A 61,646-nucleotide genomic window follows, 5' to 3' on the forward strand; every position below is an offset into this window, starting at 1 on the left:
GCGCCGCCATCGGGCGACTCGCTTCATGATGCCCTCACCAGAGGACGCTCAAAGACAACACACTCAATGCATCGACCAACTCACCAAAAGTATTCGCTAACACCGTCCTCCCACAGGTACTACCTACTCCTGTGTTGCTACCTACGAGGGTACCAATGTCGAGATCATCGCCAACGAGCAGGGTTCTTTCACCACCCCTTCTTTCGTTTCCTTCACTGATAAGGAGCGTCTGATCGGTGAGGCCGCCAAGAACAACGCTGCCATGAACCCCCGCAACACTGTCTTCGATGCCAAGTGAGTTGTTCTCACCTCCAGCGCACACAATTCCAGTTTCTGACTGATATTCTCAGGCGTCTGATTGGTCGTCGTTTCGATGACCCTACCGTCAAGAAGGACATCGAGTCTTGGCCCTTCAAGATTGTTGATGACAACGGCAGCCCCAAGATCGAGGTTGAGTACCTCGGCGAGAACAAGCAGTTCTCTGCCCAGGAGATTTCCTCCATGGTCCTCACCAAGGTACGCGCAATTTTCCCCGCCCCCGCACTAGTGCAATTTTCACTGACCCCTCCAAATAGATGAAGGAGATTGCCGAGACCAAGCTCGGCAAGAAGGTCGAGAAGGCCGTCATCACTGTTCCTGCCTACTTCAACGACAACCAGCGACAGGCCACCAAGGACGCCGGTTCCATTGCCGGTCTTAACGTCCTCCGTATCATCAACGAGCCCACTGCCGCCGCCATTGCTTACGGTCTTGGTGCCGGTAAGTCCGAGAAGGAGCGCAACGTTCTCATCTACGATCTCGGTGGTGGTACTTTCGATGTCTCCCTCCTCAACATCCAGGGAGGTGTCTTTACCGTCAAGGCTACTGCCGGAGAGTAAGTAACATGCATGCGGATTTGCTATCAAGAGATTCTGACACACTTTAGCACCCATCTGGGTGGACAGGACTTCGACACTAACCTCCTTGACCACTGCAAGAAGGAGTTTGGCCGAAAGACCAAGAAGGACCTTTCTGGCGATGCCCGTGCTCTCCGACGTCTCCGAACTGCTTGTGAGCGTGCCAAGCGTACTCTCTCCAGCGGTGCCCAGGCCACCATTGAGATCGACTCTCTCTTTGACGGCGAGGATTTCACCATGTCCATCACCCGTGCCCGTTTCGAGGACCTTAACGCCAAGGCTTTCTCTGGCACCATTGAGCCCGTTGCTCAGGTTCTCAAGGACGCCCAGATCGAAAAGAAGGCCGTTGACGAGATCGTCCTCGTCGGTGGTTCCACCCGTATCCCCAAGATCCAGAAGCTTCTCTCCGAGTTCTTCGACGGCAAGAAGCTCGAGAAGAGCATCAACCCCGATGAGGCCGTTGCATACGGTGCCGCCGTCCAGGCCGGTCAGAGCACTCTTTTACGTTGTTTTCGATCAAAACTAACATGAATTAGGTATTCTGTCTGGCAAGGCTACCTCCGCTGATACTTCCGACCTCCTTCTCCTTGATGTCGTTCCTCTGTCCCTGGGTGTTGCCATGGAGGGTAACATTTTCGCTCCCGTCGTTCCCCGTGGTACTACTTGCCCTACCCTGAAGAAGCGGTATGTTCATTTCTTAGTTCTCAAGTTTTGTTTCTCATTTCTGGTGACCTTTCTGTGGTTCGGCCAAATCCCAGCCTCGTGCCAATGCCCCATATTTCACATGGCCTCTGTGTGGAGCCCCATAATTGCCCCATAATCTAGGCCTAAGGCTCTTCAGCATTCAGATAACCTCATCCAACATTCATGAAATTTTATGAACTTTAGATGACTTATACTAACAATGAACTCATTAGAACATTTACCACAGTTGCCGACAACCAGCAGACTGTCCAGTTCCCCGTATACCAAGGAGAGCGCGTGAACTGCGAGGATAACACTTCCCTCGGAGAGTTCACTCTTGCCCCTATCCCTCCCATGCGTGCCGGTGAGGCCGTCCTCGAGTGTGTCTTCGAGGTCGACGTCAACGGTATCCTCAAGGTCACTGCTACCGAGAAGACCTCCGGTCGCAGCGCCAACATCACTATCTCCAACTCTGTCGGCAAGCTCACCACCGACGAGATCGAGAAGATGGTCAACGATGCTGAGCAGTTCAAGAGCAACGATGACGCTTTCCAGAAGAAGTTCGAGGCCAAGCAGCAACTCGAGTCCTACATCGGCCGTGTTGAGGAGATCGTCTCTGACCCCACTCTGTCTCTTAAGCTTAAGCGTGGCCAGAAGGAGAAGATCGAGAGCACTATCAGCGACGCCATGGCTGCTCTTGAGCTCAACGAGTCTTCCGCTGAGGACCTCAAGAAGCAGGAGCTTGCTCTCAAGCGCCTTGTCACCAAGGCTATGTCTTCCCGATAAATACACAATGTTGTTAGGAATTGCAGCAGTGTAGATATTTTGGAGTACTGATGCTGGAGCAAAGAACCGAGCACCCTCGACGCCTCGCGAGGGGCGATTGGGTTTACGACTGGCCACGGTGGATTTTCCTTTGTCGTTACGGTAATTGGACGAGGAGAAGCCAAGGCATATGAAAAGTTCTGCATGTTTCATGGGTATGCCGCGCTAGGACATGGGCGGCTATGACTACTAAAATGAGAGCTGATGGAAAAATGGTCCAAGGATGGTTGTGGGCTTGTTGGGCCAGAGCCTACAAGAGCGGTTGATGGCCTGTGAATTTAAGCATAGACAGGGTAGAATGCAGACACGGAATGATGCTTTTTTACCTACTTAATTGTTTGTACTCAAGTTGCTTTGTGATGTTCTATGATGGCCACTTGACTGGTCATGATGAGTTATGGTAATTGTTGCTGCCACCCATATGTTTGGAAATTGCAAGTATGTTATTCTACTATTACTCTTGAGTATCATCAAAGATATACCATGTTGTATTTCAAGGACGGCAAATGCTTGTCAAGATTGCTCTCAGAGCCTTTAATGCTAATGCTGCTAGTGTTTGAATGAGGGCATTATTAGAGTCTGGGGGCAAGCAATTAGTAGCGAGGAGACTGATATCACACAAGTAGTAAGCTCAATAATTACGTAGCAGTGAGTAAAGACTATCAAGACTAAGACGTAGGTACAACTTCCTGGGTTGAAATTGATGCTTGTTTGCCATTTAACTAACTCATGGTATCTTACACATGGATAGCTCATAATATGCGCAGTAGATTCCGATGAATTTGCACATAACACGCCTGTTTCTTCTTTGAACAATAATAGACACATTTAGGGTTGCCCAGAACAAGGGCCAATATGGCCTACAGCAATACATCCCATGACAGTGTACATGCCCTATTCAAAGCCTCTTTTCAGAGACTCACCGATGCGGTGTCTATTGATACCTCTACAGTATCGCACAAGGCACACTGCGACCGTGTTGATGTTCTAGCTCTCTTACTTTATCCATCATCAGCGCAAGCGACAAGCCTGCGGATACCGACTTCATGTAACAAAACCACTCTCCCGCACAGGCGTCTAGCAATGCATTGATCCAGCGTCACATCTTGGTTGGAGGTCGCCGCGGAGACCTACCAGTTCTTGTCTACCTCGCAATACGAGGAACAATTGATAAGCTTGGATCTATCTGCTTCTGGATATTAGTCGCGACTGACACTAGTTGTGATAGAACCATCTCGGCAACACTGACTTCCACTCACATCTCGACATTTTCGATGAGCTCAACATGAAGCTCGAGCATTGGCAGAAGGCAGAATGCCGGAGGTGGTAATTTGGTATAGCTCGCGAAGTCGCCATTCAAGGGTGGTTTCTTTGCCAATGCCATGGGATTAGGCAAAAATCTCCAAGCATCGACCGCGGCCCTTGAGGCGAAGCGGACCATGCCCACGAGGTCTGGCTTCATTCCAATCGTTACACGAACTGGTTGCGTCATCCAATGGGCAGATGAAATAAAGCGACACTTCAAGCCAGTAAGTAAATATCTCTGTCTTGATCACTCAGTCACTTATTTATGAAAGGAGCACTGCCCCTGGTGCATCATCCTCGACGATGCCAAGATCGACACGGCTCTCCTCTTAGACTATGATATCGTCGTCTTTTCTCGCGACTTCCCCAAGTCTCGATATAGATACAGCGTTATGTTTGGGTAGTTTTAGCATACCAGAGTGTCGTTAGGGCTCACCGAGGCTCGGAAGATCCACAGAGGAAATGTAGAGCGCCCAAATCTCGTTCTGCATTCCAACTACAGCAGCCAAGTCGATCGAAACATCGCCGTCCTCATCCTGGATGAGTCCCATGATTGCTGCAACGGCGTGTCGATTTTCTACGCCGTTAAGTCGTTGAAGTACCACCATCTCTTCATGCTTAGTGGTACACCATTGTTCAGCTGTTCCTACGACATCGTAGGTCAGCCACGACTCTTGCCAGGTGGTGGCCTCTTTAGTAGCATGGAGAACTTCAAGGCACTTTTCTACGAAGATAAAAAGCATCAATTTCCCACAGGGCCTAAATACCATCTGTTCACTCGACTGTATCAGGGTTTGATGGTGGCTCTCCCCAAATCGATGGCGAAACTGAAATCGATGAAAGGAGTCGAAGAAAGACTCGAGCTCAACGATCGAGTAACTGAATGTCTTGGTTATGGATCTGATGAATGATGCGGGGAGGCAAGAAAGCTTGGGACCTCGATGCTAAATAATACGAATATTTAGGTAACTCTAGCCTAAAATCAGGACCTGTATCCTAAATACTTTTATTACTTAGGCAAATCTATCCTAAACTTAGGGGATTATTTACTAAGTTTACTTCAATACCCTACTCTAAAGCCTTCAATTTTTGTGCTCGATGCCCCTCATGACCCCATGGCACTTCTCTTTCTACAACTGTTTCGAGGCGACAGGCCTAAGCAGTAAAGTCAACGATCAAAGAAAGTGTGAGTCGGCGTCAGATCATATCTCTCTTGACACATACCATGGTACCCTGTTCGATGCTTTGAGACATGAGCTAACCATCATTGATAGCCCTCGTTCGGCACATAGAAAAGGCGTTAGCAGTCTCAACAATGCCCTAGTCAGAGCGGGTTCAGGAGTGAGATTGATCGAGTGAGAATCAAATGCCGCGGGGTCTACCGAGAACGGAGTCAAGATGATCATCTTCCATACTTCCACTTTCTATCTCTCCATCGTGTCCCACTCCACTCCATACACAACCAACAACACAAGCAATTGCACAGCCAATGAACTCGACCCCATCTATCCGGGACGGATAAATACGATCATACAATGCATCTTATTGGACAGTTGGTTAGGTATGAGATGTTAAGAAACATGCCGAGCTTTATATCATGCCTGATTAGGTTTCGCCCACATCCTGCTTACAAGTTACTCTTTTAAGGAGTCATGACAAGAGGAGAAACCTTCAGCTAGATGGACAATACCCATTTGTAACAAAATGCAATATCCAATTATTACGAAGCCTTTCCTTGCCTATGAAGAGACTTCCGGTCAAGGATGTGTTGGCTCTGTGCTTAGTTCTGTTTCTTGCTGATCGCTGCCTCATACGATGAGGCTCGAGAGAGCCGCTCGTAGATGGAAAGTAGCGGAAGTCAGGTTAAGAAGTGATCGAAGTGATCCCAAGTAATAAGTTAATACGTAAACTAAACATGATTCCGTGATGTTGTGGTGGAATTAGAAATTCTACCTGACCCTCGGCCTTTGGACAGTTGAGGTTCATCACAGACTATGAATGCTGATGATAATGTCTACAAAATTATCACCGATAAACCACATTCATACTCTGAGAAACCAATAGCTAACAATGAGCTCTTGCTTTCCTCGAAATTATTTGCCCTCGCCCTCTTTTTGTATCTCAACCTGCACAGAGTGTGAGGTCTTTGGGGTTGTGACCAGGATGTTGGTTGGCCAATAAGGACAACTCCTAAGCGCCGCCGTTGTAGCCTGTCGCTAAACCCTACCACCCCTGAAGAACCAGGAACTTGGTATGGATTTAAACTCGCTTTGTCATTGCCTAATCAACGTCATCTGCTAGGCGCAGACGCGCTCTTGCGCGCTCTTGACCATATCTCTTTCTTTGAACCGCAGTAAGCCAGCTCAGAGTCCATTAGCCGGTGTCACCAAAGCCACAACATGCAGGGAACTTGTAATTGCTCGGAAGTACTTCGCGTGACCCGAACTAGTTCTCGACGCAAGCCGAAGCTCTTGTTGGTGACTAGACTAGTTACGATGCAGCAACTCTGGCTCACTAACACCCACACCGTCACTCTCGGAAGACGGACAGCTTCTTGACGGCTTGGGTCATCCGTACTCACGGCACGGTCCACCAGAACATGCAGCTCGTATCTAGTTACTTCGGAGTTCTCCTGACTCGATATGGTGACCTAGTGTCACTCTTGGGGAGGTGGGTGCTGCCCCTGCTAGGCAGTTATCACAAGAAGTGATTATCAATACATGCATGGCGATAATTTCTTTGTACCAAGAAGCGTGCAAAACCAACACTTCAAGCAAGGGTACTGTGTGATGAGCTTCTGTGGACGAGGATAACTCGAGCTAGTCTTATCCGTGCCGTGCCGTGCCCCACGCATCATGCCTTGAAGCAAGTCGAGACGTGAGAGAATTAGGGATGTTGGAGCTAGAGTACTTTCTTCTGCATCGGCTACATCTCGATTCAGAGTGTTTTAGAGAACCGAACCAGTCACGGAGCCACTTTGCATGTAACTTGTTGGCTATGTATCGTGAGACGATGGGGTTGTTGTTGGACGATCTTAATCAAGGCTGCAGCTCGACTACACGCGTCTAAGAGACATCCAGCTTGGAAGGTGTAATGCAGGTAGAATGCAGTATCAATCACTTGACTCATACGCCATGTGCCAGGGTACCTTTACGGGGTCTCAAAGGACCAGACACAGATGATGCATGATAGTGGTTGCGTGTCGTCACTCAAGTCGGACCGTGGCCGACCGAAACTAAGCAAATAGTTTGTACAAATATGCCTATCGAAGTTTCTCAAGCTCTACAAGCCTTGGGGGCTGTCGAAGGAATCAGGCCGCATCAAAGGCCGCCCACGGGAAGATCCTAGGGCCGCAGATGATACCAGACACACCAACACCCTCGGCTCTTCGGGGTTCAAGGGTCTGACGACACCAAGATGTAAGCGGTCAGAGTGTGAAGAGCATGACAGTATTGCTCTTAGGAAAAGATCGGAGGAACTCGTGCCAAGGGCCGTAGAGAGTGTGACGATGAGACTCTGTTGCATGCTGATCTAGTGTGTTGCCTGTTGCCCACTTGCTTCTGAGCTCCGGGAGGTCATCCGGAATGAAAAGTACCAAGAAGAGACGCAAGGTTCGTGAAATATCATGCGCAAGCCAGCCCGAACCAACACGACTTGGGTCTTTGAAGACAAAACCGGCAAGGGGGTTGCAGGTGTAGACGCAGGCGCAGACGCAGACGCAGACGCAGATGCAGGCGCAAGAGGTAGTAGTAGGCGCGGCCGCAGCGGAGTTTGTCTCGTACAAAGTGGGCCAGCCGAGGGTGAAGTTGTCGATTTACCAACAACCGCGCCAGAAAGGCGCCGCTGGAGTCAAATTATCGACTCATCGGCTCGAGGTTTGCTGTGATGGGTTGAGGCGCTTTGAGTTGATGTGAAGACAAGGTAAGGTACAGCCGCGCGCCATCACACCCAACCTAAGCTGCAGGAAGGTGCAGGGGTTTATCGACCCCCACCTGGAGAATAGACAGGGGGAATGTGCGGCCGCCTACTGGCACTGTGCTGTTAGCGTACGTTTCGGCGATACATACAGTGTAAAATCTATCAAAGTTATCTGTCGAAGCAACAACTCCAAGCGCCCCATGACAGGGGTCATCGCTTCCCTGATCAAGCTCGGCCCAATCAGAATTCAGCAATACTTTGTAGTAGGAAAGAGTTCTTCTAGTTGAAGCCATCGGACCTGCTTTAGTATGTACAGAAGGATGCCAGACGTGGTAGGTCAGCACTGTAAGGAAGGAGTTCAGATACTGCAAGGTACACGAATTATACTTCAGATCATCATTCAGCCTACAACGGCAGTTGTATTTCCACTTCACCAACAGACAGCATCCAAAATGAAAGTCTCCTTTGACTTCCATGTCGATATGGCCCGCTTCGGCATCATCACTCGACATATAGTTTCACACCCACACAACTTTTCTGATGAAGATCCCAAGACCCGGAATGGACAAACCGGCATATATTAACTTGAATATGGCATGATATGGCACGGCACAACATGGGGCACTTTGGGATAGTGGAACGCACAAACTACAGCTTTGTCACACTTCTCATCATCGAGAAGGGAATGGTCAACCACAACCATGTGTGACAAACCTCCCCCTTCGTGCATCGAGTCATGCAGCAGCGCGGAATTGTGTGAAGCTATCCCAGATTCCATGTCGTTCGTTTCCGTATGCACGACCTCATAGTCGAGAACGAGGCGCAGATAATACCATTTGTGGAGTATAGAACAAAGAGACATGACGCACAATCAGGAATCATCCCCGTCTTTACGAGCTGTGGATGCACGGTTGGCTACTTTCCTCACACTTTCCGTGGTGATCGCTGAAGATGCTTCCAGTATCAGGAACAGCCGACGTCTGCTCCCCTTGGCATCTACATGTGTTGTTGGCTCGTCGCGGGTATTCTCATGGTGTGCCTTCGGCGGCCCGCGCGCATGATCTGGCCCGCATATCCACCTGGACATCACTCCGAGCAGGTCGCCTTGACGAGGTGAATTGCTCAAAGCAACAGCGTTACTTTCATCCGCCGCGTCAAACTCGGCAACGAGAGTTTGATCCGCTGATACAAGCGCGATATGTATACTTCCACTCACATAGGCTGTTGTCATGTACTAGTTATATGCATCTCCATAATGGTGTTGATACGTACAAACCTTAGTGACTGACAGGGTTCTGCAGTCTTTCTTTGTTCACTCTCAAACACAGCAACTAGTACCTGACCCTTTGACCTTTGATAACCCCAGAACGACCCTACATCCCGTCGTCCACCTAATCTATATAGGGATTAATGGCCTCTTCGCGGATCATGTGCAACATCCGCTAGCTCCACAAGGCGTCTAACGCCTCTCGCGTCTTAGCTTAGCAAAGGGACAAGGAACAATAGCAGAACCCGGACCAACAGACACACGATGGAAGAAAATTTCCTCGAGATGTGCCGAAGAACAAGTTTGTAGGTCACCAGGGAGATGAAAAGTACGTCCAGGGGCCCGCACTCATGAAAAATACCAATTTCTGTGGCGTCATGACACAAGCCGGTATCTGTTGGTCGCAATTTAAGTCGACAGCGGGAGAGGCATCAATAGGAGGGTGGCAGGTACAGAGCTGCCACGTCCATGTGGCAGCTGCAAAAAACGGCGACTTCGGCAAAGCCGTCTTACTTGTTTGCTGAAACAAACCAATTGCCAGCGTCATACTCTCTGGCCAGGTTCAGCTTCAGTGTTCTGAAGGGTTTCGAGTAATGGATGGTAGCATGGGTACAGGCTGTCATCTGAACGTCAGGCCTGCAGCTTTACTAGCGGGAACTCGGGGCGAGCTTTCCCGCTCATTGAGCAAGCCATCAGCTTGCAAGGGAGCCTAGATCTTTGACGTATGCCTTCTATTACGGATGCAGGAATCGTTCAACATCAATTTTTTAGCATTTGAAGGAATTGGGCTACGAGACAGTAGCTCATCATGTTGTCCGACCTGTCCTGCTCCTCGATAAAAGTTTGTACAATGCCATTACCAAGCTAAACTAGTGAGGGTTCACGGGCTGCAACGTGTGGCAGCCGGCCACTGCTCACGGCAGGCAATCGAGCATCAAACAAACCGAATCCAACTACATAAAGAAATCGCAAACTTCTGGCCCCTCTAACTGCGGCCATGATGTTGACGACTGATTTGAGCTGCATGATGGTGGTTCCCCTCAAATGCAGAAGAACATGTCCGCAGAGTATGGATGCAGGATGACCCATTCTACAAAGGGCCCCATTGAAGCCAACATGCTCGCAAAATTCCCTTCACAGTCACACCGGGTGGAATTCTATGAGGGCTCTCAGACCTGTATCGGATTCCAATGCTGTTGGGCTACCCAAAACTCCCTTGTGGACTGATGTGCCTTGACGTAAGTCAACCCTTGGGCCGGCCTGCCAACAGAGCGTGATGTTGCGGCACACAAGCGACCTGATTCGGGGCTCAGAGGTTATATCTCAGTTTACAAACTAGTTGTCTCCTTTTCCAGAATTTCCCTCGCCTCTTTTCTGTGGTGTTTGCGGGGACAGAGGGCCGAGAAGAAAGAGGAGTGCCTGGCAGTACATTTTGCGCACCAACACACACCCCCTCCAAGCCTCACCCCCTGGCCGACCCAGAGCCAACTGACTAGGTAGCTAACCAACCATCCTATCTAAGCAACCTAGCTCCTGGTCTTTCAACACCTGGGAAGTGCAAACAGGACCAACAATCCGTCTTCCTTGCTCTCGTTTTGAGGGTTATTTCGACTTTCACATTGTGGAATCTCCAAGACACCTGTACACATAGTGTCATGGACAGTAAACTGCCTCGCTCAGTCATAATCGTTTCCAAACCCTCGGGACCGTTTCACCAGCTATATAAGGGCCAAGGACATCTGCCTCAATCGAATATTCACAGCTCAGACTCAACAGCACTTCAAACCACCATTCTACACTCAATATCCCATATCATAAATCTGAAGATCTCTTCTTTTCGAAGTCTCATCATCCTTCAGCTTCAAACCCAATCCTCAGCCATATTTTGGTGCCAATCCTCCATAGTCTACCACGGAAGCAAGCCTCTTTCCGTCAGGTACACAAAGCCACACCCGTCGGGACAAGTGTGACCAAATACTCACACAAACTTCTCGGATCACGGCTGTGAACTGCCAGTCAACTCTTGAGTCAACTAGCTCCGGCTGTCTGACAAACCAATCCTCGCACAACGCCAGTTTGTTGCTATATATTGAAGCACCAAGACAAAGTCTTTGGCTTCAACAACAGACAAAAGCTCTCTTGCATTCTCTCCAAGGTTCCAACTTGAAAAGCATCAGCAACCATGTGCTACTGGAGAACTACCCAGCACTGGACTCAGTGTGGCTGCACTGTTTCTAACCTTGATCCTCAGCCCGGCACCTCCTGCCGCTGCACGAGCAATGTCACCGATCAGGGCTCGACGACGTGGGAAGGCTACTGTGGACGTCCTCAGTGCCCTAACCCTCCTCGGGCGACCTAGTAGGTTGGTATCTGAGTTTCCCTTTGAAAGCGAGCCTCTACGCTGCAGTGCAGCTAACGAGTGTCACGTATAGCGATCCTCGATACCCTCGAAGAAAGGGAGAAAAGTTATGAGCGGATTCTTAGATCTGCAAAAGCTTTGGCTGCCCCGCGCAAGGTGGAAACGCATGGTGATCATGGAGGGGAATTCTTATACCTTTTTTGGATTTGTTTCTGAATCCATAGATGGACCGTGGTATCCCTGGAGTTGTTTGGCAACAAACTCGGACTCCCAGAACAGCACAGATGAGATGGTGATACAGTCATTTCCGGCATTCAGAGGGCATCATTGTGGTTTATTTTCGTCCTGTTCTTGTTTTTTTTCTTCTACTTCTTCTTCCACACTTACCTATCTACTTTCCTTGATAGTTTGAATTGCATCTTTACTTTATCTCACAAACCGTTTTGACATGCATGGGTTAGGTGCCCCCTTGCTCGATTGAGTTGGAGAGGAGTATGACTGGGGGCGTGTGAATAAAGAAACGACCAGGACCCCATGCCTCCGCGGTCCCTAGGCGAGATTTCGAAGAACTGGGGTATCCTCGCTAATAGCCTTAACTTTTGCTTCTACTTGGTGGACAAATGCTGACTTGTCTTGTTCTCGATCTTAATTCTCGCATGATATTATACATTTTGTTCCTATATGCTCCAATGGAAGTCAGGTTGATGAAGTCGTCGGTTTAAGTTTGCCCCCACTAACAGTCGCACTGATCCTCTGGCCCAATCTGCGACCCCCCCCCTACGCCACGCTACGCCACGGCCATAACAACGGCCCTAAAGAAAGCCACAACCAACCCATGAATGATGGAGCAAAGGAATTATGTTTTGAATATATTTCGTTCTACAGCCTCATTGTGGATTCTGGAGAGATGAAAACGCCTCGTGGGCGTCTATTCGGACTGTGCACGAGGTCTGATGTCACCGCCTCTCAAGGTCTGAGCTATGGGTCTCTGCAGAAAGGAATGTCCGTATAAGTCAGCCTCTTGTATAGATGTTACCAACGGCATCGTGAGCCGTGCATCAGGGTCCCTTTCGCCAAGTTAGTCCAATTGGATATGATCCTTCTGTTCCCTCTGGTAGCGATTAAGGTAAGGCAGAGTTCAGGTTGATGTCTCACTGGGAGAATCTGTCACCACGTAGACATTTAAGCGCCCAATATCTATCTGCATGTACTAGACTAAGGTAGTCTCAGCCCTCTCTCTGGCCTAGTAGACTAGTGCAAGCTGAGTCCGATTCATGTAGATTTTAGTTAGTCGATAGTTGGTGTATTCAGTCGGTGAGGAGTAAACTAATCCTTCCTGCGTCTTTCTCGGTTGGTTTGTTAACATAGAGATGGCGTCTTCTCTTTTTCTTCCACTTCCGGTCGACCAAGCTTTAGTACCTGGGCCATTTGATCAGTTATCAAACGCCCCTGGCCCTGCCCTGTTGGCGTTGGGCTGGGTGGAGTTGAGACGAGCAGCTGTGCGTGCAGACGTCACTGATCATGTGATCTGGTTTCATGGTATCTCATTGCTGGGATGAGCGAGTCTTGAGTAAAAAATCAACTCATGAGCACACACGGCACTCAACTCAATCCCAGTTCAATTTTTTATTCTAAAGTGCAACTTCTTGATGACTGAAATTTCATATGAGCTTATCTGTCAAATACTCTATTTGTCGACTTGTTGATGACACAAGGGCCAAATGCAGGTTGTGATACCTGCAGTGTTTTACCCTCCTAGCGAAGGAACTCATCCTTGTCAATTGCAACAGGTCGTATTTTACTACCCTTCAGAATGTGGCAATCCAGCAACCGAGACCTTTTCCTCATCTCATCTTTTCTTTTCTTTTCTAATATTGGTAGTCGTACAGTATGAGTACAACTGCCAAAAACTCCGTACGTCCCGAAAATCGTCACACAGCAACACCCGCCTGACTCAAAAGAATAAAAAACTCTCCGGCCCGTATGGTACAAACGGTCAATATCTTCAGGAAATGTAACCTCCACATCTCGCTTGCAGTAAATGCCGTTGTCCTCCCGTTTCCCCCTTCGCAATCCGCATTATACGGGACGTGTCGTGCCGGCCCACGACATGGCCACCTCCATCTGTAACTATCCCCGTCCTCAACACACTGGCTTATGCGGCCTGTTGGTGAGAACTCCGAAAGAGATTTCCCATGGGCTGTAATTGTGCTGCAGTCTAACAAGACTGGCGAACTTCTTTCGCGCCGGATCGAGGATGAGTCTTGCTCTGCTTCAGTTGCAGACCGGGACTACACACTCTCTCCCCCGCTCTCTGTCTCGTCGGGCCACTGATTCACTGACCGTCTGGACACTTGCGCTAAAGCTGGACTGACATGGGTTTTTGAATCCGACTTTAGCAGCTCTGGTTGGGAATGAGAGGTGTATGTGATTTGTCTCTCAACTTGATAAGTTGATGGAGCATCCGGACTTCCTGGAGAATGGGGAATTTACGAAGCAAGTGCCACATAATCACAATGGCAAGGCTACCTTGGCTACCTCAGATCCAAGTTCATATCCAATTCTTGTTACCATCAAACGCTGTTCTAATCTGTTTATCACACCTTCTCTCATAGCGCTAACAGCAGAGCCAGATTCTGGTAAGTGATGTCCTATTCAACAGTATCTTCCCTTTCGTCCCTTGTTTTTTTTGCAATTCTCGCAGGGGGCCCAAAATGCACTTTCGCGACCCTCTTTCATACCTTATCTCTTACTCTTCCTTGTGTTCATGTGTCAATTACCCTTTCTTCCTTCTATACATATACTGACAGTTCAATAGCGCTTATCAAGATGGCACACGTCGATGGAGAGCAATCTGATTGCGACCCCTACTCTCCGAGTATGGAAGAGTTTCGTGTCAAGATCAGAAAATGTCAAGACGCATCAATGGCTCGATCTCGGGTCCAGAGTGTCCTGAGCAACTACAACCAGATGTGTCCCGACATGCCCAAGGCGATTCAGCTAAAGGTCGCCAGGTTTCTCAGGCATGAGAAATGGGTAGACAGCCCGCGCACCCTTAGCAAATTTAAACTCTATTCTCTGCTGACCGGCCAAGGACGCACAAAAGCTCTGAACTTCTCAGCCTGGTTGGTTGTGGCGGCTATTTGGCCATCCCACCTGCTCGTTCTTGGCATCGCAGACGAAATGTCAAGCTCTGGGGGCAGAAGTTCCCTGATACACGACCTTTCTTCCCTAAAAACGTCTCAGAGGAGGAGGCACTCCTCAAGTATGAGGGAAATTTTGTGACGGGGGACGACTACCCTCTCTCGGATGTTAGCGATGGACATTCCAAAGACAACAACAAAGAGGATTACAAGCGCAAGTCGAATCTAGGCGATATTTTCGAAAGAGCCGCGAAAAAGCACAAGGTTGACCGAACTACCGCTTCGCCCAACCGTAACATCCCAGAGCCGCACAATGTGCAAAAGACCCCAGGTACTGAGGGCCCGGAACAAGGCAAAGTTTCGTATCTCAAAAGAAAAATCAAGGCACGGGACGAGCTTCTCAGCGAAAAAGACAAAGTCATCAAACAGCAAGACGCGCAAGTCAAGAAGCTGGAGCGTCAACGTGATCGAAGGTTCAAAGACGGAGACAAAGACTTCAGAAGGCTCTTCAATTGTGTCAAAGCGCTCAAGACAAGCCTCAAAGATGCGGCTGAAAAGGAGCACGATCTGCAGGCGTATGTTCGGCAACTGGAAGATCAGATCAAGAATCGAGATGAAGAAATCGAGAAGCTCTCTGATCGCAACAGAAAGCTCAGTGCAAAGAACCAGGACGGATATCGCACTTGGGAGATGCACGCTGAGGGACTGGAAGGGGGTCGAGGCAAAGAAATCAAGGAACTCATTCGTGATGACAGAACACTCGGGGAAAAGGTCAAAGAGCCATCCGATACGGAGGAGGAGTAACAGGCGTATATTCAACAATATCTTATGAGGCTGAAGGGACGGAAAAGCCGCCACAGGAACAACCATCAGACCTCACCATAAAATAGTTCTTTCGGGAACAGTCACAGCAACACAATAAACGAGATGATGGACGAGCTGAAGTTTGGGCGGGAGGTTATTACTTGGCACTTTGGCAAACAAAGTTTTCTGGCTTTGGAGTGTTTTGACGAAGAGAGATAAGAGGACTAAGCACGGTGGACACTCCAATGTCCTAGGCGTTGTTCTGGAATTCTTCTGATTCTGCTCTGTAAATGGAAGTTGCAATATTTCAAGGCGTTTTCATCATCCAGCCTAGAGATGCAATGCGAGAGAGCGGTTTGTTAGTTAGGTACCAATGTAATAGGCATGCGCTACACTTTCTTCTATTCATCCATCTTTGCATTGTATCCCCATATTGACCTCAATATGATTCCATGACTCATTGAGGAGTTGGTTCAGTGTTTTAGCAGCCAACAAAGAATCTCTCTCCTGCAATCTCGAGAAAGCCTGGGATCTTTGGCCATGTAGTTGCAATAACAGCTCACGTAGAGAACGACAATCATTTAGGAACCCACCCCTTACCATTGAGGCATTCGTAAAGTCTACGCTGGCTTCTGTTGATCATATTGACGGGACATTCCTTTCTTCTCAGTAACGCGGCGATCGCTAGCCAAACCTTAGGCGGCGTGTCGCTTCGGACGCTGTGATGACACTGATCACTGGGTGCAAATTGCATGTTGTTTAATGTCTCATATTTCACTGATTTCATGGTCATTTTTTGTTATTCTTAAGTAGAGTTGAGAATCTCTTGAGAAGCATTGACATTTGGGTCCTGGTGCATCTCTGAGGGCTGTTAGCTAATGTTAATGTCACTATCGAGAGTGAAACCAACGACTAGGTAAGGATGGATTTTGCATACTTGATTGAACCAGAATACTTGCTTGGGATGTTAATCTCATGTTAAATGTAAAGAGGCTTATGGTGAAGTAGCGAGAGTGCAAGACTGGATTGGAAAGGTGAGAGTGTGCAGGCAATGATGTCTAGATAATGAATCTCGAGGCGCATACCGGCCCTTCAAAAGTTGCCGCCGACTGAGGGTCTCATACCAATATGAGATATTAAAATAAACTTAGCAAAAAGCATACCAAACTTATACCAAGTTGCCTTGATCCTTTTGTTATCTAGCCCAGGTCCTCAAGTTTTCATTCCTCTCCCAGCGTACATATGTTTCAACGGCTGGCAATAACCGACAACTCTGGCCCACCGACCTCGTGCCGAAATAAGAGCTTTACATCCATCTACATAAAGTACAGCTGTGATCTGAGTATAGAATTTTATCTTGTATCGGACTGCATCTACGGAGTAGAAGCTCTTCAGATGCCCCACTTATTGATCGCGGGGGATATTATGCTTAGCCGCCACTGGCTGTTCAACCTGAACCTCACAACACAATCCTATTCTAACGACATGTTTCGCAAGAAGGCTGCAGCTTCACGGAAACCGGAAATATTGGGCTGTAGGAATCTGGGGTCTGGATAGTAGAATGCCACAGTCACCGAACGAACCAGTGATATCTCGCTAGATCAGTATCCGGCAGTCGTCATCAAAGATATCGCGGCCATCATGACAACCTCGGAGGCCAACAGCCTCAACCTCCTGGACCTCCCCGTGGATATCCTCAGCATCATCCTGAAGCCACTTGTCACGTCTTTTACGCCCATATGTCTCTGTCCGTGCACCAGATCAACCGTTAACCCGCTGCCCATTCTCCTCTCTCACCCGGCGCTACACACCATCGCCACTCCGCTGCTGTACGCAGGAAACGAGTTCTTACTGGACGCATCGGGACCCCATGCACAACACATCCGCAGAGAATTACAGAGCGCTCCGCCCGGAGCCGACGACAGACTTGCCGGCCGAGCTACGCTGCTCACAACACGAGGTGCTCTACGCAGAATAGCGAGACTGGAAGTGCGAATTGATCGCTTGAGAGGATGGATAGGGACAGATATTATACCACTACTCACGGAGCTAGCTGTGCAAGGAAGAATGGATTACCTCACAGTCTGGGTTCGCACCCCCATCGAGCCGAGGACTCCGGCCCATTCCCGCCCTGCCAAGCCGGGAAAAGATCTGGACATGTTTGCACGACCACCTCTGGAGGGTTTACTGCGTGTCCTGGCAGATCCGTACTTACTGTCAGCGCGGTTATGGGCAGACGCGCGGCATGCGAAGACGTGGTGCCAATTCCATATGGATGCCGGAGGATGCGGAGCGGAGAGTGGAGACCCGGGGCGGGAGCGGGAGAGGGTGGAGATTGATTGGCGGGAGATACTTCGCGCGGTAGATCCAGAGAGAAAGGAGATCACGGTCGTAGGCACTGAGAAGAAGTGGTGATTTTCGCAGGTTTTGGGGAGCAGGAAAATACCAGACCTTGATATAAGATGTCAAAATAACTTAGCAAAGGTATCCTAAACTCATCCTAAACTTATGCTAAGCTATTCAAGTCTTTTTGTCATTTAGGATCGGGGTCCTGAGGTTTCTTTCCTCCCCTAAGACTGGCAAGGCATCACAAGCAAGACGACTGAATTACCATAAGCATGATCCTTCAGCATTTGACGCTTGTGGGACATGAATCAAAAGCTGAGGGTGTGTGTTGTGCTGTACGTGGCGGATTATGGACGGTCAGAGACGGCACAGAAGCCGAGATGTGCAGTGGCTTTGTATTCGATGAAGAAAAGGGTGTACGAGATGGTTAGTCCTAGAAATTGATCAACATGTGAAGGTTTCTCTGATAGATCATCATGCTAAAGGGTGGATATCTGCGAGCGACAAAGGGAGTTCAAAAATTGCCAGTTATCGCCATGATATCCCAAGTATGGAAGTGTATCATTAAGTGTCAGGGATTTCAGAGACTAAAGGTTAGGCTTAAATTGAGTAAACTTATAAACTCGTCACGAGATCTATCATAGCGCAATATGCTTGGACCTCTGGACAGGTACGTACGGTACAATAAGAGTGATCAGCATGAGCATCTTGTGTGCCGTCTTGGCGATGCTGTTTAACCTTTCTCCTGGTGTAGCCTTGCTATTATGCAAGCAATCTTATTCATACATACCTCTTGTCTCAAATGCGCCTCCGTACACGAGCACAGTCTCTGAAACAGTCCGTTCTTAACCAACCATAGCAGTTATAATTGTTCGACAGTATCCGCACATACACGCCTCAATATCCCCGTCGGAACACCGAGGACCACCGTCCGCTTCCGATAGCAAAAGCAGGTCACGCGCAACGAACGAGCTTTGAAATGAGGAATGACGTATTTGCGTGCCTCATGATTTTCTTACCAATTGACCTTGTGGCAGACAAGCCGCTTCCCCCGCAAATGGCCCACGCGTTGAGGAGGATGAATGAAGCCTAGTTTGGGGGTCCCTTTTCTATCACCACCCACGCTTCGTGGTGTTTTATGGGATAATAAGCTGACACATTTATGGTATTCAGGTCGGATACTTTTAGAAGGAACACCCATCTTTGTTTTGCCTTTTCTTATCTCTGACGAAAACAATGCTGTGTACCTTGGCCGCTTGAAAAAGCTAAGGGAAACTTGAAAGGCCGGTGATACTCTCCGCCCCCCATGTTGTACATACAATTATAAAAAGAGTGGGATTTTGACAGGAAATACCGACAAAATAAAGAAACAAGAAAAAAAAAAGGTGAAAGGGTGAAAAATTCAGTGGACGTCATGCAGGTTTCTCGGTCACCTCCCGAAACTGCTACCCCGGGCCCTGAGTCTACCGAGAGCCTGGGCAAAAAGACCATGAGAACCTGATTGGATCGTGTATAAACAGATCATGGTTATTAAATAACAGTCGGATATAGCAAGTCTGCGCGGGCGGCAGGCTCCGGCTATTCATGGCACGTTCTCTTTTTTTTATGCAATGCGAGACGCGGCGCGGTAATGCTACGCTATCCAGGCTATCTAGACCAACTTAGACCATCTTTTCTGTGCGTTTGCACATGATCGGTCTAGAATCAATGAAATGCCGGTGTTTTCTGGAAAGTTTATGGGTGTGTAGGCAGACATTGCATGTGTGTGTATGTGTGTGTATGTAGACCTTTACAGATCATGGATGGATGGATGGATGGAGATGGACGGATGACAGAAAGTGAAAAGGACAACTCATGGATTCACGTCAATTGCCCACACTTTGCTATCTATGCCAAATAATAAGACCGAAGATCAATGACTTCAGACTGAAAAGAGAAGAGACCCGTCCAGCCCGTGTTGCAACCACGCTAACTGATAGGACAGCCTTGCAAATCTATCTGTCAGCTGTCTGTCTGTCAATCTCACATTGGCTTACCGCCCATACCGCACCCCCAAAGGCACCGCATTTCTATCCATGGCACACGGTCCCAGTGCCGAAATGCCCATTGACTCTATTGTGTCAGTGTGTGTATGATCATCGTCACTCAGGGACCCTTCTGGTTGCAGATTCGACACTCTTTGCTTTATCCGGAAAGGACTGGAATCATGATTTGTCGCTATCAATAGTGCTACTGTAGGCCAAGATCCAATTTTTCCAGCATCCTTATTAGGTAGGGAATAGAGACAGTAAAGTCCTCCCCCCCTTCGATTCCACTAATTTTTCTCTTCTTTCTCCTTTCCTTTCTCAGCGATAGACAAATAAAGACAGAGATAATAAGGAAATGCAAAACAGCATAAACCTCGCTTCAATTTTCTTGCTCAGCCTTTCAAGACTCTTGCTTTCACAGGATCCAGACCAAAGCCGCCCACCTCAATCCTAATCCCGTATGATTCGATTCTCTTGTTCCATTCAACCGAAGCTGAAGATGCCCACCCCCCATCTTTTTCCACAGTTGGGGGGAGAGGGTCCTTTTTGTTCACCTCTTGCTTTTTTGCTTTTCTTTTTTAGCCTTGTTTTTTCTTCTTCTTATTTTTTTTTTATTCAAAAATTGCCAAATCAATGTGGTATCCTGGAAAGTTTTGTTGTTGGTTGTGCCATATTCATAAAAGTTGAAATGAATAAAATAAAATCATCGCTTGCGCTGTCATAATTTCACGCCTTTCTCACAAAAGCACGCCATTCACACAAAGGTTACCGTGACTTTCTTCAGTGAAGGATAACATCATGAAAGTCGGTCTTGTGCTCATCGGCATGCTCGCCGTAGTGAACAGGTCCAAGCTTGAGGATGCGGTAGCTGTTGTTGGAGCTGGAGCTGGAGCTGGACGACTCAGTCGAGGCTCGTCGAGGAGCAGAGGGACGAGTGTGAGAGCGGGCAGCCGGCTTCTGAGGGTATGAGGGAGAAGTGGCTGGGGCGAGAGACAGGAAAGAAGACTTGGGAGCCGGGGTGAGAGGGAGGAACTTTTGAGGAGGAAGAGCAGACATTGTGAATGTTGTAGTAGTAAAGAGTTGTTGTTGTGGTTGTGGTTGTTGATGGTGATGGTGATGGTAGAGATATAGTGGTAGCTGAGGTGGGCGAGACAGCTGCTGGATCGGAAGGGACAAGAAGATAGAAGCGAGGCTTTGTTGTTTTGGTTAGAGAACAGAAAGGAAAACCATGCTCATTTCGAGCGAGGGTACCGTCCTCTTTATGCTTTCACGATCCCATGGAAACTCGCGGCCTTGATCAGCCGTCTCATCTCAAATGATGTGCTACTCCATAGTCTGTCTACCTACTAGTGTTGATACCAACCCACGAGACAGAGAGACTTATCATCATCCACCCCCCTGGCCTGGGGCGTATGTATCCCCTGGCCTGGTTCATTCTCTTCCGTATCGCCGACTGCACCCAAACTCCGCTGCCCGGGCTGTCTAAACTAAAATCTGGAGGGACATGCAGACATGCTAACATGCTGTAGTCTAGTGCGAAACTAGGTCCCGCTATCCCGCTCCCACCCTCTTCTTCTTTCTCCTGTGTTCCGTTTGTCACTGTCAAATGCTAACAAATTAGCACATCATCGTCATACGGTCGTCGCGTTGCGTTCCAAATCTCGAGATATTGAAATGATGGATCTTTGCCACTGTCACTGACTTTATGTCACACCCCCAGACAGACTCACCCCCCGGACACACTCCCCGGATCATACGGACCTGGACGGACCTGACCGCACCGGGTGCCCACCCGGTCCTCTTTGCTCCATGATTTGTTTCCCCCCCGGCCTCAGGGACGTGACAAAAAAGTATCGACCAACTTCTGTTCCACTTAATCTTTTCCGTTTTATCAACGATTGCCGGGTCCCAGTACTTCGTGTATGGCTTGTTATACAAGGCCCTCTTCTATTCGCTCGCCAACCAGTTTCGCTTTTAGAAACCCCGAAGACTTGAGACGCGACTATGCGTTGCACGTGGGGGTATCTCTGATACGGACCGGTCTATGATCTTCATCTTGCATCTGTTGCCCTGCCTTGCCTTGCTTCGTGTCAAGATTGCAGCTCGCAACAATCAAATCAATCTCGCAGGCAGTACATACACATCTCGGATCTTTGTCCAGCCCCCGCCGCCGAGTCTTGGATCGTATATCTCTGATCAATCCAAGCGAAATAAAGAGTTGGACTTTTCTGCTTTAGTTGGCTCTAGGATATCTTATCAGTGGCTTCTACTGCTATGCCTACAGCCTTACCTTTGCCCATACCAATGGATCATCCACATTTCCTCTAACTGGGCGTTGATCCCCAGTCACCCATCTCCTGCCATTACTGACCTAGCTGGCAGAAGTTCTATTTTGGGAATCCGCTTCGGTTTAAGATGGGCTTGGGATGAGTTTCCACATCAAACAATATATGCCTTAATGACGAATGATGTGGTGCTATTTGTAGAACAGTATCTGGCTTTCACATCAATAAGCTGAGCAAGTCATATATATTTATTAATGATATCCTATTTAGTCAAGCCAAGTACGTAAGGTCTATACATGTAGGATACAAAGACTTGACCTCTCCAAGTCTGGTCAATCTCCTCAGGGCTCACCATGGTTTCATCATCTATCGACCCATGCCCCTTTATACTCCCCAAGAAATGCAAACACATCCACCGTTTCATAGAGGTAATCATAGAGGTGATAATAAAGCATGTACTAGTGTATTCTACTAGTAAAATCTATCATTTACCACCATATGATTACCTAGATAACATAAAAGCAATGCAACGCCTGTGTTGCTAGCATCATTCTCGAAGCTACTAATTCCAAGTTGTTTTCTTTTTCGCTGTTACCAAGATAGGAATGCACACCCTTCTCCATTTTGCCTACATAATTTACCGCTCATTCGACGGCGAGTTGGGAGAGCTGTTTTTGGTCAGTGACTTGTCATTAAAGTATTATCAAGGACCCTAACTCACTATTGATTCCCAGACGTTCCCGGACCCGGCGTGCGAGGAGAGAAAGCAGGCGACGTCGGGGAGTAACTGGGGCTGGTCGGCGACTGCTGTGCGCCAGGGCTCCTCTGGAAGCTTGGGCTTGTTGGGGAATAAGCCTCAGGAGACGTTGGAGACCATGAAGGTGACGCCGGGGAATAAGAGGGTGAGGTTGGTCCAGCCCCATGAATGTTGGGCGATGTCGGGCTGTAGTTGGGGCTCGCCGGTGAATAACTAGGAGACGTCGGAGAATTGAACTGTGCTGGCGATGTCGGCGAGTAGTGTCTAGGAGACGAAGGTGACGTGGGCGAGTAGCTGGGTGACGTCGGGCTGTAGTTGGGGCTTGCAGGGCTTGTCGGACGCAACATCGGCGAGGTAGGAGAGAACGATGGTGATGATGGGCTGAAAGAAGGAGATGTTGGTCCATAGCGGCTCATGCCACCACCATCGATAAGAGGTGATGTGGGAGAGTATCCCATATTAGGTGATGACGGCGAGTAACTGAATGGCGATGTTGGGGATGTACTGCTGAAGGGGCTGGCCGCTCCGCGGTTGTACGGGCTAGCGCCACCGAATCCATGATCACCAACAGTGGTGAAGCCACCAGGTGATTCCGATCCAGCACCCTGAATAGGGGAGAAGTTTCCTGCAGCAGGAGAGTTGAGGCTGAGGTAGCCCGAATCAGCCATGGGGGAGCCAGTGTCGTAGGGAGTAGCAGCTCCTTCAACATCTCCACCCTTGGTGGGCATACCTGCCATCAAGCCCATGCGAGAGTTGTCAGAAATAACAGTCTCAAGCATCTTAGGATCCAGCAAGACATCAAAGTTACCGGTACCCATGGGCGCCATCTGACCTAGCATGACGTTCTCCGAGATACCACGGCAATCATCCAATTCACCTGTGGCGGCAGCTTCGAGGAGAATCTCGACTGTCTCCTCGAAAGAACAACGCATTAGAGCACCGGTGTCGGCTCGGTTGATACCATGTCGAGTGACCGCTGAAATGGAACCTCTGTATGTCATCACATCAACAAGGAGGGCAATGTGACGATGGTTGACATAAGAACCGTCAAAGGCCAACACGTTGGTCAACTCCTTCGCCAACGCGGCACGAGCAGCTTCAATACCAAAGACCTCGACGATTTGATAAAGATCGTTTGTATATGTTCGGGTCGCGTCGACACCGTCCACGGCCAAAACCTCGCGAAGGGCAGTACCACTGGTATCCAGATACCACTGTGTACAGCGGGGGTCATCCTTGATAGCAAGCAAAGCTCCATCAGGTCCTTCAGTGAGTCGGGTGCCCTTGGTGAGGAAAGCACGTTCAATGCCAGGAACGCCACGAAGAGTGAGAGTATCCAAGAGATGGGCCTCCAGGCGCTTGAGCATGACATCCTCCTCCATGCCACCTTCACCCTCTTCATCCTTGTCACCGGTTTGAAGGGTTCGAATACGGATAACCTGCTCATCGGCGTTGTTGTCACTGAAAATGACTGCCAGATCAGTAGGGTATTCTTCCTTGATGCGCTGAGCAACGTCATCGATCTTAATCTCCTTATCCAGAAGCTTCTGTCGGTCCAGAGTAATACGTAGAAGCCATCGCGATTGGTTGGCGGTGGGGTCCACGCTCTCATCCGGGATCATATAGTAAGACTCAACCATGTCCACATCTTCAGGGATGTTTGTTTCCGTGATGTTTGGATCATAGTAAATCTCAGTCACCGAGGTGACAGAGCGAAGGTTGGTGTATTCTACCATACTTCGAAGCTTCTTGGCTTGCTCTTGTCTTGCGAGCGGTGTGTTGAGGTACACAGCCATACTGGGAGTCTTGATGTTTTTGGCCAAGTTAAGAATTTCCTTGAGACGTGGCACACCAAGAGTAACGTTCTTGGACGACACACCAGCGAAATGGAAGGTGTTCAGTGTCATCTGAGTAGCAGGCTCACCAATAGACTGCGCAGCCAGAACACCAACCATTTCACCAGGGTTGACAAATGCACGATCCCATCTGTTCTGGAGTTCACCCAAAATATGGTCGAAAGCCAATTTGTTCAGCCGATGCTCCTTGACCACCTCCTTGAAGGCAAGGCGAGAGCGGAGCAGGGCCTTGAAGAGAATGGATGCATTTGCGTCAGCTTCAATCGAGATTTCATCAGTACCACGAACAATCTTCATGCTATCCAGCAAGTTTTGCACGGCTGGAATGACTTCAGACGGCCGCAAGTTGCTTCTGTCATTGGCCTTGACATTGAAAACTCGCTTAGCGGACTCGATGATACGAGTGATGTTCAGTGGCAGTTGCATCATTTCCTCATTTCCCTTGGCCTTGTTAATCTGTCGCACTTGTCGGCGATCAGCTAACAGCTTTTCCCATTCTTGATCGAGATACTCCATAGATTCCTTGTCGCCAGTCAATTCGTTACCAAATTCGTAGTCATGCTTGAACCAGTCCGGGGGGTTGGCAAGATCCAGACGATATTTCTTCTCAAATGCCGAGTTTGACATATTGAGGATACCCAACTTCTGTTTCTCAATAATCATAGCATCGAGACCGTCTTCACCATACAGGAACTGAACAATGTCTCCCAGAGAGTTTCGGACAGTTCCATCGTAACGGGCAGAAAGATCTTCCAGAGCCTTGACCAATCGTCGCTGAATATAACCTGTTTCGGCAGTCTTGACCGCAGTATCAATGAGACCTTCTCGACCAGCCATGGCGTGGAAGAAGAACTCGCTGGGAGTGAGGCCACGGAGGTAAGAGTTCTCGACAAAGCCACGGGCCTCAGGTGAGTAATCGTCCTTGGTGAAGTGAGGTAATGTGCGATACTTGAAACCAAACGGAATACGCTTGCCTTCGACGATTTGCTGACCGACAAGCGCAGTCATCTGAGAAATATTGATAGATGAACCCTTGGAACCTGAGGAAGCCATGGTGACAGCGTTGTTTGAATCCTTCAAACTCTTCTGTGTTGTGGTACCAGCTTTATCACGGGCCTGGTTCAGAGCCATGGAGACCTTGTTTTCGAAGGTCGCACGAACGTTCATACCAGGTAGGGCCTCAAGCTCATTCGCTGTGGCCATTGCTGTCAAGCGAGCAACTTCAGCCTTTTCCTCATCAATATGTACCTGAACTTTAGCAATGGTTGCCGCATCGGGAATTGTATCACCAATACCAATGCTATGACCATTGTTGAGAAGCCAGTAGGTGACAACCTGCTGGACACCGTTCAAGAAAGCCATCGCACCTTCAGGGCCAAGTTCGTTGTAGCTGATATGCACAATGCCGCCCGCGGCAGCACCAATGTTCTTCTTAGTCAAAAGACCATACATCAGTTGGCCGGCTTGGATCAGAAGACCCTCATCCTTAAGAGGGGCGTTTTCACCAGAATCCGTACCGTTGAACAGGCTAACCTCCTTAGGGATAACCATGCTGATGAGCTGCTTACCAGTCCACCGAGGACGAGGCTTATAGATAGCAGGCTGAGGAATGACACCGTCCCAGTTAGGCACCCAGAGCATACAGTTCATGATTTGCTCCTTTGTGAGGAAAACATCTCGACGGCAAAGCTTGTAGGCACCAGCCAGAGAGTCCTGGACGATACCCATCAAAGGACCGTTCTTCTGAGGAGAAACAATGTTCAAGGGAACTAGACAAAGCTCTTTGACCTCAGCGCGTGTTTCCTCGCTCTGGGGGACGTGAAGGTTCATCTCATCACCATCGAAATCGGCGTTGTAAGGAGAAGTAACAGAGAGGTTGAGGCGGAAGGTTGAGTACGGCATGACACGAACACGATGACCCATCATAGATTCTTTATGCAGAGAGGGCTGACGATTGAAGATGATGTAGTCACCAGTCATCAAATGACGCTCAACCTTCCATCCGTACTCAAGAGAAATCGCACCAGCACGGCGGTGATGGCGTAAATCGATTCGCTGACCATCAGCTCGGATGACATACTTGGCACCAGGATGTTCGTTGGGTCCGTTCTCGACAAGCTGATGCAGCTTTCCGATGTTGTAGGGTGTCACAGTTTCGGGATAGGTGAGGGTCCTGGCAATACTGCGAGGGACACCAACCTCGTGTAGAGAAAGGTTGGCATCACCAGTAATGACAGTACGTGCCGAAAAGTCGACACGCTTACCCATCAAGTTACCTCGAAGACGACCCTCCTTACCCTTTAGGCGTGCACGAATAGCCTTCACAGGTCGGCCACTCTTCTGAAGAGCCCGAGGTTGGCCAGCAATATCGTTGTCCATGTAGGTCGCAACATGATATTGCAAGAGCTCCTCGAAGTCTCGGGCAATGTGTTGCGGGGATCCTTCACGAATGGCTTGCTTGACATTTCCGTTGGCACGAATGATATCACCCAGCTTGTATGTCAAATCATCTTCGTTGCGCATACCAGTTCCCGTGCCATCCATAGAGATACTGGGACGGACTGGGGGTGGTGGCACAGGAAGAACAGTAAGAACCATCCACTCGGGACGAGCGTAGTCGGAGTTGAGGCCCATGTTGACAAGATCATCCTCCGTAATCCTCCTCAGAATGCTGTGCGCCATCTCGGGGGTGATAGGTGTTGTCTCCTTCTTCTTCGACTTCTGTCCATCTTCATCGACTGTAACTTCATCGAAGGCGGCTTTGAGCTGTAGGGCTGCTTGTCGAACGTTGGGCTGCATGTTACCGCAGCCACCGTGACCTCTCGGAGGACCAGTCTTCGTGCCGAACTCGTCGTCCTTTTGCTTCGCCTCGTCGTTCTCACATCTCCGCTTCTTCTTGCAAACTTCCCACACGCGGTTGAAACGGACTTTAGGATCTCGAGTGTTAATGGCGTTAACGAACTCAGGATCTCTCTGATTAGGCGGTTAGCAACAAAAGTTAAATAGCGTCACACAGCGAGACCAACATCATCGGCTAGCACTTTGCTACAGTTGTGGCAGACTATCTCCAAAATCTTTTTGACTTTCTTGATAAATCCAGGATGGTAGACAGGTTTGGCCAGTTCGATGTGGCCGAAATGGCCAGGGCACTCGCCCATTGCTTGGGTGCAGGTTTTGCAACGGAATTGTCGATCGATCGATCCGAGGAGCGGGTCGTTGAGGCCACCGTCACGAGGCTTGGTTTTGTTCTCCTCCATCGTTTCGGGATAAGTAATGTGGCAGACACTCATGTTCTTGATCTCCTCGGGAGACATCAAACCGAACTGAATCTCTTCCACGGTCTTGAGCGGAGCGCTCGAGTGGGTGAAGTAAAGGTTGGCCATGGTGGCGATATGTGATTGTCCTGGCGTGGAGTGGAAAGGAGCGAGAAGCGAGGGTAGAGATCCAAACGCGCGCCGGAACGCAAAGAAACGCGAAAAGTAGAAGAAAAGTGCGAAAAGATGCTATTAAAAAGGTTTTTGGTCGCGCAAGGTTGTAAAGTCGATAATAAATTCTCTCAAATGCGATTGTTTGATGGGCGATGAACAGCAACGCCTGTCCTGGCCACTGGCTCAGGTGAACCTCAGGCTGGTCTCCCCCGTCGCCGCCACCTTGTAGGTTGCAGAAACTCGAAAAATCGCGGTCGGCGATATCGTCGATCGTTCGTAATCGGTAGGTAAGCTGTTTCGATGGGATGCGCGCGATGCCCGACGCGCGCTGTGATGACTTTGTGTTGTAGGCAAAGTTTTGTCGTGGTTAAAGCGAGCAGGTCGGGGGAAGCCTGAAAGATTCTGGACTTGAGAACGGCTGGCAGCAGTTGCGCGCTAAGCCCTTTTTGGCCTCCCTGAGCTCAGCGTGTTGCCTGAGGCTTGTTGCGCGCGCGAGTAGAGCTACTTTGCTGCACGCTCTCGGGCGCTGACTAAAAACGAGATTTTGGTGTAAAGTGGAAACCAGTCGCGCTTTTTAGATGGATACTTAAAGTATAGATACTTGTACCCCTAAGATATTGGATCCAATCACGCCCTCTGACGTTTGAGATCTGGGCAGTGACTCAGGCTATGGCGAAACAGCTCCTAATCATTGATTCTGCGCATTTGATCCTCGAATCAGCTTGCATGAACTTCTATGAAAGCTGTGGGCGAGCAAGGAAAAAGAAAGACACTCCTTGACTACATACTCAGAAGCACTATCATGGATGCCTCAGGGAGCAAAACATCAGGCCTTGATTGATATGAGGTGTTGAAGATAAACTCAGGCAAAGGTATTCTAAACCCATACCAATTTACTTAAGTCGTTTTGCCATTTAGGATTGAGGTCCCAAGTTTTCTTTCCTCCCCTTTACATGGTGTATCGAAATAGATCTTGTAAATCCTGAGAAGGAAATATAATAGATTCTTTATGTTTTTCTGGGGCTAAATTTTTTCATTCATCCTATCATTGAGACGAAAATAGTATGTTTGGCAATCATCCCTATTCCATGCAGCTTTAAGTAGCGCCTCCGAATGCGACAAAGCCCCTTTGTTCTTTGCTGCCCATGTTCCCCCATCATCTCCTTTGTTGTCTACTAACGCTTTCGGCTTCTTTTCCCAGCCGTGCTTTTCTGAACGGGTATCTTTTCCTCCAAATCGCTTTGACCCTCTCCAGGACTCCTACGTCTCATGGTGCCGGTTGATACTGCGATGAATTCGTCCTCGCTGTCGCTCTCCCCGAGATTAAACAGAATTGGCATCCGAAAGCTTTCTCCCTCGTCCAGGGTTTTTGATGGATCCAGGGTCAAGACATCAACCTCTTCATCTTCAGCATCTAGTCGCCGTCGGTGTATCTCTTCTTGCGCATAGATATCAAAGTCATCTTCCCGCTCGATGTACTCAACGTTCTCTTCCACCTCAGCAAAATCAGGCGCCAGCGCCGACCATTTTTGCGGACTGACAACAGACCATATGTATATGCGACCAGTTTCCAGGCCACAGGCAGCCAAGAGCGCGCGGGTAGGGTGCCACTCTATCACGCCTTGTTCTTCTTTTGGGTCCTTGAGCATGCAAACCAGACTGCCGTGATTGCGCTCCCATACGTACAGCTCGTGGTTGTTGTACGTCGAGGCTGCGACATATTCACCAGTTGCACTGAACGTGACATGATTCCATGATAGCCTGTTGACAACATCCTGGAACTTGTGCTCCAGTGGTAATTGTAGTGTATCGAGGTCGAGATTCTCGGCCAGTAAATTTGGCACTCGGAAAGTTCGAATAATTCGGTCTTGGCAATTGACCAATAACTCGCGTCCTGATACCGTCATTCGCATATTGGTGATGGCACTCGAACATATCCTCTCCGACCAAATAATTTCGCATGTCTTTGCATCGATGATATTGAGCTTTCCTTTGTTGGTTCCGGCGAGCACATGATCTCCAGTTGTACTCCAGATCGCAGAAGTTGTCATCTGTTTGGCATCTTCTTTGGCTTGCTTCTCGCGCAGTGCTGCATCGTCGGTACTCGGTCGCTTCGCCGCTGATGGGAGTATACGTTTCACGTCGACGGGGTCGGTTATGTCGACTAGAAGTGGCTGCTCTTCGTATAGCGCTGCGACAAATTTAAGGCTGACACGGGTTAGTCAAGCTCGAGAGATGGTCGCGCTTCCTTACTGGTTCCATGGGTGAGGCTCAGCCATATACGCAGGCGCGCGAAGACGAACCTCGCGTAGACGCTTTCCATCCTTAAGATCCCAAAGGATAGCTTTCCATCCGTGGCAGGCCGTGAGAAGATACCGTCCACATCTTGACCAGCTCGTGACTGTAATGCTCTTATTATGACCCCTCAGTTTCCTCGCGACTCCCATCGTATCCAGATCCCAAATTACAACGGTTCCATCGACTCGGCCCGAAGCAAGGTAATCGCCTTGCCGATTAAAACGTAGAGTTGTCGCATGTCCTGAACGGATCGTATTTGTGATGTGCTCGGGGTAATCTTGGAGAAGATAGTCATCTGAGAGTAGGAGATTCATAATAGCGATATACTGAAAGTTGGCGTCATAGAATAGCAGTTGGAATAAGGAGCTCGTATTCCATTGACAAAAGTGTTTGTGCAAACTCTAGAAACTGGCTTCAGCCGTGCTGTTGGAGGGGGGCTTGGTCTGCAAGGCTACAGGCGCAGGCCCACACGACCTCGGGAGGCGTGCAAATAGAAATGTGGCTGATCCTTTGTTCTTCAAGGTCACTTTTATCTTGGACTAAGATGAATGAAAGTATTTCTATAGAGTCTTTCTCTTCATATAATGGATCCGTATGATTTCATTCCTTAGTTGTAGGTGAGGGTGATGTGCTCTCTGTTCTTGGATGTTTGTACGTAGTAGTTGTCTGTTACTCAAAGGCTTGAGCGAAGCTTTGGGTTCAGTAGTAACCTGTACTGCGGAGGGGCGCGCAGATGCCTCCAAGTTATTCATCATCTCAATACTACCTGCATAAATGAATCATGAAGATTTTTATATACATAGGTAGTTAATAGTTCAGAGTTTTGTCACTATTGTTAGAATTCCCAGGCGCAAGTTGCACGTAACTTTGTACATTTGTTAGCTATGGCATTTCTCTCTAACATTTCTCTAACCCCAAGAAGTATATAAAATATTCACTTCTCCACCATGTCGAGTTACACTCACATGCAAATCATACTGAGTCGACTATAAACACCAGAGTCCAGATACAGCCTGCGGATAATATTTCAGCCCTCGTTCTTCCTTCCACGGTCAAATTCTCATCGAAGCTTGGAAAATGGCAAATTCCAAGTGAGTCATCGCATTGCCTGTACCTATATCATCGCTAATCTAATGATCACAGGTTTGAATATGTCCGTAACTTTGAGACGCCAGATCCGCTATTACCCAACACATGGATCGTGGTGCGAGTCGATGGCAGAGGATTCACAAAGTACAGTTGGTTTTCGGTCTTTTGATGAGTCTTCTAACAGTTGATAGAATGTGCGCCAAGTATGGCTTCGAGAAGCCAAATGATCGCCGTGCCCTTGATCTTATGAACACTGCCGCCAAGGCCGTCGTGGCTGAGCTACCAGAAATCACAATTGCATACGGCGTCAGTGATGAGTACAGGTTCGTAAGACGAAACCTGTCAAGGCTTTTTACGACTAACACTTCCAACAGCTTCGTCTTTCACAAGGCATGCACTTTGTTTGATCGAAGAGCCAGGTTCGTTTACACTCACTCTCCCATCCTATGCTGCGTCTAAAACTTACGACTTCTTAGTAAACTTGTCAGCACTGTCGTCTCGACGTTCACTGCGAACTATGTATACTTTTGGTCGACTCACTTCCCCGACAGCCCATTATCTCCTCCATTACCATCCTTCGATGGACGGGCAGTGTGCTACCCTAGTGTTCAAAATCTCCGGGATTACATGAGCTGGAGGCAAGCAGATTGTAGGTTTTACAGCTATACAAATAAACCTGACTAACATAACCCAAGGCCACATAAATAACCTCTATAACACATGCTTCTGGTCTTTGATCCAACTAGGAGGCCTTGACAACAAGGAAGCTGAGAGTACTCTGGCGGTAGGTGGCCATATCGCAGAACTTGAACAAGCTGACTGTATCAGCGCACGTTGGCAGCAGATAAAAACGAGATACTCTTCTCCCGCTTTTCCATCAACTACAACAACGAGCCCGAGATATATAGAAAGGGCAGTGTTATCTTCCGCGACGTACGTATCGGTCTACACTTCCCTGCAACCCAGCACTGACACTGTACAGTATGAACTGGTTGACCCTAACTCTCACAATACCATGCAAACAATCGACTCTCAAGCAGAGCCCGTTGAGCAATCAAAGTCACAGAAGGAGAAGGACAAGAAGAGCCGAGCCAAAGCTCGTGTGGTGGTGGAACACATGGACATCATCAAGGACGATTTCTGGAACCAAAGACCATGGCTCCTTTCCAACAAGCCCGGGAAGATTCCAAAACAGACGTAAATATACATCTATGGGGTATCATCCAAAAGTTCCATTAACCTCAACTCCCAGAATATGCTTTCGCTGTATATGCCTTCAAACTCCGATTTTCCATGTCCCTCTATATTCTATTTCCCAGTCTCTTTGGCTCTTTGCCTCCTTTTCTCTTCTTTCTTTGCGCGCCGCCGTTTTTTCTCCTCGTCTGCGTCGCTTGATTCTGCTGAGGACTTGGAGGGTTTGGAAGACTTTTTCGACTTGGACTTGAGCTCTCGGCGTGCTGCTTTCTCGGCCCTTCTCGCGGCCCGCGCTTCCTTCCGCTTCCTCTTTGCTTCTTTTCGGGCTTTCTTCTCCTCCTTGGTCTCTTTCCGAGGCTTGTCCTTATCAAACTTGTCGCCTTCTTGCTGGTCACTGGATTCGGTTTCGGATGACTCCATGCTCGAGTCGTTGATCGTGAGCTTATCTATTGTTCCTTCGAGGAATCCGCCTCGTACGAAGGTCGTGTATACGGAGTATTTGCCGAGGTTCTTTTCCAGGGCGTTCAGCTTGCCAGTGGTGACAGTCTGAACCACTTTCCCCTCTTTGGACGTATCGATACCCTTGAGTTGCTCATCAAACGCGTTCATCCACCATTGGTCGCTAGTGAAATGTTGCTTCTGGCCCAGTCCTCGAGTATTGTCTTTGCGATTCAGCAGTAGAGGTTTCGCAAGTCCAATTGAGTCGTCGGTTTTATGTAGGGAGTGTCCGGTTCCTCGCCAGCCTTGGGAGGAGAGCAGCGCATGTGCATCCATCGTATTGTTTATAATTTGTTTCCTCTTGCGACCAATAATATGGGTGTTGATATGGTCTCTGTCAAAGAGGGAACGGGATAAAGAATTGGAGGTTTGAAAGTTGGACGGTCGAGGGTCGCGATTGGGAAATTTTTTAGCGGGGCTGGCTTATCGGACCCCAGATTGATCTTATCAATGCTTGTTGTCTACTGCCTACTTTAGCAGGCAAGAGCCCCCAAAAACTTATACTGGGACAATATAAACAAAACGAAGTTCAACGTAGTGAAAGATTGCTACTTTCTACATCGTTGTTATCAAGCTTTACATAGACAGTTTCAGCAGAGGGTAAATTTAGAAATAGTCCTGTATTTTTTACAGCCTGACCGTTTCAGCCACCTCCACGATCTGGGTAAACTCCGGTACAGGGATAGTGGGGCTCACGTGCCATCCATCAGGCATAGGTTGGTTGAGGTAAGTTTGCGACAGACCACGCCTCGATTTATTAACTCTTTCAACCCTTCACCTCCAAACCCTCAAAAATGCCCATGGACGAACGCGAGCTTGGGCAGCGCATCAAGGCGCTGACAAAGTGTGTAGCTGCGAATGAGCCCCCCGAGAATGCCATCAAGTTGCTCGAGACATTGAAGAAGGATGCTTCTCCCACGGAAGAGATGCTACGGGTACGTACGCGGTTCAGGAAGCGATAGAGAGAGCGCTTTTATGCGCGCGGTTTGAATATATACACGCCTTTGTTGGTTTGCGCAAATGCATGGTCGCATTTCTCGCCTTTCTTTCGTCAACACTGCGGCCTTGGCGGGTCTATCGGATATTGCACTCTTGATTCCACAGGGACTGTGCTGATACTGAGATCTTCGTCATAGGCTACAAGAGCCGGCGTTTTTGTCGGCAAACTTCGTTCAAATTCCAACAAGGACATCGCCCGTGCCGCCGCCGAACTCGTCAACAAGTGGAAGAAGCTGGTCGAACAGGAAAAACACTCGAAATTACAACGTGCAAAGGTCGGATCAGGATCCCCAGCCCCAGCTCCATCATCAGCGCCCGCGTCATCTCCTGTACCCCCTCCTCCATCATCAGCCGGTGCCTCTGGGGCCAAGTACAAGGGCGACATCGAGAAGCGAAAATACGAGACCGACAACGTGAACGTCAAGCGCACCGATTCTAATGTTCGAAACTCATGCATTGGGCTTATCTACAATGGCCTCGCCTATCGATCAACGGCAACCGAGACCGACGTCATTACTAGAGCCGTCGCTGTTGAGCATGCCGCTTATACCAAATTCAAAGGAGAAACGCCCGATTACAAGAAGAAGATCCGATCACTCTTCACCAACCTGAAGAACAAGTCCAATCGGGAGCTTGGGCGTAGCGTCTTGTCTGGTGAGATCACTGCGGAGAAGTTTGTTGTCATGACCGACGACGAGCTCAAGAGCGAGGAGCAGCGCAAGAAGGAGCTTGAACTAGAAAAGGAGAACATGAAGAAGGCCCAAGTCCCGATGGCTGAGAAGAGTATCAGTGAGAGTCTGGAGTGTGGTCGTTGTAAGAAGAAGCAGGTCAGCTACACGCAGGCGCAGACCCGAGCTGCTGATGAACCTATGACAACTTTCTGCGAATGCATGGCGTGCGGGCACCGATGGAAGGTAAGTCTCGTCACTTCCAACAAAGGTTTGGTGACGTAACTAACGCGTGATACCTCAGTTTTCTTAATAATATACACGGAGTCTGGAGGATCAGGATGCGACAATGCTAAACTAGACTAACACTTAGGTAACTTCTGCCTATCAGATTCATAAAGATCTTTCAAGTTCTACAAGTTGCTGGCCTAATTAACTTCACCTTTATATACCCCATTAATAAAATTCATTGTAATTGATCACAATCTTATCATAAGTCCTATGTAAGTTTACAAATCCCTAGTCCTGGGCAAGTGAGTGGTGTCCCAGTGTATTTTTCATTGTAGCATCATAAATTCATATCCTAACAAGGAAACCCATTTACCCTTGAAACTAAGTATTCATGGAGTTTAGCCCAAGCTCGGATAACTCTTTACTGGTTTATTTGGGCGTCCTCTTAGAAAGCCCCAGGCTTCTCGAGTGATGTTTACCTTCTCATATTTCTATTTCGCCTACCCTATATCTTTTGAAAGACTCAATGAATTCTTGTATAAACGCCTATACAGAGTACTACTCCGTAACATACCGGATATAAGGTTTAAACTTAGTTGTCCAAGTCATGATCACACTCATTTGTCGTTTCTATATGACCGTATTTCAGACACAGTCCTGATTTTCAATCATCTTCCGAGTTGGTAAGGTAGTCGGTTAGAAAGCTAAATATATCTATCTGCCCTTGATGTTGAAAAGGGCAAAGATGTACTTGTTGACGCAAGTGGAATGCTTGGTTTTTCACAATTATCAGTCTAGCACTGCGGTCTAGTAAGCACGTTTTGTCTGACTTCTAAGTTCAACCCCTGAGATATATATCAAACCAATATCCTCCATCTCTTTCTATTAAACAGAGGGTCTAAGATCTGTATCTTCTTGGCCATACGCACGTGACGAAGATCTAAGCATATTACGGCTCTTTCAGTGATTACATCACACCAATTACAACCCCGTCTGCACCTCGCACCAGGCTTCGGGGGTTCAGTTCTGAGCCTAGAGCCGTCGACTGCATGTTTCAGTATTGCACAGCCAACAACACTGCCTGCCTAGCAAGTAGGACTTTCAGCCTGAAACTGAGCATTTAATCTCTGATCCTGCATGCACCCCGGCCGTGCTCAGGCCATGACCTATTGGCACCGTAACCAACGCGTACTATATAACCAACTGCCTAGCTCATAAACAGCCTGTTTAGCAACAAGCCCGTCTAGAGCTCCGTCTGGGTCGATATCGTCAAAATGGCGCCAACGTGCTCGGATCCTCGTCAGATCGTTATCACACTCAACCCCGCGCGTCGCCAAGCGCTCCTCAAACTTGTCGATGAGATCACTACTTATATGAGTGATCAACTTCAAGCTTCCGACGATGAGCTTGGCCCTGTCCTATCAACCCCTCGAAATGAGAGTGGACCTTCTACACCAAGAGACGAGGACAGGTCATCAACACCCAGGAATGATGACTCTGATCGAAATGCTCAGCAGCAGCAGCAGCCGAACAAGCCATCGGCGCAGGCACTACGTATTCAGAAAGCTGCTATAAAGCATTTGAAGGAGTGGAAAAAAGAATTCATGGCCAAGTTGGAGGAGATTATTTATGTCAAAGATGATCACAAGATTCAGGAGGAAAGGCGCAAACATCAACAGGAAGCTGAAAAGAGGAAGCTCGATACACCCGAGGAAGGCGAGAACCTCATCAGTTTTGGGGAGAATAAGATAGACAAGTCTGAGGATATTGCCTCTCTTCAGGCTCTATATCATCCTATTCCCACAAGACTGACAACGATCCCTGCTGCCGATAGAAGGGAGGCCATATCATGTATCCTACTCCTTCTGCTTTCCACAGGCAAGTATTCCGCCCATACTCGAGCACTTGCGCTCTATCTTGCTTCCTCTCTTGAAATTACCCAGACTTTCCTCATCAAGGAAGAAATGGAAATCGCCAAGACTCTCCTCGAATCCTCCAAGGACCAAGATAAGCAGCAGGAGGTTATGTCTGCCGAGGCCGAAGCTTCCAAGCGCCGAGAGGAGAACAAGTTCAGTCGTTTCTGGAAAGTCGGGCTTGCTTCTGTTGCCGGTGCAGCTGTGATCGGAGTCACGGGTGGTCTGGCAGCACCTCTTGTCGCTGGAGCTGTTGGTGGTATCCTCGGTGGCGTGGGCTTGGGAGGTGTTGCTAGCTTCCTTGGTATCTTCTGGATGAACGGTGCTCTCGTAGGCGCTTTATTTGGTGCATATGGAGGGAAAATGACTGTAAGTTACTTCCGAAAACTTGTTCATTCCCGACTAACAATACAGGGTGAAATGATGGACAAGTACGCAAAGGAAGTCGAGGACTTCTGCTTCATCCCCCTCAGAGGCGAGTGGGGAGAGGTCTTTAATGCAGAACAGGACCAATCACAAGCACAGGGACGGCGACTGCGTGTTACGATTGGAATCAATGGCTGGCTTCGCGATGAGGACGATGTGACAAAGCCATGGCGTATTCTTGGTGACGACACTGAGGTCTTCGCTCTGCGCTATGAGATGAAGTCACTCATTGCCTTGGGGCACGCTCTACGAAGTATGGTCGAATCGTTTGCATGGAAGAAGCTCAAGGTCGAGATAATCAAGCGCACTGCCTTTGCCACCCTGCTTGCGGCTCTTTGGCCTATCCAGGTGCTTGCTGCTGCCTCCAACATTGATAATCCTTTTGGCCATGCGCACAACCGATCTAGAAAAGCAGGCCAGCTACTTGCTGACGCTCTGATCAACAAAGTCCAAGGCGAGAGGCCTGTCACTCTGATCGGATATTCGCTCGGCGCCACAGCGATTCATGCCTGCTTGCAGTCCCTTGCTGAGCGACACGCCTTTGGCCTCATTGATTCAGTTGTCATCATCGGCGCCCCAGCTCCTTCAGCCCCTCCTCACTGGCGCACTCTTCGTACTGTTGTCTCTGGAAAGATCTTCAATGTCTATTCAGAGAACGATATGATTCTCGGATTCGTCTACCGGGCCCATAGTCTCTCCATGGGAGTCTCTGGCTTGCAGAATATCCAAGAGGTTGAAGGTATCCAGAACCTCGATCTGAGCGATTCCGTCAGTGGACACCTCCGGTATCCCGACCTCATCGGTGAGATTCTCAACAAGTGTGGATTTGTGGGAATCAAGACAACATCCGAGATCGAAAAGGATGATGTGATCTTGATGAAGGACCGTCATGCCGAGGGTGAATTGATCGATTTTGAAGGGAATACGGTTGAGGGAAAGGAGAGCCTTCAGTCACCGAACCAAGAGCAAATTGAAAAGGATCTCCATGGACTAAACATCTCTCCTCCGGCTCTTGTTTCGCCATCACAGCCTCCAGGTCAGGGAAAGTCACCACAACAGTCCAGCTATGAGAACCCGCCGCTTCCTCAAAGACCGACTCCCCAGGACAGAAAAGAAGAAGCACCAAAGCTGCCCCGACGGCCTGTAGCGAGCCAAGTACAGCCATCATCAGGAATGGATGATGAAGCGGGACCGCCATTGCCCCGACGCCCTACTGAAGCTCAACAGGAAGATAGGCCTGCTTTTCCCCGCAAGCCAGTTGGAGCTGATAAGGAAGCCAACACTCTTCCTCGACGTTTTGAATCCTCACACGATACTCATCAGCAACAACAAAGACCCTGGACACCTGAGTCCAATCTAACAGATGATGAGGAATATGGTCACATTGCTATGGTGAATTATGACAGCGACCATAGTACAAAATGAGGACTGAATATCTTAGATCGGTAGTTAGCCTAACGATGCCTCTATAGGCCATATTACTTTTGCATTCTCTTATCTCAAAGGCAAATAATGCTGTGTGGATGTGATTCACTGTGATTGACTCTCCTTTGGCAGCCGCCTCTCCTTCATCTTCCCACATTCCAGCATTTCTCGATTCTTATTCTCATCGCATCCAGCTGCACTGATCATCCACCACAAGGACCTGTATAGATAGCTCTAAGCATATGGTAATAAGACTAAGCTTAAGCCAAATTACATGAATACTTTGACCACTTAGCTTCAAGGGCTTCCTTGTCATGATATGGATCCATGAAACTATAACGATAGAAAGCATAGAATTATACATCCCTCGGGGAGCAAGAAAACTTATGCCCTAAGAAGAGGAATAAACTTAGGCCAAATTACCTAAACATCTTCATTAGTTAGAGCTCAAGGCTATAATATTAAGGTTTCTTGCCTCTTAGTCTTCTAAGTACCAGGAACGTCGAGAGTCGATTGAAAATATTAATCTATTATATACATATACTTAGTTTCATGAAACTCACACATCTTTTTCGGTTCGTTCACACCTCATTCATCATGGCCGGGTATCCCTAGCTCAGTAAATAAATTCGTTGCCTCCTCCTCGCTTTCCAGTCCCATCTCTTTGATGTGCTTCCAGAACTTGCTCAGGTGTCTAGTTCCAGAGTCGCACAGGATGGTAACGACACGACTCCCCTTTGGAAGTCTCATAGCTGCCTCAACCGCGGCGACACAGTTGACAGAGCTACTGCTGCCGATGAATATACCGTCGTGCTCAACTAGCCAGCGCGCCATGCGGCAGGCTTGCGTGTCCGTTACCCGCACAGCATCGTCGATAAGTTCACGTCCCGCTTCGAAGTTCTCGGTCAGACGTGTGATTCCGATGCCTTCGACCATAGTATCAACCTGCTGCCTACGTCTTGTACCCTCACGTTCTGTCGAAGAGTACATAACGCCGTGGCGGACTTTGTTGTAGAGACCACTGCCCTGGGGGTCGGCGAGGACGACTTTTATATCAGTCGCCTTCTGCTCCTCCTTCAGATACTTCGCCACGCCGGAGACTGTTCCTCCTGTACCAGCTCCAGCGACGAAAGCGTCCAGCTGGCCGTTCGTCTGCCGCCAAATCTCGGGACCCGTTGCATTGAAATGTGCTTTCCAGTTGGCCTCAGACTCAAACTGGTTGGCAAAGAAACCTTTACTACCATCCTTGGCCTTACTGGCGTGTTCTTCCGCACGCCTTCGAGCAAGGTTGACAAAGTGATCAGGGCTGGTGATAGGCGCGGGAGTGACTCGCTCGACGGTTGCGCCAAGATGGAGGAGTAGATCAGACTTTTCGAGAGCCATATCGCTAGGCATACAGATATGAGCGCGGTAGCCCATTGCTCGGGCAAGAGTTGCGAGTGAGATACCCGTGCTTCCTACTGTGCCTTCATATATAGTATCGCCCTTATGTGGTGTTAGTAGACCTTTGGATTCTGCTTCTCGAATCATGTTAAGTGCAACACGATCCTTGGGTGAATTTCCGGCGCCATTTAGGAATTCTGCTTTGGCCATGATGATCCGGCCTGTGGCTTTCGATAACGATTGAATCTTTATAAGAGGTGTGTTGCCGATGGTAGCTTCTATACCGTCTACCAGGCTATTCCTCACAACGTCATAAGACGCTAGTGTTGAAGGCTGAGACTCATGATCCTGAAGCTCAACAGGGTCGCCCCAGAAAAGACTCGATCTTCGGCCACCACCTGTGTTTGCACGCCTCTTGCGCTGGAACCGACGTTCAAGATCTGGGTAAAAGTCCTTGAATCCTAAAGTGACGAGGATGCCAGTTGTGAAGGCGAAGACAACGGCAGCGGTGCCGTAGGCTTTTGGATGGTCGCTGAGCGCCATTTTGGGAAGTCCTTGGCTAGTGTACCCAATGAACTCATCAGTTGGGAGAACTAGAATGCCTGCATTGTTGACTGCGCTTCCGATGAGTTGAGGTTGCGGTTGAAACTTGAATAATCTTGGCTAAAGCTGAGTGATAAGGTATGAATGAGTACTATGTAGAATTAATGAACCCTGGTGCGTGCGTGATGTCATGTGGAGCTTACCTTAGTAGCTATATCACGCTACAAACCTCCCCCCAGGAGCAAGAAAACCACTGATGTTAAACCAAGGTGCCAAAACCATCGAATCTAAGGTCTACTAATAAGTCTATGCTAAGTTGTCCTAAATTATCATAAGTCTTTTTTATTACCTACCTATGATAGAGGTCCTAATCTTTCTTGCCCCTTCTTGACCTTTAAAAGCACCATATCCATGAGATGATTATGCCTTTAATCTCTGCCATAAATAAATGTCCCAGGGCCGAATATTGAGAAGGTTTTGATCATTAGTTTACCAATGATTCTTCAAAAGAAGTTGTGCTCATATATCTTGGTTATAACCTCACTTTAAGCCCCTCCAAATTTTGGGAGCTCTAGAGAACAGACGTTTCGATACCAAGGACAAAAGTCATGGACACGGCAATTGTTCAAGCTCAAATGATGAAGGTACCTATTCATAATCTGAAAAAGGAAAACTCGCACATGATCACCCGAGTATAAATTGGCAAATTCTCTGTTCTCTCACTCCCGATCTCAACCCGAGGTACTCCCGACCAACTGAGACCCACACCATCCAATGTAAGCCATCTCAAACCTCAAAACACCAAATCTGCAAGAAACAACATGTCGACGATATAACAAGAGTTTTTACAACATGGACTCCCCAATTGTGGCCCAAATCTTCCGCCAACTCTTCCACCACCGACCCCCAGGCTGTAAAGGCGTCAGAAACCTCGCCGGTCTTCGCAATGGCCTTCGAACCACTATCGTCAGTCATCAGAGCCGCTTCTACGTTGTGGGACGACCCTCTAGTGATCGCGGAATGAAGAAAAACGAGAGTCGATGGCAGCAGCGCACGAACATTCTGCCCCAAGACCGATCTGCCGAGTTTGCCGAGTACCCCTACATAACGATTGACGAGCTCAAGCAACGAACCGAACGACCGCGAAAGGTCAAGATGCTGCTGAGAGACTTTATTGACGGCATGACACTCGAGTATCCCTCTCGGAATGGAAGAATAACGTAGCTATAGACAGTCTTTACAACCCCTCATATGGATACTTCTCCAAGCAAGCCGTCATCTTCAGCCCCGGCGAGCCATTCGACTTCAACTCAATGCGCGATGAAATTGAGTTCCAGGCCGAGCTAGGCCGTCGCTACACCGAATTCGAGGATATTCTTGATGAGAGAGAAGGAGAGAACCCAACACGCCAGCTATGGCATACGCCTACCGAGCTCTTTCGTCCCTACTACGGCGAAGCCATCGCCCGCTACCTCGTCACGAATTATCGTCTCACCACATACCCATACCACGATCTTCTGATCTACGAAATGGGCGCTGGCCGTGGAACGCTCATGCTCAACATCCTGGACTATATCCGAGAAGTCGATCCTCAAGTGTACGCCCGCACAAAGTTCAACATCATCGAGATTTCCTCCACGCTCGCTGCGCTGCAAAACAGACATCTTCTCTCCACGGCTGCGTCTCGAGGCCACGCGGATAAGGTCGAGATTATCAACCGCTCCATCTTCGACTGGGACCAATACGTGCCGTCACCGTGTTTCTTTCTCGCCATGGAGGTCTTCGACAACTTCTCCCACGATGGTATCCGCTACGACGTTGCTACCGAGCAGCCCCTGCAAGGCCACGTGCTGATCGATGGCGACGGCGACTTTTACGAATTCTACTCTCAAGAGTTGGACCCTCTTGCTGCACGATACTTCTGTGTCAGACACGCTGCCACAGGGGGAAACTATCCGAAACCGTACGCCAGCAATGCTGTTCTACGATATTTATCCACCAAGATACCGTTTGCTGCCAATCTCTCAGATCCGGAATTTATCCCCACACGGCTAATGCAGTTCTTTGACGTTCTTGAGAAATACTTCCCAGGGCATCGTCTTGTGACTTCTGACTTTGACTGGCTACCTCAAGCTGTCAAGGGTATGAATGCACCTGTGGTTCAGACACGGTACCACAGAAAGATGGTGCCTGTTACAACCCCATTGGTAAGCTACAAAGCCCACTATCGTCGAATATTAGTAAACTAACACCACATAGGTCCATCAAGGATACTTCGATATTCTGTTCCCAACAGATTTCCGCGTCACAGAGGCCATCTACCGCGCCATCACGGGCAAGTTGACTCGTGTTATGTCGCATGGTGATTTCATGCGCAAGTGGGCATACGTTGAGGACACCGAAACCCGAAGCGGAGAGAATCCCTTGATATCAAACTACCGCAACGCCAGCGTTCTTGTAACTGTATAAAATTAGCCGTGAACAAAAGTCAAAGCAAAGGGCTATTTCGAAGGAGCAAGAAAACACCGAACCTTAATATAAGGTGTCAAAATAAACTCAGCAAAAGATATCCTAAATTTAGTAAATATATCCTACATTTATGCAAATTTACTTAAGTCTTTTTGTCATTTTGGATCGAGGTTATGAGTTTTCTTTCCTCCCCTGGGCCATGGAAATATACATCCGGGTTGGGAAAGATAGAGCATATAACCTCTCATCAACCATCATGTTATCAATGGTGTTCTTTAATTCATCATACTTCTTATGGCAATGGTAAATGGCCATGCCTATTTGAACGCTCTATGTCCTTTCTTTTATCTGACCAGATCCCCGACATTACTCCCAGCTGAATGATTAATCATAAATTCCCATTGAGCAGAGTAGAAACACAGTCCTTTTTCTTAATTCTTTACAGCTTAAGCTTTTCGTTGAGCCACTTTGTCGCAGTCTCAACACCTTCGTCAATGTTCTCAGGCTTAGTGCCCTGGCCTTGTCGTACAGGCTCCTTGCCGCCCGATCGGCCACCAATAATCTCCGACACGGAGGCAGCCCATTGCTCAGCAGTGACGCCTTGAGAAGCAAGGTGCTGAAATAGTTAGTCAGTATATGCAATACTAATGATAGGGGTAGACTTACAGTTCCGACGTAGACACCATGTGCAACGGCACCCTCCTCCTTGCTACCAGCAAACAGGTAAACGGTCTTCTCCTTATCCTTACCCTGATAGTGCTTGACCACATCAGGCAGGGCTTTACTACCAGTGGCACCAACGGGCAGGCGGCCAACGAACCACTTGGCATCCTTGTTAGCCTCGAAGTACTTCTGGACAATGTCAAGCGCAGTCTTGGACTCAGCCTTCTGGCGCTTCTTCTGCTCAGCAATCACAGCAGCAGAAATTTTTTGGAAACGCTTGTTGAACTCATCCTTTGTCAAAGTTGAGATTGTCAGCTGGCTGAGCTCCACAGATACGGCCTTGATCTGAGCCTCCTTCTCAGGACCGAAAGGTAACTTGTCGAGAGCATCAATCTTCTTGGAGAATTCATCAGCCTCACGTTGAACCTGATGAGCAGCTTCACCAGTATAGGCAATGATGCGGCGAATACCCTTTGCGATACCACTCTCCTCAATAAGGATGAGGTCCTTGATTAAGCCAGTTTGCTCAACATGGGTACCGCCACAGAATTCAACACTGTACTGACGCCATTCCTTCTTCTTGGGGTCGGCGAGCATCTCATCGATATCTCTGCCGATGGAGACAACACGCACAGGATCGGGATAGGTCTCACCAAAGACAGCACGGCAGCCCTCAATCTGGCGAGCGAGCTCCAAATCAACATCCTTGGAAAAGATCTTGTCCTTACGGCGAATGTATGAGTTTGACAAGTCTTCAATCTTCTTGAGCTCCTCAATCTTGACGCCAGTCTTGTGGGAGAAATCGAAACGGAGCTTCTCGTTGTCCACCAAAGAGCCCTTCTGGTTGACATCATCACCAAGAACCTCCCGTAGGGAGTGGTTCAGAATGTGAGTACCGCTGTGGTTGTTGCGGATAGGAGATCGGCGCAATTCATCGTACTCGCAGATAACCTCGTCACCAGAGGATAGTGTACCATACTCGATATAACCGTTGTGTAGAATATAGCCACCATAGTTCTGAACATCAAGAACCTTGAACTCGGCGACATCATCAATGACGATACGTCCAGTGTCAGCGACCTGACCACCTGATTCGGCGTAGAAGTTGGTCTTATCGATCAAAAGACCTAGAGCAGTCTTCTCAGGGACTTCCTTGGTCGACTTAAGGAAGGATTGGCCGTCGTAAATGAGTTGGACCTTACCCTTGGTGTCACCCTGAGCAAATTTGGCGTCGTCGTTAGTTCGCTCAACCTTAAGATCCTTCTCCAGCTCAGAGATTTGGTGCACATTGAGCTTGGAGAAAGTCTGGACAGACTCCTTGACAGCCTTACTGGCCTCACGAGCCTTGATTCGAGCAGCCTCAACCTCAGCATCGTCAATCTCGAGACTTCGCTCTTCGGCCATCAATCTAGTCAGGTCCACGGGGAAACCGAAAGTGTCATAAAGTCGCCATACAACATCACCCTCGAGCTTCTTGGAGCCGCCCTTGGTAGCCTCGGCAGCATACTTCTCGAACTGAGCCTCACCACGATCCAGAGTGCGGGCAAAGGCGACTTCCTCCTCATCGAGAATCTCCTTAATGTCCTGCTGCTTCTTGACAAGCTCGGGGAATTGCTCGCCCATCTGGTCAACAAGCGCAGGCAAGATCTTGGAGAAGAAAGCGCCGATATCGGCGTTGAAATACTTTCGAGCATATCGCACACCTCGTCTTAGTACACGTCGAACAACATAACCTCGGCCGTCGTTGTTGGGAACAGCACCGTCAGCGATGGAGAAAGAAAGGGTTCGGATGTGATCAGCAACTACACGGTACGCGGTATCAATGCCATCGGCATCATCCTTGCCATACTTGTCGGCGTAAGGTCGAGCGCCGGTGACCTCCTGGATCTTCTGGAAGAGAGGGGTGAAGCAATCAGTGGCGTAGTTGGAAACTGTATCCTGAAGGGCAGAAACCAGTCGCTCGTAGCCCATACCAGTGTCGATATGCTTGGCAGGTAGAGACTTGAGGCTACCGTCCTTTTGCCGATCATACTGCATGAAAACGTTGTTCCAAACCTCGACAACCATAGGATCATCCATGTTGACGAGGCTGGCAGCATTGCGGCCTCCGCCGACCTTGTCGTAGTGGATCTCACTGCAAGGACCACAGGGGCCTTGGTCACCCATCTCCCAGAAGTTATCCTTCATGTTTCCAGGAAGGATGTGATCCTCGGGAACACCAACCGAGAGCCAGAGCTCCTTGGCCTCCAAATCAGGCTCCAGCTTCAGCTTCTCATCACCCTCGAAGTATGTGACGTAAAGACGATCGGGGTCGAGACCATAGACCTTTGTCAAAAGCTCCCAAGAATATGAAATAGCCTCCTTCTTGAAGTAGTCGCCGAAAGACCAGTTGCCCAACATCTCGAAGAATGTGTGGTGATAGCTATCCTTGCCGACATCGTCGAGATCGTTGTGCTTGCCACCAGCACGAATACACTTTTGGCTGTCGACTGCGGCCTTGAGGCCGGCCATGGGATCAGTCTTGCCAATGGTGCCGAGGAAGATAGGCTTGAACTGGTTCATGCCGGCATTGGTGAAAAGAAGGGTGGGGTCATTGTGAGGGACGACCGATGAAGAGGGGACTGAAGCAGAAGAAGTCTTGTTAGTGATTTGTGAGTCAGAGGAAGAAAAAAACCAAGTAGATAGTGATGTCAAGGCAATTCTTCTCGAGAAATTGGATATAATTTCAGTATATTTTAATGCAGTGAGACGAAGTGCCCACGCTATCGCAATCGCATACCAATTGTGTGACCCCTCTGCTCGAAGTACTCGAGAAAGGTCTTGCGCACGCGCGCAGCGGGCCACTTCAGCTCCGACTCGGCCATGGTCGCGCTGGAATAAGACCGACGAAGAATAAAAAAAGGCAATCTCTTGTTAGTCGCAGTCCTGAAGATATTCCGCGCAGGCGCTGCAGTGATTGTCGGCCGTGGAGGAATCGTCGTGGTGGTAGTGGGGGTTTCCGATTGTAGATTGTGGAGGAGAAGTTGAAGTTGCTGGGATCTGAATTGGAGATGGAGTTGCTGTGGCGGCGTAGGCGCAGGCGGAGGAGGGTAGAAAGTTCTACAAGAATGAGTCAAGACCAAGACGGATACATAAGGCCGACGCTCTCCCGCGCCGATAATCGTCCTCAAGCTCCGGGGCCTACAGCGCCAACTCCAACGCCCGCAACCGCTGAAGCTCACTGCAGTATTTCCGTTTCCGCCCCTAGTGACACTCGCCCGATTGATGCACGCCCACATCGAGCCTCGAGAGATAGAGGGCAGGCAAACCAAACCAATCCCTCCCCTACCTTAGCCAAAGAAAAGGAAGCCCGTCGCCTTCACGCAAAAGACAAGTCAAGACTTCAAAATTTCGTACTCGCCACGTGTGGTTGCTAGTGTCCTTCTCCGAGCCGTTGATTTGACCTTCAATCGGATAGTCCAGGTGTTGAAGGGTTTAAAAGCTCGCCATTTTAGGCCTTGGTGGACTACGAATTGACCACCCATTGTGATCATGTTACAATCCCCGTCATCTTCCGCCCCAGCTACAGTAGCTGTAGTCGAGGGGGTCGACAAGACAAGAAGATTGCGCCGAAAGAGAAAGGCAGAGACACAAGACAATGAGCGTCTTTCTAAACGCTTGAGTCTCCTTAATCTAGGTATGTTTTATTCCTGTTTCTCCCAATCGTCACATCGTCTTTATCCTTGTTTGCAATGCCCGTGAACTAACACCTATCGTGTCTACAGAACGGAGCGGGAACAAGTTATACGTCCCTGTCGAACAGCCAACAACAGCTTCAATTTCTTCTGCTGCTCCAGTTCCTACCCCTTCCAATGTTGTTTCCATTCCAGTTCCCGATGAGGCCATGCAATTAGACGATTCCAAACATAAAGTATACATCTACAACATGGATGATGAGCTCTCCTCCGATAGCGAAAGCGATGACCCGGGCAAGCTTGTCTTCTTACCAGATATCGAAAAGCATCTGCGCGCGAATCGCATCCCCCCATCGGTATTAGCCAACAGCGAGGGAGAACTAGCCGGCATGCAGGTGGTGCTGTATAGTGACCCCAAGTCATTGACGGTGCCAGAGGACAAAGATAGTGTGCGCAAGGCCATCATTGAGTCGAGGAATCGCACAAGAGAGCTACAGCGGCTAGAAAGGGAGGGTAAAACGGAGGCCCCAACGATACAAGACGCCACGTTGAATACTGGGATTGCCACGAGTACAGATGATGACCCAGACGCGATGGAATTGGACTAGAAGAAGGGAGCCATCCGTATATGACGCCCGATACACACACTTATATATACCCAGGGCGACTGGAGTTGGTTTACTGCGAATTGGAAAAGAGAGCCTGGCGCTTGAACGCCGGCATTTGCTTGTATTTCTATGCTAGCTACATTCATTGATTGACCTTCAATTTCATGCTTTCTCACATGGCCGCCCAGCGACTTCTGAACCGTTACATGGTTCAAGAATCAATCATCCATGCATATATGCCTCTTGACCGAACCCTTCCAGCGCCTAACATCGTTTATCGGGGAGGCGGAGGTCCTGTTGGAGGGGCATAATAGTCTGCCGGTCCATCGGCCTGTCTCTGCTGTCCCTGCGCCGGGTCGATCTTTGAGGCATTCGGGGGCTCTTCGTACATGGGAGGTCGTGATGGGTCGTAGACTGGTGGAGGAGGCATGTTATGCATGGGATATCCGCCAGGCTGGGCGTAGTTTCCAGGAGGAGCGTAGTAGTATCCGTTAGGAGGATATGCGTAACGGGGATCGACCTGAGCCATCATGCGCCTACTAACAAAACACTGCGGAGGGTTAGAATTGGTGTTTTGGGTGTGTATCACAGGTGCGACTTACTCTATGATATGCTAGTGGTCGTAAACCCTTTTGGATTCTCTTCTTTGCATGCCAGTATCCTCCGACGATCCAGAGTGTAAAAAGAAGTACGATCACGGCGAGGATGGTCCATTTGACGATATATCCCTCCTGTTGTCGAGTTAGCATGCGCAACGTGAACGTGCGAAAGTTAATGATAGATGCTTACTCTGCTATACCACCAATAGACATCGTCATCATCGGTGAAGTACTCGGAAGTCTCATCGTCCCTACGCTCAAGCGCATACCTCACAAAACTCGCCATATTGGCGATAAGAGATCGTTCTTTAGAATAGGCTGGTGCGCGTGTTTGTTGGTTTTGAGATGGATGGGAACAGCCGAGTACGAGGTACGCTGAACGGTACTCCGAGGTCCGTACAGGTGATTGGAAGTGTTCTCCTCCACTAAAGTTCACAGTTGCCAAGGTGCCAGGTGCCCGAAGGATGCGTAAACAACCCCCAATCACAGGGATAAATGAATGAATGGATGTCAAAGTCAGCACTTGTCTTTGTGGAATGAAGAGAACGGCCCCAGGGAATAAGAAGATGAAGGGTCGAGAAAGAAATAGACTAGAAGGAGTTTACTAGGAGGATATGTTGAGAATTCCAAAGGGAGAAGGTTGGTTTTCACATAAAGGCCCTGTCGTACAAATACGATCTCCCCCTCCCCCTTCGGTTTCGTTTTAAGCGGGCGCTCCAGTGCACAAAGGCAAGACAAGAAAGGGGCGATAGCCACTGCCAGTGCCTTTATCGTGCGTAGACGCGACGATCTCTGTGGCAGAGTTACGTTACGCTCGACTCCTCAAGTTTCACAGGCTGACAGTAGCAGGGTTGTTGTCACGTCCCAGCGGCTACGAGCCTAAGACAAGCCACAGAGCCCAAGAAATGCACCACCCTTTCGCCTCTTTGTCTCCTACAAGTACAAGTTTATCGCTACCTACCTACCTACCTACGTACTCAGCTACTCCATAAAGACGATCGCCTTTGAATAAGGTAGCGACTAACTAAATACCTAACTAGTCTAGTCAGCCCCTCAGCTTACTGAGTGTGAGGGTTGCTCTGAAGAATCCTTCACGAAGAGAATAAGACTCTGCCATGATAAGCATCACAAGCCCTGCAAATAAATGAGACTCAGCAGTGAGTATTACTGTAGTTACATATCATGCTCAGTAAACCGTGAGACGGATCGATCGACATCCGTACTGTATTTAGCGTATGACAAGCAGCCATCAGTTCAGCCTCGTACGGAGGTAGCTACTTGAAACATCTCGCTCGTCTTTTCTTGCATTTTAAGAAAGCCACTGCGGTAAACACGGACATTCCGGCCTCATTCTATCTAATTATCCATCATGCACGCCAACTCCTCGAGTCGTGCGCAACTCAGAAAACTTCACTTTCATGTCAGTAACCGTTACACTTATGCACGCAAAGCTTACAACTATAAGTTTATCATATTCTGACAACCAATCCAAAGACGCCATCGCTCTAATGCTATTAACAACATAAACAACCACGCTACTTCCGAGATTCTACAAAACTACGCCTCCAGCGGCTCCCCAGCCAGCAAAGCCGGGACCTGGACCATCGAGGCGAGGGTTCGGCGGGAGGCCTTGCTCTCTTCTTCGAGCGTCTTCTGCTTGTTGATGCGCCTGTTGCAGCCGCTGTCTCCACCATAATAAGAAGACAAGTGAAAAGGTGACTCCAATGATCAGGATGCTTTCTAGTACACCATCGTCGTCATCTGTTCCCTGTCCGTCACCGAGAGCACCGTCGTATAAATCACCTCCAGTGTAATGCTCCTCCTCGTAGTATTGGTTATCTTCTCGCAGGAAGTTGGCGATCCACTCGGAGAATGAGCGATCCTTCTTAGGTTCTGGAGGCTTTGTAAGTATGTACCCAGGATTTGTATCTGACAAGAAAAACTTACTGGGCTCATCCTGGATCGAGTGAATTGGTCCATGGGTCAGTGTGTTCCAAGCGCTTCGAAGGCGAAGCTTCAGGAGACTCAAAGTTACTGGTAGATATGCCTCGTCGTTTACCTCCAGGGCATGATCGTAATATCTCTTTGCCAGATGGAAGTCTTGTACCAGACCAATGCCGTTTTCATGCATCCAACCGAGGTTGAACAGTGCTTGTGCGCTCTGAGAGTAGTCGGAGGCCCCGGTATAGCACTGAACAGCCTTTGTGATATCTTCTTCAGTACCAATACCATGGTAATAATAATCACCCATCTTGACCAGTGCGTCAACGTTAGACTGTCTGGAAGATCGCGTCCAGTAAACAAGAGCAAGAGATGGGTTCTCGAGAAGACCACTCTTCTCTCGGGGCTGTCCAAGTAATGACGAAATAGAAACCCCATTTTGAGCAGAATCTATCATGTAGGCAACATTGGTCTGGGCCTTCTCGTAGCCTTGTTCGGCGGCCAGAAGATATTCGAGGAATGCAAGCTCGTAATCACCTGCCTCGTAAGCGTCGTTGGCGTCGCCCCATGATGACACCAGGGGCTCTGCCTTCTCGGCAACGCTCTTGTAATACGTCAAGGATGCAGGACAATGCTTCTCTCGTCCGACACCATGATGAATCATCTCTGCAATATAGTAGTGGGCTTCAATGTTGCCGTGCCTACCGGCGAGTTCAAAATAGTTGTTGGCAATCCTGACATCTTCCTGGCCACCCTGGTCTAGGTAAAGCTGACCCATCTGCACCAAAGCTGGGGCATAATCCTGATCGGCCGAGGACTTGAAGAGCTCCATAGCCCTCTTCACATTTTCTTTTTGGCCGTAGCCATGAAGCATCATTAGGCCAAGACCATGTTGTGACTGAGCATCGTGTTGTGTAATACCACGCTCGAACCACACCTTGGCCCGCTCAAAGTTCTGAGGAACACCGTCACCTCTCAAATACATCCGACCCAAATACCCAGCAGCCTTACTGGCAATCTTTTCGATTCCAGGCTTCGGGTTCTCGCTTAGGCGACCGTCCTTCTTCCAGTAACGTAATGCGACCAGAACAAAATACTTACGTGCCAGGTCAACATCTCGTTCCAGGCCTCGTTGGCCGTCATAGTATATGCGGCCGAGGTTATATGAAGCCTTGGAATCGCCCTTTTGAGACATAAGATCCAAGTACTCAATCACATCGTCTATGGCGGCATTTGCATCAGAGCCAGGGCTGGCCTTGAATGCGTTCATGCCTGAGCTTGAAGCGCTCGCCCCTTCTCCGTAGATACCTCCGTCGTCGTCAGAAATTCGCCATGACTGATGGATCCAAGATCGACCACCTGGTGGGCCCGCTCGGTACCAAGCTATAGCTTTGTCTGCGACGCGCTTGTAATATTTCACTGCTGCCTCGCAATTCTTCGTCGTGCCAATACCAGCGTGATGCCGAAAGGCCGTTGCCATCTCCGCGCGAGCATTTCCACGAATAGCAGCAAAGGTATAGTAGAGAAGCGCCTTGGCTTGGTCACGCTCTACAACATTACCGATCCCAGTCGAATAGTAGACTCCCAGCATATACTGGGCTGTTGAGTTTCCATAGACAGTTGCGAGTTGATGGTAGTTGTTGAAGGCCACCTCCAAGTTCCTTGGGTAACTATAATTGCCGAAGAAGTTTATCTCGGCAAGTAGGTAGAGAGCATCGGAATTGTTTTGTTGTGCGGCTTGTTCGAGAAATTCGACCGCTTTTGCGACAGCGCCGTTGACAGTGGTCTCTTGGGATTGCGATGGGGCTGTTGCCGGACCAGATGGAACGGCTTTAAGTATGTAACGCAAAGCAGTGCCGACGAGTCCCGAAGGTCTTCGCTTTCGGCGATGTAAAGGCTGAGGGGCTTTTGTAAGTTCTATTCTTGCTGCATCGACCAGTTCGGCGCCTAGAAGCTGTCAGTGTCTTTGCGCCTTGTTGGTGGGAGTAGTCGTACCAGGTTGCGGGCCAGCAGGCTGACTTTGATCAACAACAACGTCGGTCTTGGGAGAAGCGATATGTTGGTTCTGTCCAGCTCCTTCAAGATTCCTATCCTTATATGTATCGTCATAATGTTTGACATTTGTGCCGAGTCCTGTGGTTACCTGCCAGAGCACTAATAAAGAAGTCAGCAAGCCAAATTGACAGCTGTCGCGTGTTACAACAAGGTATGAAATGATTGACTAACGGAGGACCCAGACTATCGATTGACGCATCATTGGCAGCTGCTATGTGCCGGAAAGGTCAATTCTGCTATAGAGCATGGCTATAATGCAGAGTAATAATTTGGTGAGGCCAACGGTGTTGGAGTTACAAGCTGTCCAGTTGAGGTCGGAGCTTGCATGAGGTAATGCGATGGCCCAGAAGGGAAAAGCGCAGAACCGTATGGCCGATGATTAAGCAACGTTAGGCCAGGAACCGACACACTCTACGGAGTACTCCGTACGACCCTATTACATTGGCTCAGCATCAGGTGATGGATTTGCGACTTTTGTCTTTGCATCATGAGAACTGAGCTCCAATTTGAACCTGCTTTGATTTCAGTGCACATGCTACCTAGTAAACTCTGCACGAAATCAGATTAGCTCTCTTCCTACGGAGTACGTAGGTTGGTATACAATACACCAACCATTTGAGATTCCACAATTGCGTTTAAAGACCATGTCCAATCAGCAGAAGCACAGCAAACAGTTTGGCTTAGACAGGCCCATAGGCTCACAGAGGATTGGTTTCTAATGATTTCGTTAAATCTATTCAAAAGATACGGAGTAGCACGGCAGGTGATAGGTTCCCTTAACGTCCTATCCGTATATAAGGTAGGTAGATAGTCCTCCGGGAATGAGAACGGCTCTGGCCTTGAAGCAACATGCCAAGACAACTCGTCTAGGATATACTAGGTCTTCTTATCCTTCAGAACAGGAACCCTAAGATTTGTTCTTCGGTAGGAAGCATACTATCTTTCCATGCAGAGACTCAGAGCAAACCGATTTCACCGCATACCTACAATACTGTAGGTACTCCGTACGGATATACAAGGACTATTCAAATTTGAGCGACTATCCGTTGATTCAGTTCAAAGCGCTATAATCTGCCGAAACTCTATTTGATAACCACTTTCAACAAACAGAAGCAATTATACTCAAAGATCGCTTCGGCAACTGCTCTTTTTGGAGTTGTTCGACCTGATGCCTGGTAGACTGACGGCGTGGCTTGCTAGTGCTGAAGCTATCCTAGGCCCCCAACCATTCGGAGTTTCAGGCCCCTGCAGTTAGTGTCTCTCCAAGCCTCCCGTCCTCAACGCGAAAGTCACGGGGACCGCGTTAATGGCTGGGAGCTAGCGCGTCTTACTTAACGCGCTTGCATTTAACTAACTCCTGGGCCTTGCATCACCACTTTAGCCCGAATTCTCGCAGCCATACTCTTCTTATTTCTACACATTGTACTACCCCAAATATCAGCATACACTTGCAATATTCACGGTTTACGTTTTTGTTTCCATGAGTACTGTATCTGTGTAATTGGCTTATTTTTGTATCAACTGCCCAGAATTCATTTCGTTCGAGCTCTCGTCGTCGCCAGAGTCCCTCCCTCGTATCGAGGGCTCATCGTGCATCCACCTCCTCCCACCTTCAGTCTCCACCTACAAGCTATCGCCATGTCGACCCTCAAACGTAAAGCAGGCGCCTCGACCGGGAACGATTCGAAGAAGCCTAAGGCTAATGGCAACATTGCCTCATTCTTCGGAGCAGCTCCTAAGCCTACTGGTACTGGTGCTTCTGCCCCCGCACCAGCCGTCAAGTTTGATAAGGCCAAGTGGGTGGCTTCCTTGAAGCCAGAGCAAAAAGAACTCTTGCAGCTCGAAATTGATACTCTTGACGAAAGCTGGCTGGCGCACCTCAAGGATGATCTTGTCACAAAGGAGTTCCTAGACCTTAAGCGATTCCTTGATCGAGAAATCAGCTCTGGGCGCAAGGTGTTCCCACCTAGGAACGATATCTACTCATGGTAAGGACGAAACACCTTTCTACCTGCTGCGGCAGCTCCTAACTTGTAGCTTATAGGTCCCGTCATACCCCTTTCAGCAATGTCAAGGTTGTCATTGTTGGTCAAGACCCCTATCATAACGACAACCAGGCTCATGGATTGGCATTCTCCGTTCGACCCCCAACTCCTGCACCACCCTCGCTCAAGAACATGTATATTGCGCTGAAGAAAGACTATCCTGCTTTCGAGCCGCCACCAAACCGAGGAGGTCTTCTCACCCCCTGGGCAGACCGTGGTGTTCTCATGTTGAACACCTGCCTTACAGTTCGAGCCCATGAAGCCAACTCGCACTCTAATCGAGGATGGGAGAAGCTCACACAACGAGTGATTGATTTAGTGGCGCAAAAGAGAACAAGGGGTGTTGTTTTCATGGCCTGGGGAACACCAGCCGGCAAGCGAGTGCAGAAGATCGATCGAGTCAAACATCTTGTGCTACAGAGTGTCCACCCCAGCCCTCTCAGTGCTTCCAGGGGGTTCTTTGACTGCAATCACTTCAGAAAAGCCAATGACTGGCTAGTTACGCGATATGGCCCTGAAGGAGAGATTGACTGGGCACTTGGACCTGGCACTTCCACGAAAGCTCCAGCGACGGAAGCCGACGCCAAGGAGGCTAAATCTGCTGAGAAAAAGGCCGAGGTAATTGAGAAGACTAAGCCTGAAGTGGTAAAGAAGGCTGAAGAGGACAAGGAGAACGATGCTTTCGACGAAGATGAGGAAGCTCTCGAAGAGGCCCTTCGGTTGGCTGAAGAAGAGGAGAAGGAGAAAGAAAAGTAGTGTTTGAAATTGTTCGAACTCGGAGTGTATGTGTTATGACGGCGTTCAACACTAAGGGAAAGGTACTTGGCATGCAAGCGTAGGGACAGCTTTTCAACTATCAAGTTTTCGGTTCCGGGTCAGGGATCAATGTAGGATCAGCCTCGGGAATCTATGTACATGGATATTGGAAAAGGTTTATAGGATCAATGGATGAATACGGAATATTATGACGCTCAATACGTGATCTTCACCTCGTGCAACTCCCCACAACCGGACGCATAAAGTGACAGATTGTTTCGGAAATCAGGGCGCGGCCGGGAGGGACAGAAAGTTCCGGTTCGAAGGAGATCCTTGATATCTGATGCTCAACACTTTTATCGTATCATGTTCACGGTCAAGAGAAAGGTCCGTGTCTTAGAAATTGTTAATGCATCCCCACTATTCAGCCCGCCGAACTGGTCTCATCTGGGCATCCTTTTCGAAGGCGAAGGCGAAGCGGGTGATACGTTTTTGTTTCGAGAAGAATGAGGCGATCTGGTCGATTGATTACGCTGGTGTGAAAAATTGGAAGTCATTCCAAGCTACCATCATGCACGAGGAGCTGAGTCCAATCAAACCATAGGCCGGTTCATTTAGAATTCGATGTCCTCGGAGCGTATATTTAAGGGAGGAAAAGTATATGTTAAGCTGAAATGGGCTTTGGCGACTAGGGTTCCAGAGCTGTCATGAGGCAGATCATGGATCCATGACGGACAACGGGAACAGCATCTGCACTGATTTATACCATTGGGTCATTTAACCCAAGGGGCTTCTAACCAGCGAACGTTTCGATAAAGCTGAGACAGTTTGCAAAATCTGCATTCCAGTTTGGGAGACATCACACTGACCGTAGAGTCTCACCTTAAAGCTGTACGGTGCATCACGATTCATCTGCATGTCAAACATGCAAGTTATTCTTCGCCATCTTGCGTAAGTAGATGCCAACTCATCACGTCGATCTTGAAAGCTCTTGCCAGACAACCACTCAAAATTGCTCCCAAGCAGCGGCTTCGCCTGAGGAGGGTGGGATGAGGATGCGCTGGCGATGCCAACTCACACCCATGAGCCCCGCGGATGACCAAGCTACTGGTACAAGTACAGCGATTGGGCCACAGCTACAGAAGCTAGGAAAGAAGTCAGAATGGCGGCTATATTTGGACTCCTCGGAGCCAAGAAGCCTCCATGTTCGTGATCCAGAACCCGTTGCAAGCGAGAAGTTCCTGGCAAACATGGACTATCCCAGATGTCGAAATGGGATAAGTATGTAATGGAAAAAGATAACGCCTCTCATGACGTGGAGTCAGGCTGGAGATTGTCTGATAGCAGCACTATTATTGGCAGGGGAGCGAGCAACAGAAGAGGTTATGGTTGCGGCGCTTTAGTTCTGAAGGAAATGGAGCTCTGAAAGAGGCACGGGAATTACGAAACATTGGCGTCGAGCCACCCGCCATAGTGCTTGATGGCATTGAAGTGCAATAAGAGAAAATGCGTATCGTTTGGTTACTCATATCTTTGGGCCCAGGAAACATGATGAGCTAAAAGCTTTGGCGTCCAACCATAGCGCCAAGATGACACGCTTGTAAGGGCCACCGGCGGTAATTACCCCTGTCCATCATCCCAAGTTGGATCTCGTTTGATGAAGCTTAACTTGTCCTGAAATCATATGTATGCTGCCAGGAACTCGAGTCACCTGCATATCCAGAGACTATTGACAGTATTGCCTGTGTAAAAGGCTCTGCAAGCCATTTATCGACCGGTGAAACTGTGACCGGAGCGAGCTGGTGCGATAAAAGGTCATGAGGCCATCCAGTCAACTAATTACACGGGCAGCCCGCTTGCTCGACGTAATTAAAAAGCAGAACTTTAAGGAACGTGGAGATCCACTCGTCTAGTAAAGCCTTGGCCTTGTGCAACGGCTGAGTCCCGTCTTCTAGTGCTAGCTGATCCAATGGTTGTGTTTGGTGTGTACCTTTCTGTGACTCTCATAATTTCTGTTCGAGGGACGGGAGAGAAATCTAGGTTGCTGTTGGGAAATGAGAAGATGGTTGAAGACTTTCTGGCTACTCTATAGAGACATTATCAGGCTAACTTGGTACCATACAAAGTGATTATCCTCAGAATAAGAAACTTTGCAAATTCTTTTTCTTGCCCAAAGGACCCTTGAGATGGGCTGGAATTGGCCAAGGAAGTCAAGGCTGAGGGCAATGAATTGCTTTGCAGCTCGTGTGTCTTTACTCTCAGCCTCATTGTTACAGCGTACAAGTTTATGTGCTGTGTATTGTCTCTGTAGATATTGTGTTACACAGCATGACCGTTGTTACAACCAGAGGCTTTAGATTTGATTCAACTATCAACCAAGCAACTCATACTATTTAGCCACATTGTTAAATATTGCTGGATTTGTAAACTAGGCATTCATCTCCATGATAACTCACTCAATCTATGCACGCCCATCACATCCATATTGCCTCTTCCCCCAAACCCCTACCCGCCCCATGTCCTCTTGTTCATGCTCTCTATCCTCTCATCCCAGCGAGAAGCCCAATTCCTAATCTTAGTGCTCTTGTTCTTTTTTCCATTGTGCGTACCATCCAATCCAATCCCATCACATCCCATCCCATCCAGTCTATCATGAACCTGGTCGCACATCCCAGTCGCCCCCTGAGCGCCCCCCCCATCCCACTGTCACCCTCACAATTCTCATTTTGTCGTCTCATCTAGACTAGAGAGTCGCTTTTTCTCCTCTTTACCTTCTCCTCTTGTATGGTTCAACTTTTCTTTCTATTATTTGCATATTCATCTATCTTCTCTGAACCCTGGCTTCTTTGTGCCCCTGCTTTTCCTATTCTTTTCTTCTCTCTGTTTCGTTTCGATACCCAGTAGCCAATCTCTGTGTTAACCTCTGAATAACTGAGGTGCAGAGGGGAAAAAGGGTCCCCTACTAATTTTATCTGTACGCCCACCCAACTTGGCTCATCTGCCGCAGGTACGCATCAAAACTGCCCGATGCCCACCTTCCCTGACTTACACGTCTCGCCTTGTCCTGTGTGCAGCAGTAGCATACAATCCTCAACGAGCGCCATCGTCATTATTTTCATTCCTGCTAATTCTTTCTCACCAAAAGGTTCTCGATCCTCGATTCGTTACTTTTCAATTCTCTCATCGACAAAGCACAAAAACTTTGCTTTTTACAACTTCAGCTGGAGGGATTATCACGAATACCTCGCTGCTACCCTATTTAAGGCACCTCCTGAAAGATCACCGCCCCTTTATTTGAGATCTGCTTCGACTCGACCCGACGTCACTTTTCCTATATTCAGCGCATGGGATTCGGCTGCGTTTTCGTTTAATTCTCAATCTCAAAATATCATTCCCTAGTCACAACCGATAATGGCAGGCCTTTTTTCTCGCCTCAAGGGCAAGGATGGCAAGTCCAAAAAGAAAGGCGCAAACGATCCTACACAGCAGCTACCACAAAAACCACAATGGACAGACGCCTGGGCACGCACATATGTTGACCCTGAAGAAGTTCACGAGCTGATCCGATGTTGCACAGAAGAGCTCAAAGCTCGAGGTATGTCAACCATTACATGAAATACAAAATATTTATCTTTTGGTGTACAGCATACTGATCACCATTCATACCAGGTCTGGACCACCCTTTCCTCTTGTTGCCGTACCGTCCCACCTCCGATCCCAGCGCCGTTCGTTCTTTTATTCGCCATTTCTTCGAATCCCATGCCAACTTACGGGGAGAACAACTTACACAAGAGCTTCGCATGACAGAACCTATGGTTAGCATTTGCAGAAAAAGTGGCATGATCGCAACTAACATCGAGATAGGTGGTTTCCGGAGTTGCTAAGTGGTGCTGGAGTCGCATTCAGGGGGGTATCGTTGGCTGGGATGCATATGAACTGTTCAAAGTGGGAGAAATTGGTATGCACTTCTCAATCTTGGTTTCCCTACTGTACTAACTTGCGCTATAGACTCGAACATGGCCCGAGACTCTTTCAAAACGTTCATTCCTATCAGTGTTGAGAATGGTGCCCGTCAGCGCATTATCTTCGACTTCTTCGACCTACTGGCCGCTGTTGCAGCGCACGGAAAGTCCAATGGCCTAGGAGGACGAAAGCTTTCACGAATGGCAGCATGGTGGGCATTCGAACATAAAGATACTAACAAGGGTTTTGAAGGAGGTTATGATGCTTGGCTGCGGTAAGTACCCTTGAGACTTGTGATGCTCATGATTGCTTATCCAGAAATTAGTGCCGCCGATGCCACAAGCCATATGTTCTTCGCTTTCCTCAGATCACTCTCACCTGAGCAAAACGTCACTGGCATTACGATGCTTCCCAGATCCCTCCAGAAACTACTTCAGGAAACCGAGTATCCTCCTCAACGACCTTCTCTCATGATGTCAACCACAAACAAAGTTGTCATGATTGTGGATACCGTATCGCCAACTCCTTTTGCGCTCCTTCGGAGAGCGAACCACTTCCAATATCGTGATTCGGACCGCGCATTACAAGAGTTTTCCGAGTACGACGACCCTGTGCAGGCTTTGACGGACGAATGCCGCCGAGTTCTCAAAGCTATTTCTGGTGCCAATCAGTCACAAGCTTCAAGCTCAAAGCACTCTACAAGCTTGCGCGACGCCTCCTGGTCACGATTCGAGGATATTGGCTTCTCTTCTACGCTAGATGAGGACGACGACGATGACGACAGTGCTTTGACCTACAAACGCCAGCCACCCGCTCTGCGAAGAACCCCTGCGTCTGGTAACGGACTGGGTAGACCGACAACCCCGTCTTGGGCCGACTTTCTTTCTTCGGGATTCGTGGATGAAAACCAGCCTGCCCGGTCAAACTTGCTTCTACCCCCTGACAAGGTTCTGCCCCCTCTCGAAACCCAGAGACAACATAGTTCTCAATCGCATCGACCAAGGCTTGAACATGATCACTCGCTTGAGCCCGGGGAGCTCGCAAGTATTGCAACATTTTTGCTGGACGATTCGTTCTGGTGGGTTTGGATGTCCAGTCTTGCCCCTGAGGAGACTGCAGAGCGCAAGTCGGCCTTTGGGCGATGCGCCGTCATCGAAACCAAGATCACTAGTGGCCGTTGGCTCGTGATGGAAGAAATGGTTGCCGGCGCAGCTCCTGAACCTCAGGCGGGTGCATACATTGCAGAGAAGAAGGGTCTCTTTAGCTGGACAAAACGTGGGAAGGGCCTCGGCCGACGGAAGTCGACAGCCAATAAGTCAGTCGAGAATATTGGCCAGGGCACCAGCAAGGCCAGCATAGGTCCCGATACTCACGCCAGAATCCAAGCCAAGGCTGCACAGCTTCGTGCGCAGGAACAGCAAGGGAAGAAGCAAGCTCAACAGCCCCTGTACCAGCGACGTGGCCGAACTGATGCTGAGCTCATGGCCGAGAAGACTAATAGCGTTCTCACCCTTCAGCCCACAATCATTGGCGAGGCTTCATCAGCATTGAAGTGGGTTTCTAAGTATGATAAGGGAACGATTAAGGATTTGTACATGGCCAACAACAATGCGGGTCGTGGAACTATGGTATCGCCAATTCCATCTGAGAGTATGAACGGTGACGCTGCTTCAAACAGTGGCACACAAGCCCCGGATCAGCCTCCGCAGGTGCCCGTTAAGGACGTGGTATCCCCGATCACGTCGCCTACTTTCTCGCCCACTTCGAACGAGGCAACGAGGAAACCCCTCCCACAGCCAGAACATCCCGTCGAGGTCCAGCCACAAACTGAGTCTGTTCAGGCACCAACGCCCGAGCCGGTTTCAGAGCCCGTTCAAGAGCCTACGCCTGAACCAGTGCTTCCCGTCAGCCCTCTTAGCCCTGTGCCACCTCCTAAGGACGAGGCACCCCAGGAATTGGCTCGGGAGAATATGGTTTCTCCTACTCCATCAAGCCCTGAGAACAAGAAGAAGAAACTCCAGAAGGCAGAAAAGGAGAGCCGCGGTTTCCGGAAGTTGTTCCGCAAGAACAGAAGTTCCAAACTACCTGATGACGCTGCCGCTAATGTTCATGAGTTCCTGCGCCAGACCCAAGCAACACCAGAGCCCCAGGCGCAGAAGCCCCTTACTCCAGCTGACACACCTGAGCCTGCAGCCGCTATCCAGCGTGTTCCAGTGCCTCAACTCGCACAAGCAGATGAGGCTGACATGCCTACCCCCACACCTGCTGCTGAGTTTGTGACGCCAATGGAGGAACCTGTGCAGCGA

At 48.9% G+C, this 61,646-nt stretch overlaps 22 protein-coding genes across 36 annotated transcripts in view; 13 read left to right on the forward strand and 9 right to left on the reverse strand.

Annotated features, from left to right (window-relative positions):
* The window catches only part of FVEG_00688 (heat shock protein SSB1), a 3,149-nt gene extending 215 nt beyond the window's left edge, over positions 1-2,934 (forward strand). Inside the window, exons 2-7 of the mRNA XM_018887266.1 lie at positions 117-294; positions 351-516; positions 576-874; positions 926-1,383; positions 1,433-1,580; positions 1,814-2,934. Coding sequence (XP_018743008.1) covers positions 117-294; positions 351-516; positions 576-874; positions 926-1,383; positions 1,433-1,580; positions 1,814-2,366 — 1,802 coding nt within the window. The 3' untranslated portion in view covers positions 2,367-2,934. The remainder of the gene's footprint in view (positions 1-116; positions 295-350; positions 517-575; positions 875-925; positions 1,384-1,432; positions 1,581-1,813) is intronic.
* Positions 2,935-3,268: 334 nt separating this feature from the next.
* Positions 3,269-3,913, reverse strand: FVEG_14718 (hypothetical protein; the record flags this gene model as incomplete). 3 transcript variants are annotated; one of them, XM_018903688.1, is made up of 2 exons in its annotated part: positions 3,269-3,591; positions 3,655-3,913. In XM_018903688.1, one exon carries the CDS (start codon positions 3,895-3,897, stop codon positions 3,661-3,663), a length of 237 nt encoding a protein of 78 aa, XP_018743005.1. The 3 variants fall into 3 exon arrangements, with proteins under 3 accessions (XP_018743005.1, XP_018743006.1, XP_018743007.1); XM_018903689.1 differs by having other exon boundaries at positions 3,298-3,591; positions 3,665-3,897; XM_018903690.1 differs by having other exon boundaries at positions 3,588-3,591; positions 3,665-3,867.
* A 3,422-nt stretch (positions 3,914-7,335) lies between these two features.
* On the forward strand, positions 7,336-8,212 carry FVEG_00687 (hypothetical protein; the record flags this gene model as incomplete). The annotated part of the gene is made up of 5 exons (XM_018887265.1): positions 7,336-7,585; positions 7,675-7,756; positions 7,810-7,891; positions 7,945-7,960; positions 8,175-8,212. 5 exons carry the CDS (start codon positions 7,336-7,338, stop codon positions 8,210-8,212), a joined length of 468 nt encoding a protein of 155 aa, XP_018743004.1.
* Positions 8,213-10,184: 1,972 nt separating this feature from the next.
* Positions 10,185-11,690, forward strand: FVEG_14717 (hypothetical protein). The gene is made up of 2 exons (XM_018903687.1): positions 10,185-11,257; positions 11,328-11,690. Exon 1 carries the CDS (start codon positions 10,551-10,553, stop codon positions 10,863-10,865), a length of 315 nt encoding a protein of 104 aa, XP_018743003.1. The 5' UTR covers positions 10,185-10,550; the 3' UTR covers positions 10,866-11,257; positions 11,328-11,690.
* A 2,019-nt stretch (positions 11,691-13,709) lies between these two features.
* On the forward strand, positions 13,710-15,201 carry FVEG_00686 (hypothetical protein; the record flags this gene model as incomplete). The annotated part of the gene is made up of 3 exons (XM_018887264.1): positions 13,710-13,893; positions 14,073-14,268; positions 14,349-15,201. 3 exons carry the CDS (start codon positions 13,710-13,712, stop codon positions 15,199-15,201), a joined length of 1,233 nt encoding a protein of 410 aa, XP_018743002.1.
* A 1,462-nt stretch (positions 15,202-16,663) lies between these two features.
* Positions 16,664-18,005, forward strand: FVEG_00685 (hypothetical protein). Its single transcript, XM_018887263.1, has one exon. The coding sequence runs from the start codon at positions 16,843-16,845 to the stop codon at positions 17,614-17,616; it is 774 nt and encodes a 257-aa protein (XP_018743001.1). The 5' UTR covers positions 16,664-16,842; the 3' UTR covers positions 17,617-18,005.
* A 216-nt stretch (positions 18,006-18,221) lies between these two features.
* FVEG_00684 (hypothetical protein) lies at positions 18,222-21,120 on the reverse strand. The gene has a single exon (XM_018887262.1). The coding sequence runs from the start codon at positions 20,628-20,630 to the stop codon at positions 20,355-20,357; it is 276 nt and encodes a 91-aa protein (XP_018743000.1). The 5' UTR covers positions 20,631-21,120; the 3' UTR covers positions 18,222-20,354.
* A 332-nt stretch (positions 21,121-21,452) lies between these two features.
* On the forward strand, positions 21,453-22,136 carry FVEG_14716 (hypothetical protein). The gene has a single exon (XM_018903686.1). The coding sequence runs from the start codon at positions 21,619-21,621 to the stop codon at positions 22,090-22,092; it is 474 nt and encodes a 157-aa protein (XP_018742999.1). The 5' UTR covers positions 21,453-21,618; the 3' UTR covers positions 22,093-22,136.
* Positions 22,070-28,320, reverse strand: FVEG_00683 (DNA-directed RNA polymerase II subunit RPB1). 3 transcript variants are annotated; one of them, XM_018887259.1, is made up of 3 exons: positions 27,499-28,320; positions 22,581-27,445; positions 22,070-22,527 (listed from the first exon to the last, which is right to left on the reverse strand). In XM_018887259.1, the coding sequence occupies exons 1-3, from the start codon at positions 27,853-27,855 to the stop codon at positions 22,497-22,499; spliced, it is 5,253 nt and encodes a 1,750-aa protein (XP_018742996.1). In that variant the 5' UTR covers positions 27,856-28,320; the 3' UTR covers positions 22,070-22,496. The 3 variants fall into 3 exon arrangements, with proteins under 3 accessions (XP_018742996.1, XP_018742997.1, XP_018742998.1); XM_018887260.1 differs by having other exon boundaries at positions 22,070-27,445; XM_018887261.1 differs by having other exon boundaries at positions 22,581-28,320.
* A 560-nt stretch (positions 28,321-28,880) lies between these two features.
* On the reverse strand, positions 28,881-30,590 carry FVEG_00682 (hypothetical protein). Its single transcript, XM_018887258.1, has 2 exons — positions 30,154-30,590; positions 28,881-30,108 (listed from the first exon to the last, which is right to left on the reverse strand). The coding sequence occupies exons 1-2, from the start codon at positions 30,510-30,512 to the stop codon at positions 29,076-29,078; spliced, it is 1,392 nt and encodes a 463-aa protein (XP_018742995.1). The 5' UTR covers positions 30,513-30,590; the 3' UTR covers positions 28,881-29,075.
* Positions 30,591-31,135: 545 nt separating this feature from the next.
* Positions 31,136-33,528, forward strand: FVEG_00681 (tRNA(His) guanylyltransferase). Its single transcript, XM_018887257.1, has 8 exons — positions 31,136-31,289; positions 31,342-31,431; positions 31,479-31,610; positions 31,662-31,706; positions 31,764-31,936; positions 31,983-32,071; positions 32,116-32,220; positions 32,270-33,528. The coding sequence occupies exons 1-8, from the start codon at positions 31,276-31,278 to the stop codon at positions 32,486-32,488; spliced, it is 867 nt and encodes a 288-aa protein (XP_018742993.1). The 5' UTR covers positions 31,136-31,275; the 3' UTR covers positions 32,489-33,528.
* Positions 32,394-33,395, reverse strand: FVEG_00680 (hypothetical protein). Its single transcript, XM_018887256.1, has one exon. It carries the CDS (start codon positions 33,253-33,255, stop codon positions 32,596-32,598), a length of 660 nt encoding a protein of 219 aa, XP_018742994.1. The 5' UTR covers positions 33,256-33,395; the 3' UTR covers positions 32,394-32,595.
* Positions 33,529-33,724: 196 nt separating the features above from the next.
* Positions 33,725-35,131, forward strand: FVEG_00679 (transcription elongation factor S-II). The gene is made up of 3 exons (XM_018887255.1): positions 33,725-33,914; positions 34,116-34,892; positions 34,951-35,131. Exons 1-3 carry the CDS (start codon positions 33,774-33,776, stop codon positions 34,957-34,959), a joined length of 927 nt encoding a protein of 308 aa, XP_018742992.1. The 5' UTR covers positions 33,725-33,773; the 3' UTR covers positions 34,960-35,131.
* A 691-nt stretch (positions 35,132-35,822) lies between these two features.
* FVEG_00678 (hypothetical protein) lies at positions 35,823-38,779 on the forward strand. The gene is made up of 2 exons (XM_018887254.1): positions 35,823-37,159; positions 37,205-38,779. The coding sequence occupies exons 1-2, from the start codon at positions 36,152-36,154 to the stop codon at positions 38,639-38,641; spliced, it is 2,445 nt and encodes an 814-aa protein (XP_018742991.1). The 5' UTR covers positions 35,823-36,151; the 3' UTR covers positions 38,642-38,779.
* FVEG_00677 (cysteine synthase A) lies at positions 38,521-41,211 on the reverse strand. Of its 4 annotated transcripts, XM_018887253.1 has the most exons (5): positions 40,921-41,211; positions 40,771-40,854; positions 39,229-40,718; positions 39,117-39,168; positions 38,521-39,064 (listed from the first exon to the last, which is right to left on the reverse strand). In XM_018887253.1, the coding sequence occupies exon 3, from the start codon at positions 40,565-40,567 to the stop codon at positions 39,230-39,232; it is 1,338 nt and encodes a 445-aa protein (XP_018742990.1). In that variant the 5' UTR covers positions 40,568-40,718; positions 40,771-40,854; positions 40,921-41,211; the 3' UTR covers positions 38,521-39,064; positions 39,117-39,168; position 39,229. The 4 variants fall into 4 exon arrangements, with proteins under 4 accessions (XP_018742990.1, XP_018742989.1, XP_018742988.1 ...); XM_018887252.1 differs by having other exon boundaries at positions 39,117-40,718; XM_018887251.1 differs by having other exon boundaries at positions 40,771-41,211.
* FVEG_00676 (hypothetical protein) lies at positions 40,832-43,175 on the forward strand. Of its 4 annotated transcripts, XM_018887247.1 has the most exons (4): positions 40,832-41,343; positions 41,408-41,747; positions 41,798-42,774; positions 42,827-43,173. In XM_018887247.1, the coding sequence occupies exons 2-4, from the start codon at positions 41,420-41,422 to the stop codon at positions 43,034-43,036; spliced, it is 1,515 nt and encodes a 504-aa protein (XP_018742984.1). In that variant the 5' UTR covers positions 40,832-41,343; positions 41,408-41,419; the 3' UTR covers positions 43,037-43,173. The 4 variants fall into 4 exon arrangements, with proteins under 4 accessions (XP_018742984.1, XP_018742983.1, XP_018742986.1 ...); XM_018887246.1 differs by having other exon boundaries at positions 40,832-41,747; positions 42,827-43,175; XM_018887249.1 differs by having other exon boundaries at positions 41,408-42,774.
* Positions 43,171-47,183, reverse strand: FVEG_00675 (alanyl-tRNA synthetase). 2 transcript variants are annotated; one of them, XM_018887244.1, is made up of 3 exons: positions 46,479-47,183; positions 43,703-46,320; positions 43,171-43,652 (listed from the first exon to the last, which is right to left on the reverse strand). In XM_018887244.1, the coding sequence occupies exons 1-3, from the start codon at positions 46,975-46,977 to the stop codon at positions 43,476-43,478; spliced, it is 3,294 nt and encodes a 1,097-aa protein (XP_018742981.1). In that variant the 5' UTR covers positions 46,978-47,183; the 3' UTR covers positions 43,171-43,475. The 2 variants fall into 2 exon arrangements, with proteins under 2 accessions (XP_018742981.1, XP_018742982.1); XM_018887245.1 differs by having other exon boundaries at positions 43,703-47,183.
* Positions 46,848-48,705, forward strand: FVEG_00674 (hypothetical protein). Its single transcript, XM_018887243.1, has 2 exons — positions 46,848-47,375; positions 47,464-48,705. The coding sequence occupies exons 1-2, from the start codon at positions 47,231-47,233 to the stop codon at positions 47,979-47,981; spliced, it is 663 nt and encodes a 220-aa protein (XP_018742980.1). The 5' UTR covers positions 46,848-47,230; the 3' UTR covers positions 47,982-48,705.
* Positions 48,042-49,437, reverse strand: FVEG_00673 (hypothetical protein). The gene is made up of 3 exons (XM_018887242.1): positions 48,771-49,437; positions 48,584-48,712; positions 48,042-48,531 (listed from the first exon to the last, which is right to left on the reverse strand). The coding sequence occupies exons 1-3, from the start codon at positions 48,864-48,866 to the stop codon at positions 48,256-48,258; spliced, it is 501 nt and encodes a 166-aa protein (XP_018742979.1). The 5' UTR covers positions 48,867-49,437; the 3' UTR covers positions 48,042-48,255.
* A 508-nt stretch (positions 49,438-49,945) lies between these two features.
* FVEG_00672 (hypothetical protein) lies at positions 49,946-52,942 on the reverse strand (the record flags this gene model as incomplete). 2 transcript variants are annotated; one of them, XM_018887241.1, is made up of 4 exons in its annotated part: positions 52,748-52,942; positions 52,517-52,675; positions 50,528-52,468; positions 49,946-50,473 (listed from the first exon to the last, which is right to left on the reverse strand). In XM_018887241.1, exons 1-4 carry the CDS (start codon positions 52,776-52,778, stop codon positions 50,130-50,132), a joined length of 2,475 nt encoding a protein of 824 aa, XP_018742978.1. In that variant the 5' UTR covers positions 52,779-52,942. The 2 variants fall into 2 exon arrangements, with proteins under 2 accessions (XP_018742978.1, XP_018742977.1); XM_018887240.1 differs by having other exon boundaries at positions 50,130-52,468; positions 52,748-52,883.
* Positions 52,943-53,037: 95 nt separating this feature from the next.
* Positions 53,038-55,602, forward strand: FVEG_00671 (uracil-DNA glycosylase). The gene is made up of 2 exons (XM_018887239.1): positions 53,038-54,564; positions 54,621-55,602. The coding sequence occupies exons 1-2, from the start codon at positions 54,215-54,217 to the stop codon at positions 55,375-55,377; spliced, it is 1,107 nt and encodes a 368-aa protein (XP_018742976.1). The 5' UTR covers positions 53,038-54,214; the 3' UTR covers positions 55,378-55,602.
* A 2,438-nt stretch (positions 55,603-58,040) lies between these two features.
* FVEG_00670 (hypothetical protein) overlaps positions 58,041-61,646 on the forward strand; it is a 4,623-nt gene continuing 1,017 nt past the window's right edge. Inside the window, exons 1-6 of one of the 3 annotated variants that reach the window (XM_018887236.1) lie at positions 58,041-58,351; positions 58,523-58,972; positions 59,047-59,192; positions 59,242-59,335; positions 59,386-59,614; positions 59,666-61,646. The exon at positions 59,666-61,646 is cut by the window's right edge and continues 406 nt beyond it. In XM_018887236.1, the coding sequence (XP_018742973.1) occupies positions 58,789-58,972; positions 59,047-59,192; positions 59,242-59,335; positions 59,386-59,614; positions 59,666-61,646 (2,634 nt within the window). In that variant the 5' untranslated portion in view covers positions 58,041-58,351; positions 58,523-58,788. Of the gene's footprint in view, positions 58,385-58,443; positions 58,973-59,046; positions 59,193-59,241; positions 59,336-59,385; positions 59,615-59,665 lie in introns of those variants that run through there. The other 2 variants (XM_018887237.1, XM_018887238.1) reach the window with 2 other exon arrangements.

The sequence above is a fragment of the Fusarium verticillioides genome, chromosome 1, assembly GCF_000149555.1.
Source record: "Fusarium verticillioides 7600 chromosome 1, whole genome shotgun sequence".
Classification (NCBI taxonomy): Eukaryota; Fungi; Ascomycota; class Sordariomycetes; order Hypocreales; family Nectriaceae; genus Fusarium; species Fusarium verticillioides.

Bases quoted from the DNA above. Each gene is read 5' to 3' on its own strand.
- FVEG_00673 (XM_018887242.1), bottom strand. From the start codon at position 48,866: ATGGCGAGTTTTGTGAGGTATGCGCTTGAGCGTAGGGACGATGAGACT. The intron at 48,713-48,770 runs GTAAGCATCTAT...ACTCGACAACAG, and splicing joins TCTATTGGTGGTATAGCAGA to GAGGGATATATCGTCAAATG. The intron at 48,532-48,583 runs GTAAGTCGCACC...AACCCTCCGCAG, and splicing joins GACCACTAGCATATCATAGA to TGTTTTGTTAGTAGGCGCAT.
- FVEG_00684 (XM_018887262.1), bottom strand. From the start codon at position 20,630: ATGTCTGCTCTTCCTCCTCAAAAGTTCCTCCCTCTCACCCCGGCTCCC.
- FVEG_00675 (XM_018887244.1), bottom strand. From the start codon at position 46,977: ATGTGGGCGTGCATCAATCGGGCGAGTGTCACTAGGGGCGGAAACGGA. The intron at 46,321-46,478 runs GTATGCGATTGC...CTTCTGCTTCAG, and splicing joins GCAGAGGGGTCACACAATTG to TCCCCTCTTCATCGGTCGTC. The intron at 43,653-43,702 runs GTAAGTCTACCC...TAACTATTTCAG, and splicing joins ATGGTGTCTACGTCGGAACT to CACCTTGCTTCTCAAGGCGT.
- FVEG_14717 (XM_018903687.1), top strand. From the start codon at position 10,551: ATGGACAGTAAACTGCCTCGCTCAGTCATAATCGTTTCCAAACCCTCG.
- FVEG_00682 (XM_018887258.1), bottom strand. From the start codon at position 30,512: ATGAATCTCCTACTCTCAGATGACTATCTTCTCCAAGATTACCCCGAG. The intron at 30,109-30,153 runs GTAAGGAAGCGC...AACCCGTGTCAG, and splicing joins GAGCCTCACCCATGGAACCA to CCTTAAATTTGTCGCAGCGC.
- FVEG_00679 (XM_018887255.1), top strand. From the start codon at position 33,774: ATGCCCATGGACGAACGCGAGCTTGGGCAGCGCATCAAGGCGCTGACA. The intron at 33,915-34,115 runs GTACGTACGCGG...TCTTCGTCATAG, and splicing joins CCACGGAAGAGATGCTACGG to GCTACAAGAGCCGGCGTTTT.
- FVEG_00681 (XM_018887257.1), top strand. The intron at 31,432-31,478 runs GTACAGTTGGTT...AACAGTTGATAG, and splicing joins GATGGCAGAGGATTCACAAA to AATGTGCGCCAAGTATGGCT. The intron at 31,707-31,763 runs GTTCGTTTACAC...ACGACTTCTTAG, and splicing joins TTGTTTGATCGAAGAGCCAG to TAAACTTGTCAGCACTGTCG.
- FVEG_00676 (XM_018887246.1), top strand. From the start codon at position 41,420: ATGGACTCCCCAATTGTGGCCCAAATCTTCCGCCAACTCTTCCACCAC. The intron at 41,748-41,797 runs GCATGACACTCG...ACGTAGCTATAG, and splicing joins GCTGAGAGACTTTATTGACG to ACAGTCTTTACAACCCCTCA. The intron at 42,775-42,826 runs GTAAGCTACAAA...AACACCACATAG, and splicing joins TGCCTGTTACAACCCCATTG to GTCCATCAAGGATACTTCGA.
- FVEG_00674 (XM_018887243.1), top strand. From the start codon at position 47,231: ATGTTACAATCCCCGTCATCTTCCGCCCCAGCTACAGTAGCTGTAGTC. The intron at 47,376-47,463 runs GTATGTTTTATT...TCGTGTCTACAG, and splicing joins CTTGAGTCTCCTTAATCTAG to AACGGAGCGGGAACAAGTTA.
- FVEG_00671 (XM_018887239.1), top strand. From the start codon at position 54,215: ATGTCGACCCTCAAACGTAAAGCAGGCGCCTCGACCGGGAACGATTCG. The intron at 54,565-54,620 runs GTAAGGACGAAA...TGTAGCTTATAG, and splicing joins AGGAACGATATCTACTCATG to GTCCCGTCATACCCCTTTCA.
- FVEG_00685 (XM_018887263.1), top strand. From the start codon at position 16,843: ATGACAACCTCGGAGGCCAACAGCCTCAACCTCCTGGACCTCCCCGTG.
- FVEG_14716 (XM_018903686.1), top strand. From the start codon at position 21,619: ATGATCTTCATCTTGCATCTGTTGCCCTGCCTTGCCTTGCTTCGTGTC.
- FVEG_00683 (XM_018887259.1), bottom strand. From the start codon at position 27,855: ATGGCCAACCTTTACTTCACCCACTCGAGCGCTCCGCTCAAGACCGTG. The intron at 27,446-27,498 runs GTTGGTCTCGCT...CCGCCTAATCAG, and splicing joins GCAAAGTGCTAGCCGATGAT to AGAGATCCTGAGTTCGTTAA. The intron at 22,528-22,580 runs GTGAGTTAGGGT...GACCAAAAACAG, and splicing joins GGAACGTCTGGGAATCAATA to CTCTCCCAACTCGCCGTCGA.
- FVEG_00680 (XM_018887256.1), bottom strand. From the start codon at position 33,255: ATGGATGCACATGCGCTGCTCTCCTCCCAAGGCTGGCGAGGAACCGGA.
- FVEG_00677 (XM_018887253.1), bottom strand. From the start codon at position 40,567: ATGGCGCTCAGCGACCATCCAAAAGCCTACGGCACCGCTGCCGTTGTC.
- FVEG_00678 (XM_018887254.1), top strand. From the start codon at position 36,152: ATGGCGCCAACGTGCTCGGATCCTCGTCAGATCGTTATCACACTCAAC. The intron at 37,160-37,204 runs GTAAGTTACTTC...CTAACAATACAG, and splicing joins CATATGGAGGGAAAATGACT to GGTGAAATGATGGACAAGTA.